The sequence below is a fragment of the Cryptomeria japonica genome, chromosome 10 (genome assembly GCF_030272615.1).
Source record: "Cryptomeria japonica chromosome 10, Sugi_1.0, whole genome shotgun sequence".
NCBI lineage: Eukaryota > Viridiplantae > Streptophyta > Pinopsida > Cupressales > Cupressaceae > Cryptomeria > Cryptomeria japonica.
In genome coordinates, this window is record NC_081414.1 from 765,986,260 (window position 1) to 766,058,348 (window position 72,089).

Below are 72,089 nucleotides of genomic sequence, written 5' to 3' on the forward strand. Positions count from 1 at the left end.
CTTCTACAAGTCTAAATTTAAGTTCGATTACAATTTCATTTTTGTTTTCTGTATGTTATGCACTATAGGATAGACTGTACGCGCTACAGGATGAGTTGGATGCACTGCTCTATTTTCTGAATGTGCCACTCTTTTTTCTGGATACGCTGCTCTATTTTCCTTCTACACCGAGACCTATAAGAAAAGGTCAGTTAAGATGATGTGCTAAGCTAAGGACTTGACACACTAGAGTATAAACCGCATGCGCTAAATAGTGTATGGGATGTTCTATAATGTTAGCGAGATGCGCTAAATAATATTCTCCATGCATTGATTCCTATTTCCTGCATACCTGCAAAAGTGCTTATTTTTTAAAACCGATTTGATTAATGGGGTCGTGGGTTCGAGCCCCATGATGGGCACCAGAAATGTGTGTGGGAAAATTAGGTCTATGAAACTCAAAATGCGAAAAAGTGGTCTCAAAGAGGCTTGCTCACACACCCATAGGACTTCTTGGTGCAAGTTATGGAGTCATGAAGAATGGCTCAACTTCCCAAGGTTGGTTCCATGGCTCTCTATCTCACAAGGTCCCTCAAGCCAATGCCTTTGCTCACAGATCACTAAGCAAAGTGGCTTAGGGATGACAAATGCAAGAACGAGGGATGCTTTAGATTAAATTTGTCATGAAATGCATCCTAGCTATGCATGCTTCTATAAATGAAGTAAACTAGATTATAAGATGACAAGATTAGTAGAAATACTATTCTAACATGATATACTAGTTGATGTTCTAAGCTATTGATAAAGAAAAATACTCTAAAATGTTATTCTAGATTAATTCTTAATAAAAAGAGGCTAGATGTATTGATGAAGTATGAGCATAAATGAGATACTAAAAGCTTGCATGGATCCTCAAAATGGAGGAAGGAGAGCTCTATTTATAGTGAAAATAGGGCAATGGATGGCCAGGATTGAAAGAGTTAATCAAGGGCCAAGTTTGAAAGTTGGCAATCCATGTTTACAATTTTCACCAATGAAATGGTGACAATTGTCAATATAAGACTAGTTGAGAGGAGAGGTAGGAAGCATTAAATGCTTGAGAAGACCTCATGGTTACCCTAGGGGGTAAGGGTTAAGGTTAGGTTAAGATTATCCATTGGATAAAGCTTTTACCCAAAGGATAAACTCTTGTGCAAGGGTTAAAGGGATAACCATGGTCAAAGTAATGAATGCTTGAAGAGACCCCTGGGTTAGATGTGGGTTGAGTTTAGAGAAAGTCTCTAATCACGCTGGAGGGTTGAGTTAACCATTAATGGTTTGGAAGACTTTCAAAGTTAAGTTGTTGAAGCCTTTAATGGTTTTCAAAGACTTTGAGGGTTTGAGAAGTGGCTTCCCCTTGCTTAGGGATGTGACAATATTTAGGAAATGGGTTAGGTTAATTTAGAAGTGATTAGAAGAGTCTAGAAGGGGGTTTAGGAGGCAAGTGGGAGATGCAAGATTTTGCAAGTGGATGAGGAATAAAAGGATTTAATTAAAATAAAATGTTTTATTTCAATTTAGTTGTATTTTGGGAATTTGAATAAATTAGATTTATTCAATTTGGGGTAAACTTTTAATTAAATATAAATTTAATTAAAAGTAGAGAGAAGGGGTTTAATTGAATAAATGAGTTATTCAATTAAATGACATAAGTGAATTTAACTAAGTAAATTGAATAATTTACTTAATAAAATAGAAGAACGTAGGCAATTTAATTAAATTAGATTTAACTAAATAGAGGAATGAACATAAAATATTCATTTTAGGAATATGGTCATTTTTATACGTCTACATGACTAAATCATGATCAAGCCTAGGCATGTCTGCATATGACCATGCAAAGTTGATCTGGCATTTTTGGAAAAATTCAACAAATTTAGGTTGTTCCTCTAAAGTTAAAAGAGATGCCAGATGTATGTGGTGAGGAGTTTCAGGAGTCCCCACGTTGTATTCTTTTGTCTCTTCAATAAGGATTGTTGATCATTCCTGCTGTGTACTAGAGGGGAGGATGTCAAACCTTTCGTCCTCAAGCACCTCCGAGAGGTTTTCACCATTGGATACACTCTTTCTTTTTACTTTTTTGGGATCAAACAGTGCCACAGTGTGGTTTTCACTAGAAGATCCATGTTTTATTGTAATATTTTTGCAGGTAAAAGGTTTGGCATCCGCCCCAAAGTATGCTGCGCTATTAAGTTCAATGGAAAATCCAGCTTTGTGATCCCTACTTGGTATGTTATCTTGTAGTTCCAAAAAGTCAATGATTGCCTCATAATTTTGGAAATGGTCAAGATATGGGGGATTAGGTTGGTTCCATTCAATGAGTTCCAGATGGATAATGGGAATTACCTCATCGGTCAAGTTAAGTTCATAAGATCTGTTAGTGAGGGTCAAGATGTTGTGGTGAAGGTCATTGATGGTACTCTCCCTATCATAATTAAGCATAGGATGTGACGTAGGGTCTGTGGAAGATGTTTCCAGTTTAGGAACCCAAGAGGTCTTTATCTATGCTTCTCCGTAAACAGGGATGTCTTTGCGAGGTGGAGGTCGTGATGCGTCTTCCTCATCTGAAGTATTGAGATAAACTAAATCAAATCCCCACTCATGTGAGTTGGTCTCTGAGTCACTTTCCAGTATCTGATTACTATACCATACTGGGATGTCCTTTGAGTTAAACATTGCAGATGTGATCGGTTGATGTACCCTTGTAGATGAAATGATGGGTGTTGCACAAAGGATTATGGGGATCAATGAATCCGATACAGGTAGCATCGACGTTGTTGAATCTGTTGCTTCTGTTGGAATTGCCAGAGTTGTCAATACTGCTGGGGGTTTTGATATGGTGAATGTGTTGTTGATGTGGTTGTTGTTGTTGATGGAGTTGTTGGTTTGATTGGTGGGATGATTGGTGTTGTGGATGTTATTGATGGGATGTTCAACTATATCGGAGTAATTGGTGTGGTTTTGGGTGCTATTGATATAATCAAAGGTGACCTCTTTATGTTTGTAGTCAGCTGATATAGAGGTTTGCTGGGTTTCCCTTTGAATCAGAGTTTGGGAAGAATCTCCTTTTGAAAGCCTGAGCCTGTATTATCTTTGGGCTTCAATTCTGGCTGCAGCGGCTCATGTCGTCCTTGCTTGCAAGGTCCCAATGTACTCTAACCATCATAACCCCTTTCTTTGCATAATGAGAAGGCCTTTTCCATACTGATCTGTGGGAAGCTTAGCTTGTGGAATGTTCGTGGTGATTGGGTCTTTATAGATCCATTCTGCTAAGTCTTCATCTCTGATTTCTTCTTCTTGACTCTTTCCAAGGATGAAAGATGTTAAAGTGCATGTTGGCTTAACCAATGGTGTTTGAAGTAACTATTGAGGTTTACCATGAGTTCTAGGAGAAGTGGGCATTTGTCCAACACAAAAGAGTTGGCTTATATTGTACTCTACAGGACCTTCCTCTGCCATTTTCATCTTGAGCTTCTCTTGCTTGGGTATAGTGGTGTTTGAATTGGAAAGAGAGGTTGGACTAACGTATGAGGTGGATGAGGTGGCTTCTCTATTGTTAGGAATGATAATCTCTGGTTGATGGTTGATATTGTTACAATATGCAAATGGATTTACATCCCCCAGGATTGTAATTTCTACACCATTATGAGGAAAATTGATATACTGATGGTAGGTGGATGGAACAACTTGCATGGAATGTATCCAAGGTCTTCCTAACAACAAATTATATTATAGAGGAAGGTCCAAAACTTGGCATATTATATGCTTCACCACTTGGCCTACTCGGATCGGTAGCACAACTGCTCCTTTGGATGAACGCTCTACATCATCATAGGCTTTGATTGTTATCTTTTTATGGGGATCCACTGATTCAATTGCATATCCCAATGTTGTGACCAATTGTAGTGTACAGATATTCAGGCCTGCTCCATTGTTGATCAAGACTCGCTTGATTCTATGTTGGTTGATAAACCCTTCAATATGGAGTGAGGCATTATGAGGTTGTTGGAAGGATGTATTGTCGCTTTCAGAGAAAGTGAGACAAGGTGATGATCTTAGATTTCCAACCATAGCTTGGAACTGATCTGTGTTTAGATTTGTAGGGACTGATGCCTCTTGGAGAGCTTGATCCAAGATTGTTTTATGAGATGAGGATAGGTACAATAGCTCTAAGATAGATATCAGTGTGGGTGTTTTGTCTAATTGTTCCACAAGGTTATACTACTTTGGGATAGATGGAGTGCCTTGTGGAGCTGCTTTTATGGTGATCTTACTGTGACGTGTAACAACATTGCAGGTGGAGATGGGATTTTTTATGGTAATAGTTGCAATTTGTTCACTAGCATCATATAGGTGATTCACAGTGTAATTATAGGCGGTGTGCGTATAATCAGTGATATCTATGTTTCACCCTGAAGTGGAAGGACCCCTTTGATCATGTGATGGAAGTGGATTTTTAAACATGAGATGATCATTGTTTGTTGTCTTTGGGTCGTGTCCTTCTATTTCAATTTTGCCTCGGTCAATAAGATCCTGAATAAGATCTTTCAATTTGTGACAATTGCTTGTCTTATGTCCTTTCCCTTGATGGAAATCGCAATGTTCAGTATCCCTCCACCATGAAGGTTTGACTTGAGGTTCATAATTTGATGTTTTTGGTAAGGTCACCAAATTTTGAGAAACCAACTGACGTAACACTGTTTCAATAGGTTCCCCTAAGGGAGTGTATGTTCGTTTTGGTTTAAAATTTTGCTGGCATTGTCTTGGTTCTTCATGAGGTACATTGCATCTTTGATTTGGGGTAGCAACCGTGTTATTCTTAGGTGGGGGGTTTTGTCCCGCAAATCGGACACATGTTGTGCATTTTTGATAGTCCTAGCATCCACAACCTCGTCATTGACGACATTTTTGTTTTTGTTCCATAAGTTAGGTTTATCACTATTGAAGTACGGCAAGGGCCATCCTTTGGCTCATTGTATATCTTGATAATTCCTTTTTTGATGAAAGCCAATTCACATTTTAAACCCTTGGTGATCATGTCATTCAAGGATTATGTGCCTTTCATGTCTAAGTGAAATTCTATTTCTTCATTTAAGTTGGAAATAAATATTTCCACTAGTTCTTATTCAGGTAACTGAAGAGAACGTCTGCTAGACATTTGACGCCATCATTGCAGAAAGACTAAAAAAAGCTCACCTGGTTTTTGCTTAGTGTTACATAGATCAGCCATGGTAATATCACGTTCAATGTTGTGTGAGTAATGTGCCAGGAACTTTTGGACTAGTTCTTTGAAGGTCCTAATGCCACCTGGTAGTTAGGAAAACCATGATGTTGTTGTTCCTCCCAAACTTTGGGGAAAATATTGCATTAGGTATGTGTCCTCATATGCCACATCGAGGCAAGCTGAATGGAATTCTCTAACATGATCGCGAGGATCTCCTTTTCCTCGGTACTTTTTGAACTTGGGTGTTTCAAACCCTGCTGGAAAAGGTGGCATATGAAGATTCCTATCAAAGGGATAGGGACAAATGTCATTAAGTCAAAACTGATTATTTTTCACACCACTGTGAAGTTGTTGGGCAAGATTCTCAACTTGTTGCCGCAACATGTCAATGTCATTTGGAGGAGGAGGAGGTGGGGGATTAGCTTGATGGAGGTTGTATCTAATGTGATCTCAACCTCTTTCATCTTTATTACGACTTTGGCCTTCTGATGCTTGTCTTAGTTGTGCAACATCAAAATCAGAGGGTAGTTTGGCTCCCTCTTGAGCAAGTCTTAAAAAGTGAGCATCAGCATTGCTCCTGAGTATTTCATCAAAAAGTCGATTAAAGAGAGGGTTGTGTTGTGCCCTTTCTATTGCCGCAGGAGTAGGAGGACTTGGATTTTCATCATTTGAATTTCCTCCAAGAGCTTCTTGGAATTCATTGAGGTTTTTCTCCTCTTCCTCTTCTATCTCAAGTTGTCTAGATCTAAATCTGGTTTGAGCCATTTTGTTTACAAGTTGTTGTTGAAGTTTTGTGAAAATGATGATGAGTTGTTGATGAAATGAGAGATTTATGTTTGGTGGGGTGTTTTGCATATGGATCTCTAGCACTAAAGGTAGATGTGACCAAAGTCCTTTTTTCAAATGCTTGTTGCGTTTGATTGACAATGTTTGATGTGTAAAGGTTTAGAGAGATCTGAGATGTGTTACAGACTCAACTACCTAGTAATGAGAGGATTCACTCATAGACTAGTTTTAACCTGTGTAGAAATTTCTCGTAGGATGAGTTTATCCTAGATGTCGAGACACTCTAAAAAGTGATGTATTGTATTTGATTCAAACAATATCTAAGAAGAACCTAGGACAAAAACCTCTTGATGTTTTGAGAGTTGAAATGGAATGATGATGTGTGAATGTGATAATGGATGAAATGCTAACTTCAATAGAAACTTTGTGTTACAAAAGGAACAAACTCTTCCTCTTCTCTTTCAGGGGTTAGTGTTTCTTCCTTAGCTGAGTTATATGTGATACAAATGTCTAGAAAGAAGGCAAGATTTATTTGTCCTCCCTTGTTCTTATGATAACTCAAAGCTCTATATTGAGTAAAATCTTTGCGATTTAATGACTCTTGATCAAACTCATTTGATTTGCCTTGAAGGTATAGATGCATGTGATGTAAGAAGGTTCTATGAGAGACAAAGATTTCTCTATTAAGATAGAAGAATTTCCTCCTTTTGATAAAATCCTTTGAGCTCAATGGTCTTTTCTTCAAGTTGATATGTTGATGAATATTCTTCTTTCTCAAGATGTGAAGAATGGTCATATAGTTTGATACTTTTTGCTATTTTGCACTTTGTTTTTTATCTTTGTTGGTATTTTGGAAATGTTTTGAAAATTCTTTGTTGGATGAATACTTGTTTTGGAATTTGATTTTTTATTTTTCTTTGACTAGAAAACAAAGAAAGCACACAAACACAAGAATGTTTCCTCAAAAGGCATAAGTAAGTATGGGTCTAGATCAACCCAATCTTTGGACTTTTTATGACCCTTTATTTCCAAAATGTTTTTGAGTATGTTTTCACAAAAATCCTGAAGTTGACTCAGTTTATCACTGGTCTTGACACAAAACAAAGACACTTCAAACACACTTTATCCCTAAGGTCAAATGGCCAGTTGCGATAATTTCATCCCACATCTTGATATTTCTTCAACTTTGGTACTACATACCTTATCAATCCTGTCGTGGCAGGTAAGGATGTGATATACTAAGTCTTGCACGAGCATAACAAATAGATGATCCCTATGATGGGGGAGTCACCACTTTTATCAGGCTACAAGTAACCTTTCAAAAAGCTATGTTTCTACTCAAGGAAATATGTATGGTGAGTATCTTGTGAGCAAAACCTTCTATGCTCTTGCACTGAATTTATCACAAATATTCTTAATCAATAGAATGGGTGGGCTACTACATAAAGGTTTTTAGTAATTTTTGATGTCTTTGGACATAAGTTCATTCTGTAGTGACTCACTTAAGAGCCTTGTAACTTGTGGTGGGGCCCATTTGTCCTTTTGGCAAGTTACACTGTAGGAACAACTATACCCAAGGCTACAGATTTCGCTCACACCTGATTTCTATAGCGACTCAAAGGATTTACTGCTTGAGGTCATTCCCAAGAGCAATGTGTCTCTTGGTAGGCCTCTCTTAAAAAGATAAACTTTGAGTGTTACTAATACTTTTCTCTTGCACCTAGGACCACAAAAGCCAAGGGAGAGGATAGTGTGTGTTAGAAGTAGGACCACTCTACAGATTTTGCACAAGCGTGCCAAACACAAAAGACACTTGTTCTTTTTAACTCATCATTTGCAATGTGATCTAACTATTTGGAGATGTTGCTCCAACAGTCATGGTGTTCTTTTTATCATTCAATGGAAAAATGTGTTGTAATCTAGAAATTGGAAATCTTGGTCAACTGAATTAAGAGCACGTTTTGCTTGAAGTAAATTGATTTGAGAACAACTTTGACAAATTGGGGATTCTTTTTAACTTGCACAAAATGAAGTGTTGATTGTGAATTTTAGTTTTTGTGATTCTTTTTAACTTTGAACAAGTGTGATTCCTTTTTAGATCTCCAAACAAAAGATGTGGTTCTTTTTAAAACTCCAAATGAAAGTGTAGTTGATTTTAACCCAAAAGGGAAATGAATTTATTTTATCCTAACTTGAAAGACAAAGCTAGCAATATGAACAAATTTATTTCCTAGGCTAAAATTGCTAAAAAAGTCCTATTGTAGGGGTTAGTTAAAACCTGCACAAAAGATAACTAGTTAGAAAAATCCGCATGTTTTGGTGGGCTTCTACAAGCCTAAAAATTTTAGTTTTCGATTACAAGGAATTTTATTACAACTCTCTATTACAATAGCTCTACTCTGTGTGAAAACATAACCGCTATTTAACATGAAAGAGCAACAATATAGACAATAGTGCTAAAGTATCAATTTGTGAAGGCGCTAAACTAAGAACAAAAGCGCAAGAGCATGACCTATGTGTCAATTAAAACATTCAAAAGTTAGTAGTCTTCAAAATGGTTTCTCTTTGATTCGCATTGGGTTCACAAAATGATGCTCTACAAAAAGGATTAGAAAATCTATTTGATGGCAACACACACAAGAGCACAAGAAACAAATGTTAGCATTAGCAACAAAGATTATCCTAAACAGGCATATCAAGAGAGATATTAAGCATGAAATAGAAAGCATACAAACATAGAATAGATAAACTATACTCCTCCGAATGCTAATCAAGATGCTCATAGTTTCTCCTCCCTTGTTCTTCTCCTCTCCAAGTTCCCCATGAGTGTAGCTCTCAGCTTTTAACACTAGCCATGAATGCCATATGGAGATTCAAGATGGTTGAATATGATAAGCAAATGCTATGAAAAAGCTCTATGTTAATACCAGTATAACAACAATACTCTAATGCTTCCTCCTTTTCTTGAGGAGAAGGGTTCTATTTATAGAAGAAATGGGGAAATGAATGGTTAAGATTGAGCAATCTTAACAAGGGTTAGGATTGAAAGATATTCAATCCATGTGAGACTTTCAACCCAATCCCATGTTGAAAAGTGTCATCATGAGGAGGCTTGAGAGGAGAGATAAGGAGCATTAAATGTTTGAGGGGACATGATGGTTACCCTAGGGGGTTGGGTTAGGGTTAGGTTAATCAATATCCCTCTTATTTGTGGGATAAATGAATGTGCAAGGGTTAAATAGTTACCTTAGTCAAAGAAATAAATGCTTTGAAGAGACCCATGAGTAAAAAGGATGGTTAAGTTAGAGGAAAGTCTCTAACCAAAGGTAAGAGGTGAGTTCACCATAAATGGTTATGTAAGAGCCTTTAAAGGTTTGGAAGACCTTAGAGGTTAACCATTTGAAGACATAAAGCCTTTAATGGTTATTGAAGACTTTGTAGGTTTTTGAGAAGTGACTTCCTTTTATTTAGGAATGTGACAATGATTAGGATAGGATTAGGTTAATTAGAAGGAGTTAGAAGAATCTAGAAGGGATTTAGGCATGCAAGTGGATTTTGTAGGAGAATGCAAGTGGGAGGAATTTTGGGATTTTCAATTAAAATAAAATTATTTATTTCAATTAAATGGTGTAATTTGCATTTGGATAGATATTTAAATAAATATTAATTTATTTAAATGTGAATATGAATTTTGGATTTTATTTAAATAAATCTTAATTTATTTACATGAGAAAAAGTAAGATAAAGAATTTAAATGCTTGAAGACTTTAAGGGAAACCATTAAAGGCTTAAGAAGACTCTAGAAAGAAGCCATTAAGTTTGAAGACTTTAAGGGAAACCATTAAAGGCTTAAGGAGACTCTAGAAGGAAGCCATTGAGTTTGAAGACTTTAAGGGAAACCATTAAAGGCTTGAGAAGACTCTAGAAGGAAGCCATTAAGTTTGAAGACTTTAAGGGAAGTCATTAAAGATTTCAAGTGGATGAGGATAAATATGATTTTAAATAAATAATTTATTTATTTAAAATAATTGTGCAACTTGTATTTGTAGGAAAATACAAGTGGGTGGAGGATAAAAGCGATTTAAATAAATGTTAATTTATTTAAATGTGAGAGATGGGATTTTGGGAGATTTAAATAAATATAAATTTATTTAAATGTGAGAGAAGATTTAATTAAACAAATATGATTTATTTATTTAATTAATGGTCTGAATTTGGTTAAGTGAATTAAATCAAATAAATTGAAAAAATTATTTAATTAATAGGAGAAGAGGGTTAAGATGAATTAATTAAATATTAATTTAATTAATTATTGATTTATGGTTAAATAATCAAATAAATACTAAATATTAATTTAATTAAGTGGACAGATTTATGTGACTACAGTACACACACACACACACACACACACATATATATGTATGTATGTATGTATGTATGTATGTATGTATACATATATATACATATATATACATATACGTATACATACACATATGTATATGTATGTATATGTATATGTATATGTATATGTATGTGTGTATGTATGTGTGTATGTATATGTATGTGTATGTGTATATGTATGTGTGTATGTATATGTATATGTATATGTATATGTATATGTATATGTATATATGTATATATGTATATATATGTATATATATGTGTGTGTAGATATATATACATGTATATGTGTAGGTATATATGTATATGTATATGTATATGTATATGTATATGTATATGCATATGTATATGTATGTGTATACATACACATATATATGTATATGTATATGTGTATATATATATATATATAACATTTTAAAAATTAATAAATAAAAAATTCATTATTTTTTTTAGACTATAGGAATCAGTTATAGCACCCACCTATAAACTATAGGTATATGTGTGCGTGTGTCTATATATATATATATATATATATATATATATATATATATATATATATATATATATATATATATATATATATATATATATATATATATATATATATATATATATATATATATTATTTAATAAAAAAAATCATTATTTTTTTTTAGACTATAGGAGTTAGGTATAACACCCACCCATAAACTATAGGTGCACTTAGTAACTTTTTAACATGACCGGTGATGCCGATAGGACGTGTCCTCTAGTACCATGTGAGATTGGGGGAGATTAGACCTCATGATATCGTGATTTACCATTGAAAGATATTGCTAATCGAGCTAGGCCCCCAACCCAATAAAATTCATTATAAACTTTAGCATTGTTGTTCAATTTTTTTAATCTATAAGAATGTCTAAATAAGTAAAACAAATTTTATTCACTCCTTTCTTCATATAAAAATATAATAAATGGAAGAAAGTGGAGGATCTAGCTAAAGATATTCATTGTTTTGTCATTAAATTTCAAAGTTTTGATGTACTTTAGACTAAATATTGATGGAAGGTAGCAAAATAGAAAAAAAAAATTAATTATGAAATTTAAAAGTGGGTTATATGAAAATCAAATGAAAGAAAAATCAGATTCAAACAATATTAACTTTAAAATGATGAAAATGGAAGGCCTATGGGAGATAAGGTTGGATTTAATGCCTTGAAAACATGCAAGCTTCCAAACCCATCTAACCCAAAAGGTCAATTATTCATCTACCCATATTAAATTTAAGAAAATATTATTTTCTCTAACATGGGTGGCATTTGAACCTAGCATCCAATTGATAAACTTTAGATGGGCCTATCATTTTTTGAATGATACAAAATAAAGTGACACCTTCCTTATAATTTAAAAACATAGTAAATGAAAGAAAGTAAAAGGCGTATCTAATCCTACTCATTTCTTTGTCATGATTTGTGAAATCATAATTAATGAAAGCAAGTGAAATATCTATCTATACCCATTGATTCCTTTGTCATGATTACTGAAAAAATAGTAAATAAAAGCAAGTGAAGAACTAAATCTATTTATTAAAAATAAAAAAACCGAATTAAAAAGTATCTTCAATAATATTCATATTTTAAAAATAATAGAATGGGATGCCTGAGAAAGAGAGATCATGTTCAATGCCTATAATATTGTGCAATACAATCTTAACAACAACAAATCATTAATAGATTTAAAATTGATCCTCAAAATAATTTTTGGATAAGATTTACATTATTGATATAGTTAAAATTTTATCACAAGAATTTAATCATTAAAATATAATTAAAGTTATGTGTTTGACCTCATAGTGTGATGGTTAAGTTGTGGCTATTTTTTTTATGCCACCAAGGTTCAAATTGCCACTAGTTATTGTGATCTAGACTTTTTAACATCATTTATCCAATGTGATTGCACATTTGGACATTCATATTGATGTTGTTGGCTAATGTAGTCATGGGATTTTGTTTCTCTATTGGGCTACAATGTTTGTGGGTCTGAACTATTTGCGTAGATGTTGTGCATTCATTTCGTAGATGAGGTCCCCCAATTATGGCTCACGTAACCTTTGATAGACTAGAAATATTGAGTAATTACATCTTCTTACAATATATATGTATGTATGTATGTATGTATGTATGTATGTATGTATGTATGTATATAAATATCATAATTTAAATAATAATTTCATTATAGATAATTAACATTTTAAAAATTATTAAATAAAGAAAATTATTGTTTCTTTTAGACTGTAGGAATTAGGTATAGAACCCACTCATTAACTATGGGTGCACTTAGTAGACTTTTTAATGTGACTGGTGATGCCAATACGCCATGTCCTTTGGTACCATGTGGGATTAGGGGAGACTAGACCTCATGACCTCGTGTTTTACCGTTGGAAGCTATTGCTAATCGAGCTAGGCCCCCAACCCAAGGAAATTCATTATAGACTTTAGCATTGTTGTTCAATTTTTTTAATCTATAAGAATAGCTAAATAAGTAGAACAAATTACATTCATTCCTTTCTTCCTATTAAAATATAATAAATGGAAGGAAGTGGAGGGTCTAGCTAAAGATGTTCATTGTTTTGTCTTTAAATTTCAAAGCTTTGGTGTACTTTAGACTAAAGATTGATGGAATGTAGCAAAATAGAAAAAAAATATTTAATTATTCAATTTTAAAGTGGGTTATATGAAAATCAACTCAATGCAAGATCAGATTCAAACAATATTAATCTGAAAATGATGAAAATTGAAGGTCTATGGGAGATAAGGTTGTATTTAATGCCTTGAAAACATGTAAGCTTCCAAACCCATCTAACCCAAAATGTCAAGTATTCATCTACCCATATTAAATTTAAGAAAATATTATTTTATGTGACATGGGTGACATTTGAATCTAGCATCCAATTGATAAACTTTAGATGAGCCTATCGTTTGTTGAATGATAAAAAATAAAGCGACATCTTCCATCTAAATTAAAAACATAGTAAATGAAAGAAAGTGAAAGGCATATCTAATCCTACTTGTTTCTTTGTCATGATTTGTGAAATCATAATTCATGAAAGCAAGTGAAAGATGTACCTATACCCATTGATTTCTTTATCATGATTACGTAAAAATAGTAATGACTTGTGAAAATATAGTATAGATAAACATGTGAAAATCTATCTCCATCTACCCATTTCTTTATCATGATTTTGAATTTTTTTAAATAAATGATAAAAAAATGAAAGCACGATTTATACCTAATCATTTCTTTGTCATGATTTGTCTATCATAATAAATTCCCTACTGATGTGAAAAGGAAGGTGTCTATCGAGCCATCTAAAAAACAAATCATATGGAAAAGATGCTTAAATATGTTTTTGAAAGTTCTTCTTTAAAATTTATTTGTTGGGTGGCTGGCATCCAATGCCTTGAAAACAAGGAACTATACAGAAAAAAATTAATGAGCTTTGAAACCCTAGTATCATTTAGCATTTTGATATCCACCGGTTGCAAACCCTTGCCTACCAATGATTTGATGTTTTTGTTCAACGCTGCCTTCTAGTTCTGGACGGCATGGCGTCGTAAGCAGCTTCTTGATTGTTTCCTCTCCCGTTTTGCTTTATCAGATATTGTGAACATGAGCTTGGAAAGACGATCATTTTATAGTTCTGACCGTTTGTGTGCAGATACGATACTCGTCAATAGAATTAGTTTTATGTACTCTCTTGAATAAGAATTAGCTTAGTGTTCTTACCCTGAACTTAAACCAAATACAAGGCCCTCCTAATATATATATAAAGGAGTTCTCCCTTCTTTGAATATAGGCCATTTTTGTTGTAACTCTGTAAATTCTGAAGAATCAATACAAAAGATATTGTGTCTTGTGATTTTTTACTAGTGTAATTTTTATTTGGTTTTTCCACGTAAAATTTGTGTGTTATGTGCTATTGTTCTTCTTTATAATTTTCTGCATGGATAATTTTTCCTAACATTTGATATTAAAGAAAGGTTATTTGTGTAGAAGTTGTTTATTTTGAGAGGTGAGAAATGGCATGAACTATTGTTACTAGGTTTGAGGTGTAAAAGTTCAATGGTTCCAATTTGGCTCTATGGAAGCTGAAGATACAAGCCTTGTTGGTGAAGGATGGGCATGCAATTGCTCTTAAAGTCGTAGCATCAAAACCTTCTTCCAAGAGTCTTGCTGAATGGGATGAATGTTAATCCTATGAGCATCTGGTGAATCAGTATTAAGACCAACTGAAACTAAAAACCCAAAAACAAACTTATATCAGATCTAAAACCATTTAACAAATATTTCAACTTCTTTAATCAAATCTAACAACCTCTTGATCAGATTTGCTTAACACATTAATCAAATCATTTATCACAACTATCAATACTTTCACCACTTAAGCAATCATATCAATTTGATCATATACCAACTTATCAGCCTTATCAATCAGATCAAATACTTTCTCTAACAACTTCTTATCAAAACTGGTAAGCTCCGATAAACTTCTGATAAAACAACATTACTGGTGTCTCAAAAATAATGCATGAAATGAAACATAAACAAGAACATCACATGAAAAACATTCCACACATGAACACCATAAGTTTTTGATGTGGAAACCCAAATGGGACAAACCACAGTGGGAGTTGGTACCCACAAGTATTTGTACTCTTTTGAAGTATGCACTGTTAGGAGCTTACAATACGCTCTCTTAGGAGTAGCCCCAGTTAGGAGTCACCCGATTAAGGGATTTACCTAGCAGCCGAGTTAGGAGCTTGATGATCTATTAGAATCAACCTCGTGAGAGGATTTACCACTCTTTTTGGGAGTTGCCTTGTTAGGGGACTTAAATATTTAAGTCTTGTTAGGACCTACTCGGTTAATGGATTTAACCTGCTGCAATTGTTAGGGAACAACCATAAGAAAATGATTTGTTACTTGCACTTCTCTGCTTGCTTGACCAGATCCAATTATGCACAACACTTTGCAACTCTCAAGTAAATCTCACACTTCACTTGGATGACTCAACACATTCTCTAATACCACCAACACAATGAACATCAACTTTGTCATTCTAAATTGCCATCTCAACTAGCTCGGCCACTAAACCCTAATTACATCATGAATTACAATACAAATCATAAGAAATCATATCAGATCAATCATATAGATCATTACATCAAATTAAAAGGCAATATCAACCGTTGGTTGATTGTAACTCATCCCGAAAATCCAATCTATACCAAAGTCAAACCCTTAGAACTGTTTTGTTAAGCGCTTTGCACATTCCCAAGAAATTCCATGTTGATCGCACCAAAACATCATTCAAACACTTCATGTAGATTGTGCCACATCATCACCAACATGTAGACACGTTGTCCATCACCGTTATATCAAAAATCATTACCGGTTGATGATTTCTTCACTGGTCCTTAAACCCTACTAAAACCCTAGCAAAACTTCATCAAAATTTTGAAACATGCCTTCCAGTAATCATCACAAGATGCGGTTCCAGTCAGATACTCCTTTCCATGATATGAGCTCACATTCCAAACCACAAATCACCAACCATCATCTATCACCCGATTCAATCAAAATATCGTTGCTTTACCAGTTAAAGTCCTATTTCATAGTCTTTTGTTCTTTGCCGATAAACCCTGTCTTTGGTAAACCAAAACATCAGGAACGTTAGAAATCATTATCAAACATCAGTTCACATCAGTTGCCATCAATGACAACACAAATAACTAATCATGTCATCTAACAACAAAATCTCAATCTTTTGTCCTCTACCGATTTAGTCACCATCCTTCAATTGCATCACTTGCATCATCTCATCTGCATCAATTATGCCAAATGCCAACATTCTCCCCCTTTGGCATTTATGGCAACACCAATCAAATATACAATCAAAGTAACATCATCATATGCAACTTGCTTGTCGGTATCACATCATCTGTCGGTTCTCCTCCTTTTATCGTCTCCCCCTTAACCAATGCTTCTCTCCATCTAATCTGGTTTCTTCTCCTCCAATCTGATCTTCAACTTTGACCATATCTAATTTATTTTCTTCTCCCATATCTACTTTTTTAATTCTCCCCCTCTGATAGCAATGCCAAAGGTTATATGCATCACTTGTCTTCAATTCTGTTGTTGCCTCTTCCATCATCTCTGCTAATTATATCAGAGCATTAAATCAGAACATTACATTAGACTTTCTCCCCCAAAGGAGTAGCCTACACCTTCATCAATCCTTAGTGAAAGATAAACATGAAATCCACAATATTGATGCATTTCCATCATTCTATTTCTTTCGGTGTAGGGGTATAACCCCTAGTTTACCTCTAGGGAACTCAAATGTAGCCTTCGGTAAGGGATTAGTAAAAATACCGACTAACTGATCTTTACTCTTCATATATTCCATCTTCGCCCATTTTTCTTGATCTCTTTCCCTTAGAAAATGATACTTCAATTCAATGTTCTTGGTTCTAGCATGAAGTACGGGATTCTTAGAAATATTGATTTCACTTGTATTATCCCAATAGATAGTCACTAGTTCAGACATATCTATCTTGAATCCTTCTAACACATGTCTCATCCATATGGCCTGCATTCAATTCATGGATGCAACTACATACTTTGCTTCAGTTGTAGATTGAGAAACACATGTTTGTTTCTTTCTCGTCCATGCCACTAATCTTCCACCAAGTAGAAAAGCTCCACTGGTTGTGCTCTTTCAGTCATCCACATTACCTTCCCAATTAGCATCAATAAAGACATCCAAAGTAAAATTTCCTATATAGGGATATCATAAACCATAGCCTACTGTGCCTTTGAGATACCAAAAAATTCTCTTCATATCCACAATGTGACTCTCTTTAGTCTCTTTTTGAAATCTAACTACTAATCCAACAACATGAGCAATGTCTAGCCTACTATGAACAACATAGTGTAGTGTCATAAAATTATGACCCTAGCAATTTTTTACTGCATTAGGGTCCTCACGCACGCAAGATCTAATCCTCTAGCCTGATCGGAGATCGGAGATTGCTAAGCTTGCAGAAACAACTTCTTCTTTGGCCTTTGCATCACCTTGTCTGCACTCTGCCCTAGAGAAAGTGGTTGGACAGGGTCATGGTACCATTGTCCCCTCTTGGACAGGGGCGTGGCACCCTTGTCCTTCTAGGATGGGCGTGGTGCCCTTGTCCCTGCCCTATTTTGGGTAGGACCTTTCCTAGGGTTGCATTGTTGGTTGTGCCTAAGGCGGGAAACTCCCCCAATGTCAGCCTGTGATGAAAATCAAATCCACTAACATGTATTTAAGGGGCATTCATCCTCTCATTTGAAGAAAAAGGGGGATAAGTTGAAGTTGGATAAGTTGAAGTTGGAGAGATTCAAGTTGCACAAGAGATCAAGCATTCAAGCATTCTTTTCCAGCATTGAGCATTTTCAAGTCTTCCTTCAAGGCTAGGTGTTGCATTCAAGTCAAGGATTCAACTATTGAAGAGGAGATTGATTTCAACGTTCAATTCCACACAAGCATTTATACCAACTTTGCTGCTACAACCTCACTTGAGGTGATTTACAATTCAGTCTTTCATTTACAACTACTTGCAAGTACTTTCTTTAATTACTTAATTAATTCCAAAACTGAGGTTTGACCTAAAGGAAAACCCCCAATCCCAACCCATTTTCCTCTCTTTTATGTGTGTAGGTTGCAGGTGTGCAACTGTACTTTTGGATTCAAGCTTCATTTGTAGAGGCGAAAAAACCCTTTTCGTTTCGTGATTTTTTTGGAGGACCGTGTACACTCCTGCCACTGTCCGGGCAACTTTTTCTCAAATTCACAGGGTGACTTTGTCTCGACATATTACTGCTAGATCCAAGTGCACAATTTCATTCCATATTTTGATCTCAAGTTATAATCAATTCTTTGTCACTTTTGCACTACATAATTTAATCAATTCCTTTCCATTTCAAACAAGGAAGAGGGGATCAACTTAACATTCCTAATTCATTTATAATTCAATCTACCATCTTCATGTGGAGAGATTGAATCTAGTGAATTATCCTCTCCTCTTTCTAATGTAACATGGTGAAAAGTGCTTGAATGGTAATCAATAGTGAAACTCTCATCTCTCTTTGAGGGAAGGGGTAATTTCCTTCTTGATCTATCATTCACTATTTTTCCACCATTACATTTTAGTGAACCCGATATCTTGCATGCTTTCCTTGAAACAAAATTGCATATTTTTCATTTACAAGTTTCAACTTTCTGCAAACTTAGTGGTTAAATCATTAAAAACCCTAGTTTTTAAATTTAAAAGAACTTGTGATTTGTAAAAACTGTTTGTGGTTATCTTAGATCTGAAAAATGTTTTGTTTGTCAAATTCAATTTCCTCTTTGTCTTGTTCAATTTGCAATTAAAATTTACAAAATTGAGAAGTTGCTTGTTAAAACCCTAATTTTCAAAAATCATCTTGAACTTGTGCAAAAATTGGATTTCAATTTAATTTTCAGATTTCTGATTGTTCTCAGATTTGTCTTCAATCCTACAATCCAAATTTTCAATTTCCCCCCTTTTTTCCCAAAATTCAAATTTCAAAATTAAGTGGTTAGGTCATCAAACCCTAATTTTTAAAATTAATTAGACTGTGTAAATTTCAAATCAATTTCATTTATATTAAGATTTTTAAACATTTTCCAAGGTATCCCTATCCATTAGGTTTGACCATTTTCAAAATTACAATCCAATTCCTCTTTTTCTTCAAAACCCTAATAAGGTTCTATCTTCACATTTGCGCCTTCATTTTTCCCATCTAGAGATCGTAAAATTTGCCAATTTTTGGGGGTTAGCTTTAAAATCATCGTAATATCCATCCTTGAAATTTTCAAAAAAATTTGGTCGGACCATGTGTGTTCCCGCCACGATCCTCGACTTTTTCCCGAAATTTCAAGAGATTGTTATGATTGTATTTAATAGCTTAAATCCAGAAGATTGGCTTATTTTATCTCTTTTTGATCCCTCTAAAATCGGAAATACATTCAAAATTCAACATTTCGAATTTCAAGAAAATTTTTAAAATTAGGAGATTAATTATAGTCTGCCCTGATTTTAAAAATTCTAATTTTAAAATTAAGTGGTATTCCCTTGGCCCTAATTTTAAAATTTCAATTTTCTTTCATTTTTGGAAATTGTGTCATCCTCTTCCTCCAACAAAGTTCAAATTGTGTAATCATTATTTTCTTAAATTTTGCATTAATCAATTTTGTAAGGTTTGTTCCACAATTCAAAACTCAAATTTTCTCTCTAGTGCATGAGTTTTACTACTATTAGTCCTACCTATCATATCCTCATTAGATGAAGCATTATAATTAAGGCATCCCAAGGTTTAATTATCAAGGAGATGGAGCCTAATTTGGCGACTTCTTTAATGAGGATCATGCTAATGCTTCCCATTCTATTCATGTGCCTATTCACCCCATTGATGGATCCCATGATGAAGAAGAAGCTTTAACTAGGGTTTCTTTAGATCAACTTTCTACATTGGATTATTATTTTGATAGCTTTCAACAATGGATGTCCCAAGAATACCCTAATAGTGAATCTCTTCCAATAATTGAAGGCCTTAAACACATGATTCAAAGTGATAAGAATGGAATTGATATATTGTGTGGCATTGCACATATTTTTTATTCTAATGTCATGTCTATCAAGAGTTGTGCAGAAACCCTAGGTTACTCACAACCTTCAACACAAGAGAATTCTTATATTCCTTTGACTAATCCTATAACTAGTATTCCTACTTTTGTATCCAACATCATGGCTACTTCAACTCAAAATGTCATCCCTACAAGAAGTGGTCATGGGGGCAATCCCTCTTCCTCATTTAATCCTCCATCTTTACCTATGTATTTCATGAGTGTTCCTATTATTCCCCAACCAATCAGTGTGATACAAGGGGGCAATTCCTTCAACAACTTTATTCCTCCTTTAAGTGTCCCTTGTCCTACCCAATCATCACCAATGCCTACTTATCATAATGTCTTACCACCTTATTCTCAGTCCATGCCTTCTTTCAATAACATCACACCACCTTCTCAATCACCTATGTCTAACATCAATTCCTCTACCGAAATGACAATCAACAATCTTGGCCAAATCGTGTCTTCCTTACAACAACAAATTTCTTTTATGAGTCAATCCAAGTTTAGTGTGCCCACCTTTGATGTTGCAAGCCCACTTTCTCTTGATATTGTTAAAGTCATGCCACCTAAACATGTGGAGATCCCTCAATTGGAACTCTATAATGGAAAAGGTGTTCTTCTTACGCATGTCAAAACATTTCAAACCTTGTGTACTGATTTTGCTTATGATCAACGATTGCTTGCAAAATTGTTTACAAGAACACTAAGAGATAAGGTCTTACAATATTATTTCTCTTTGCCTTCTTATTCTATCACTTCCTTTCAACTGTTGGAATCCAAGAACACTGAGAGGGGAGTGCACATCAGTGTTGTGCCAGTAATACAAGATTTTACCTTATTATAACATACACATATAAATCGATAAATGAAGAAACATATAACATGAAGTAAATAAACTAGCCACATGAATGAACACCATAACACACTGAATTTATATGTGGATGTAGCATCGTAAATTGTATGCACTTGCTAGGGTGGTACAATTTCACACCTAGTTTAGCACCCACCTTAGTGCATTTTGCATTTTGCATTGCATTTCTCCTTTAGCACTTAATTAATCAAATTAATTAGGTCTAAGGTCCTATTTCATCATCCTTTGCATCATAAATCATCCTTTGCATCATAAAGTTGGGCCCTTTCGCTAAAAGTGTGCCCTTTGCATTTTATTCCTCCAATACATCACTCAATCAAAAACCCTAATTAAGTCCTATTTCAAACTTGGGGGCTTGGTTTCAGGGTCAAAACATCTCAAAATCACCTGTAACTTTGGGATTCTCTCTAAAATCATCATATCCGATGGCCCTGAAAATTTGGTGAAAAGTTGTCGGGACCGTGGCGCCCGGAGTGCACATGGTCCCGGACATTTTTCCTGAAATTTTGGGAGCACGATCCAATCATAAAATAAAGCTTAACCCCAAGAAATTGGCAGGATATTCAATCTCTAGGTCAGCCAAAAGATGAATTTATGATCTAGGGTTTCCTACATAAGAGCTCTCTTTCTTCATTTGAAAGGATCCGATTCTTGTTTTCAGGAACCTCATATGCAGCGAAAGAGCAGATCTTTGAAGACTTCAACAACATTCAACATCATTCTATCAAGCATCTATCAATTTCATTCCTTCACTTAGGGCTTGGAAGACATTGAAGAACAATAGGAGATTACCGACTGAAGATTGGCTTGTACTCCTCCCTTGAGGGTTGGGTATGATTTCATGTTGCTTTCATGTCTTTGCATAAGCTTCAATATATCATTTATTCATGCTTTAGATCACTTTGCATCTTGATTTAGAGCATTTACATTGTCATTTACAAGCAATTAGGGTTTACTTTCTAGGTTGCTCTAGTTTGCTTTCTTGCATTTTTAGGACCTTGCACACACACTAGGTCTGCACACACAATACATTTTACAAAACAACTTGGCTATTCATGGAGGTGGAAATCACCGAAGCGGGGGTTTGACTAAGGCAAAACCCTATATAGCCACCCATACACCCTTTTTTAGATATAAGTGCAGGTTCGGGACTCGGACGACGTCGCAGGATACAGATCCGGAGAGAACAGGTCGAGACAGCACTCTGCATCAAATTGCAGAGCAGAAGACTGGGACAGGGGCACTGGGTGCCCTGGTCCTACCAGGACAGGGGCACTGGGCACCCTGGTCCCTGGGACAGAGGTGCTGGGCGCCCTGGTCCTCCGGACAGATAGCTTTCAGACAGCTTTCCGATAGTGTTTCAGAGTGCAAAACGACAGTTTCCGGTGCAGTTTTCAGGACAGTGGCGCCCGCGCCCCCATCCCGAACATTTTCAGTCTGATTTTGGCTCTGAGTACACATCTGCATTCTTATTTCATCCTTGTATTTACAGCTGTTCATTGTTTAATCTCGATTCTGCAATCTTGTTATTAGTTCATACTTGCATTTTGGGATTAGGGTTTGAACTTACATCATTTGATCTTACAATTTCAACAAGGGAATAGAAATCCTAATAGATATCCCGTGGCTCTCTCTTTCACAAAAAGAAGTAGCCAATTGTGCGATATCTCTAGGCTCTTTCGTATTCCGTAATGTGTGTCAAAAGGTAGGATTAGGGCATGTTAACCTAGTCTCCCTTTTTCCCCTACACATTTTGGTGAACCCGACGTGAATCTATCATTGCTTCCTCTTGCATTGCATTTGTTAGATCTAGATCTAGATTTAGTGTGTTTCCATTAAAAAGAAAAAAAAAAGTGTGTTTCTTTGCATTGTGTGTTTAAATTTTATGCAATCTTTTCAAAATGTCAGATTTTTATTTGCAAGATGTTCATGCTTTCGATGATTATTATGAGTATAGCCAAGATGAATTAGATGAAGCTTTAGATGAGTTTTTAAACCCTAAGGATGCTAAACCTTCATTTTACCAAAAACTCATAAACCTTGTTACTATGCCATTTAGGTGTGATGAGAAAGATAAGTCGAATGATTCCTCTCAAGGATATATTCCTATCAACTCTTCCCCTGAATCTAGTAACATGGTTGTTTTCAATAATCCCCTCTATGAGGAGATGTCCCCTTTTGAATCAAAAGACAAACCTTTTAACCGATATGATCATGCTTTGTTGGATGATGCTCTTGATGACTTTGTGGCTTTATCGAAATCTTTAAACAAGAACAAGACTTCTAAATTGGTGAACATGATAAACTTGAATGAACATAACAAGCCTCTTTTTGAAGTCCAAGGCGCTTATCCTTCTCCCACCTTTCAAGTTCCTAAGGCACCTCTCCTTACTGTCCAAGGAGGGTATGATCATGATTCCTTTCGTACTATGAATAAACCAATTATCACCGTACAAGGAAGAAAACCTATAAGTCCTTATAGTTATGCCAAGCAAATAACTAGAGAGAGTTATCATGCGGTTGCCCACACTTATCACACTAGAAATAATAGGCAACCTAATCCTCCTCCTGTTATTCCAGTCTCTCTTCCTAATCCTCAACCAATTCTTCCTCAAGCTCCCCGTATCTCGCAAGTTATGGGTAAGGAATATGATCTCATAGAACAACTTAAAGCTACCCCTGCTAAGATATCCCTTTGGGATTTGATTCAAACTTCTTCCGCTCATCATGGAATGTTACAATATGCCTTGAAAGATTTGAATGTTCCTCCACCGAATACATCTAGTAATATAGCATCTTTGGTTAACTCTGTGATGAATCCTAAAGCTCAAATTGTGTTTACCCAAGATGAGTTGCCTACTAGTGAAATTCAACAACAATATGATCCCTTGATGATTGTGGTTATCATGAAAGACACTGCTATAAGACGAACACTAGTAGATAATGGCTCTGGCCTTAATGTATGTAGCATTAATCTATTGCATAAGATGAATGTGGATACATCTCTCATTGAGCCTGACTCTCATCCCATTCGTGGCTTTGACAATGTGGCTAAGACTTCATTGGGTATCATCACCTTACCTCTCACAGTAGGACCTGTTACTTTGCCTACTCCTATCCATGTTATGTCGGGAAATTTAACATATAACTTGTTATTAGGGAGGCCTTGGATTCACAGCATGCAAGCTGTCCCCTCTACATTACATAGACAAGTTAAATTTGTTTATAACAATAAGACATATACTTTGATAGGTGATACTAATTTTCAAGCTTGTCTACAAACATCTAATTCCAAAGGAGATTCTTCTAAGCCATCCTCGTCTAGTGATGACTCTTTAAACAAGAAACCTATCGATGAATCCTCGCTCTCCGATGATCAAAATTCTTTGGATGAGTCTGGAGCTCCTGAAGAAGATTCTTCTCGATTTGAAACTACACATAAGAAGGATTTTGATCCTGAGAAGATCCTCGAAGAAGATGATTGGGGATCCCTTGATTTCAATCCCACTTTTGTAGGTGAATATAAGGTTCCTTCTAGAGAGCTTAAAGTTGAAAAGAAGGAAGAAGCTAAAAATCAATCGACCTTACCTGAATCTATGAGTAATAATTTTGTGGCCGCTTCTCAAACTTCTTCTCCTCACACCTCTAATTAAGAAGAGTTTGATTCCTTGTCTTATGAAAAACCACCTTCTCTTCTTGAAATGGCTGATCATTATGGTCGTGGTTTTCGCATTTTTGCTAAGCATGGGTATCATGGAAAAGGTTTTGGTGCTCATGAACAAGGGATAAGAGTTCCTCTAGAGACTAATTTTCACAATTATGCCTTTGGACTTGGCTATAATCCCTGCAAACGTACTAAAGCTTCTAAAAGACCATGCATTAGTGTTAATGCTATTTCTACATCTCTATCAATACAGCATCCTGAGTACATTGATGGGGATCCTTCGGGTGACTGTGCTTTGGATATCTTCCTTACTGATGATGCTTTAGCTGAGTTCTTGGGAGCCTATGACACTCTTCCTTGTTATCATCACAATAGGGGACTCCCTTATTGTTTGAACACTGAAGCCTATTTTGGAAAAGAGATTGATAATGACAAGATTGTGAAAGAATTCCCTCAGTTAAAGGATACTCCTCAACAAAGTAATCTTCTCATAAGTGAAACCACTGATGTTAAGATGGACCCTTGCAATAAAGAGAAAGTTATTAAAATTGGGAAATGTTTGAATGAAGAGGAACAAAAACAATATGAAGATTTATTGCATGAATTCCCCGAGATCTTTGCTTGGACATACTCTGACATGCCTGGTATAGATCCTAAGATTGTTACTCATAATATTGTCTTAGTTCCTGATGCTAAGCCCGTGAAACAAAAGATTCAAAAAATGAATCCCAAGGTGGCTCTGCTTGTTAAGGCTGAGATTGAAAAATTATTGGAGGCTAGATTTATCCGCCCTATTGATTATTCCCCATGGATTTCAAATATTGTCGTTGTGGCTAAACCAAACAACAAAATAAGAATGTGTACCGACTTTTGGGATCTAAATAAAGCTTCTTTAAAAGATGATTTCCCTCTTCCAAACATTGACATGATAGTGGATTCTACAACAGGACATGCCTTGTTATCCTTCATGGATGGTTTTTCAGGATACAATCAAATTTTCATTAACCCTCACGATCAATTCAAAACCGCTTTCACCACTCCTTGGGGTACGTTTTGTTGGATAATGATGCCTTTTGGACTTAAAAACACTGGTGCAACTTATCAACGAGCGATGACCCTTATCTTTCATGATTATATGCATAAGATTTTAGAGGATTATGTTGATGATATTTTAGCCAAATCCTTTCTTCGCATGGATCATGTTAAAATCCTTCGTCAAATCTTTGAAAGAATTCGAAAATATCACATGCGCTTGAATCCCCGAAAATGTGTTTTTGGTGTGGATAGTGGAAAACTATTAGGATTCATAGTTTCGCATCGTGGGATTGAGGTGGACACTAAGAAAATAGATGCTATTGTCAACATGCCACCTCCTAGAAATGTGTCTCAACTTAAAAGCTTACAAGGAAAGATTCAAGCCATTCGTAGGTTCGTGTCTCAGCTTGCGGATCGTACCTTTCCTTTTACTCAACTTCTTAAAAAGGATATCACTTTTCAATGGAATGAGGATTGTCAGCAAGCATTTGAAGATTTAAAAGTGTATTTGGCTAGTCCTCCTATTCTTCAACCGGCCGAACCTTCTAAACCTTTCCTTCTGTATATAGCTGCTTCCTCTCATGCTCTCGCATCATTGTTGGCACAACATGATAAAGATGCTAAGGAATGTCTGGTTTATTACATAGGTCGTACCTTACTCAATTATGAGACCCGATATTCTGCGATAGAAAGACAATGCTTGGCCTTGGTGTTTGCAACTCAGAAATTGAGACATTATCTTTTAAATTCAGAAGTCCACATCATGGTAAAGTTTGATCCTTTGAAGCATCTTTTCTCTAAAACTGATTTATCAGGACACCTAGCTAAGTGGGTTATGATGTTAACTAAATTTGACCTTAAATTTGTCTCACAAAGAGCAATTAAAGGACAAGCATTGACCGATCACTTAGTTGAGGCCCCTTCACCTTTCTCCTTCCCTAACCCTGAGTCTTTTCCCAATGACTTCATTCTTTCTATAGAGAAAGATGAAACTTGGGAGTTATACTTTGATGGCTCTAAGTGTCATACGAGATCGGGGGCAGGTGTTGTTCTGATTTCTCCTACAAGGAAACCTATTCCCTTATCCTATCGTCTAAATTTCCTGTGTACCAATAACATTGCTGAGTATGAGGCTCTTATAGCGGGAATAAAAGTAGCCTTGGCTCTGAACATAAAACACATACATATCTATGGAGATTCACAATTGATTATAAGACAAGTAACAGGAATATATCAAGCAAAACAAGACAAATTATCACAATATAAAGACCTTGCCATCTCTTTATTACAAAAATTTGATTCTTATACCATGGAACCGGTTCCTTGAAAAGATAATCAACATGCAGATGCAATGGCATGTGTGGCTTCTCTTGTATCTTTAGAGGACCCTGTGGTTGATCTTAAATTTGTTATTCACAACCTTATTTCTCTAACTATTGTAGACGATTCTAGCTTGGTAACATGTTGTGACTTTGTAGATTCAGATGAATGGTTCTCGCATATCGTAAGATATTTGACTGATGGTACCTTTCCTGATTTCGCTAATAGGAACACTAGGGCTAGAATCCGCAAGCTGTCTGCTAGATACATTATTCTTTCTAATGTCCTTTACCGAAGGGGTTATGATGGTCTTCTCCTTCGTTGTCTTAACAAGTCAGAAATCCCTATTGCTCTTGAAGAGGCACATTCAGGTTCCTGTGGGGGGCATTTTGGGGGCAAATCCTTGGTCCATAGATTGCTTCGTATGGGATACTATTGGCAAACTATGCAGAAGGATTCTTTTTCATTTGTAAAGAAATGTAATCAATGTCAACAACACAATAATCTAATTCATGCTCCTGCTCAAGAACTTCGTTCTCAAGTAGCTTCTTAGCCTTTCTCTGCATGGGGTTTGGATCTTATTGGTAAAATCTCTCCTCCTTCATCTCAAGGACACACCTTCATTATAACCGCAACAGATTACTTTACGAAGTGGGTAGAAGCTATTCCCCTTCGCTCTACCACTACTGAAGTGATTTGTCAATTTCTTCTAGAAAACATCATTTCTCGATTCGGGATACCTTCCACTATTATCTCAGATAATGGGACATCGTTTAAGAACAAGGATGTGAAGAAATTCCTCGAGAAGTATCATATCAAACATCGATTTTCTACACCATACTATCCTCAGTCAAATGGTCAAGCCGAGTCATCCAATAAAATAATTGAACAAATTCTTCGCAAAACCATGAATAAGCATGGTAAGGATTGGAGTAACCAACTAATCTATGCTCTTTGGGCCTACCGAATGAGTGTACGAATTGCTATGGGAACTACTCCTTATAATCTTGTTTATGGTGCTGACACTATTATGCCTTTAGAGTTAGAGATTCCATCACTTGGGGTTTCTATCAAAGGTATAGTAGATGATGACTCTTATAGAGAACAACGACTTCAACAGCTTGAGATGCTTGATGAACAGCGTATAAATGCTCTTGAGCATATTCAAGTGTATCACAAAACTCTACAATGAAGCTATAATGATAAGGTTATTCAACGTTCCTTCTCAGTGGGTGACTTAGTCCTTTATGAGAATCAGTGCAATGTGAATGCCTTACCTGCAGAAAAGGGAAAATTTAGTCCTAATTGGCTTGGACCATATATCGTTATTGAGGATTATGGATCAGGTGCTTACAAAATAGCGGATGTAGACGGTACGCCTCTTAAAGAACCTATCAATGCTATGCACTTGCGTAGATATTATGCTTAATTCTTCGTTCCTCATCTATCTTCTTTTCAATTCTTCAATATGTTAGTATCTCCTAATTAGAGCAAAATGGAATTAAATGTTATGGTGTTTAATCTATATTGCTTCGTTCTCGACAAGCGTATCTCTTTACTTTATAGTTTGTCTTGAATTCATTTATGTAAGTTGTAAAAAATTTACATTTCCATTATGCTAGCGTATTATACAATGTCTTTATGTGTTAAGTAGAATCGTATCATGTTGTGTTTAAGTTCAAAATTAAATCACATTAGTTATATGATTCTTAGACTTAATGCATATTTCTTCCTTATCATCAATGTAGTACTTGATTAAATATTTTAATTAAGTCACACATGTATCAATTTAATCATGGAGCATTGAGAAATCAATCACATGGAAATTAAATTCTGAACATACATGTACATTTACCAAATGTATTAGATTTAATCAAAACAAAATATACATTGTTTTAAGCATTAAAGATAACACATTTGAGGCAAAAGAGAAGCATGTATATATACATATATATATATATGTGTGTGTGTGGATCGTATACAAATATGGGTCACTATACATCCAAAATGTGACCTCTCCTACATCATAAAATCATCTCCTATCCCTAGGGCTAGTGGTTGGAGAGTGTCGACTGGACACTCCCTCCTGATCTGGCCGTGAAGGCGGACCCATGGGTGTGTAGCGCGATACAGACCGTGAGTGACTCCGAGAGGAACTGCTACGATCCCTATCCATAAGGATCGCGCGATAGGTGGTAGCTTCGGCCTGAGCTGCTGCTAGATCTCGCTGCACTCGCTGAAGGTCCTCTGATAGGACTCTCTCTCTCTCCCTCCATATGTCTACCTATACTCGAAATGGGGAAAACAAGTCCTCATGCCGACCCGCGTTCCCCTGAGGCCTATAAGCAATCTATGAGGAACTGGGGATCTGTGCTATCGTGGAAATGTCTGTCACTGCCTGCTAAATCAGGGAACGCCATTCCTGCACATTAGCTGTGGTAGTAGAACAGATTTTTGTTAGTACCATTCTATATCATCAAAACATTAATCAATCAATATAAACCTACTATACCTAGGTCTCCCTCACGCTAGTAGGGATCATGATACGGTAGCATCTGTGACTAGGATCTAGTAGGCTCCCCTCACTCGACTAATCTGTGCACGATGGGTGTAGGTTGGACGGTACTAAGAACAGGTCTTCGTATCACCTCATGTTCCCCCTGTTGGGGAATAAGAGGAGGATCCAGAGCTATGGTATCGTCTCCTGAATGGTGGGGAGCTGCATCCGACTCCTCATCATCATCTGCATCCTCCCCGTCCTCATCTCTATCTGTGTCCTCCTCCTCCTCCTCGGTGCTGGGCTGATCGCCTGTAGGTGTATCAGGATCTCCTGCCTCCTCATGACCCTCTCCCTCCTCTGGCTCCTCTAACCTGGATCCCTAGTCCTCGTCTCGGTCTCCATGTCTCCATGGGTCTGGATGGCCTGTCGGATGATCTGGTGGAAAGATAGGACCTGGATATGATCTCATAAACAATGAGATGTACCTGCGCTGTGCTCCAGGCTCTGCAGAGTAATCAGTGACTACATCCTGATCAGATCCCTCTATATCTGTAGTCTCGATGTCATCTATCGTCGGTCTCGCTACTGCTCTAGGTCTGGGAAGGACCCGTGAATGTCGAGTATAGATGGGCACATCGACTGGAACACACTGCTCTAGCCCAAACTGCCTCCGTACTTGGTCAAAGTAGAATGGGACTATGATGTGTGAATATCGTCCCTGCAGTAGGCAGTTCCTCTGTAGGCATGCTAACTATCTCTCCATACCATCCCATCTGTGCATCCGCAGGTAGGGTCTCCACACTGTCACCTCGGCTGTCAGTCTATCAAAAATCACTCTCCAATATAACAAATCTCCAAATCTCCACTCGCTGGTAAGTGGATAAGCAAACACCCTAGGTCGCTCGCTAGCCGTACTCAGCGGAAAGCCGACAGGCCTGGTGCATGTGAAGTGCTCAAATATCCACACCTGCAGAAGTGTGCATGTCATCAAGCTGCAACCCTGTCCAAATACATACTCCTCAAGGTCATGATAGAGATGTGCAAGCATACTCCGACCCCAAGAATACACTCTCCTGTGTCTCTCCATTGCTCTGATACACCATGTGAGACCCCCATGCATGTGCATCCCTCGCCCATTAAGGCAGATGGCTAGTGCTATGATGGCGATCATAAGGCGTCTCAGAAGGGGTACCTCCCCTATAGGATGTAAGAGCCAGCTGACCATAATGCAACCTCTCGTCTCGCCCGGCATGACTCTCCCTATGCAATACACCTGCTCTCTCTGATGATCCTCCGCTGACCGATCGGTCACGTATGTAACAGTCGCTCCTCTGATAGGAAGACGAAGTATACGGTACACATCCTCGAGTGTAACCGTCAGCTCCCCTACTGGAAGGTGAAAAGTGCATGTGTCAGGATCCCATCGCTCCATCAATGCCATCAGCATCACAGGATGGAACCGAATGGCTGGCATGAGGATCACATACCACAATCCCACAATCGACAATGTGTCTCTCTCTGCCTGAGTCAGCCACGAAATCTGATCTCGCAAACTGCGAAGAATATGTCCCGTTGTATGCTCTCTCATGTATGGGAGACCTTGCAACACAAAAACATAACCGTAATCAGTACTTGATCAGCAAAATCGCTCATGCAAACTGTCAAACATCATATGCCAACCCTGAAACCCCTCGCCAAGCCCTGATTGGGACCATGGCACCCTGTCAGGGACCATGGCGCCCTGATTGGGACCATGGCACCCTGTCAGGGACCATGGCGCCCTGAAGGGACCATGGCGCCCCTGTCAGGGACCATGGCGCCCTGGGGGGACTAGGGCGCCCCACAGGGACCATGGCGCCCTGGGTGGGCCCCGGGTCAGCATTCAAGGCCCGCATACGATCACAGAAAAGTCAAAATGCGAAAAAAATCAAAAGTCAAATGTTCCATCAACTCACCTTGTCCAGTGGCTTGTCGTCGATCACGGCCTGGCAGAGGATCTCAATCCTCGTGGGACGCTCCGGTCATCCTGAAGGCATGATGATGGCTATGTGGGCTCCGCTGCAATGAATAGTATTCTGAAATCAACAAAGTGACAAATGTAAGTGTCACTTTCAAAGTATATACTTTCATTTGTTTATCTTTACTTTTGAAACCCTAATTTTCCTCTATCATTCATTTTATCATAACTTGGGTTTGGGAGATGCGATTTTCGAGCCGTTTGTTGCATTGGAATCGTATTTTCCCTCCCCTACTCTCGGGATGTTCCAAAAAGTGCTCTGATGAAGCCTATTTAGTGAACACCCTCATCAATACTCTCTTACATAATTTGTCACAAGTAAACATGCTACCCTGTTTCACCTCCCTAATAAGCAAGTCAAAATAGGGGGGGGCATATAGCTACTCACAGATTTCATCACTTTCCTTAGTAAGCATTAGGTGATTTTGTGATCTAACGTGTGTTTTGTAGGGTGCGGTTCCTAACTATGTACTGCAGATACCGCTGGGGGCTTCGTCCGACAACTTATGGATATATCCTTTTTCAAATGATGTTTACTTTTCTGTACTTTAGCTTGCATATGCACATAGTACTCATATGACCGCTAAAGTGGGGGCTAAATGTAGCATCGTAAATTGTACGCACTTGCTAGGGTGGTACAATTTCACACCTAGTTTAGCACCCGCCTTAGTGCATTTTGCATTTTGCATTTTGCATTGCATTTCTCCTTTAGCACTTAATTAATCAAATTAATTAGGTCTAAGGTCCTATTTCATCATCCTTTGCATCATAAAGTTGGGCCCTTTCGCTAAAAGTGTACCCTTTGCATTTTATTCCTCCAATACATCACTCAATCAAAAACCCTAATTAAGTCCTATTTCGAACTTGGGGGCTTGGTTTCGGGGTCAAAACCTCTCGAAATCACCTGTAACTTTGGGATTCTCTCTAAAATCATCATATCCGACGGCCCTGAAAATTTGGTGAAAAGTTGTCAGGACCATGGCGCCCGGAGTGCACATGGTCCCGGACATTTTTCCCGAAATTTTGGGAGGACGATCCAATCATAAAATAAAGCTTAACCCCAAGAAATTGGTGGGATATTCAATCTCTAGGCCGGCCAAAAGATGAATTTATGATCTAGGGTTTCCTACATAAGAGCTCTCTTTCTTCATTTGAAAGGATCTGATTATTGTTTTCAGGAACCTCATATGCAGCGAAAGAGAAGATCTTTGAAGACTTCAACAACATTCAACATCATTCTATCAAGCATCTATCAATTTCATTCCTTCACTTAGGGCTTGGAAGACATTGAAGAACAATAGGAGATTACCGACTGAAGATTGGCTTGTACTCCTCCCTTGAGGGTTGGGTATGATTTCATGTTGTTTTCATGTCTTTGCATAAGCTTCAATATATCATTTATTCATGCTTTAGATCACTTTGCATCTTGATTTAGAGCATTTACATTGTCATTTACAAGCAATTAGGGTTTACTTTCTAGGTTGCTCTAGTTTGCTTTCTTGCATTTTTAGGACCTTGAACATACACTAGGTCTGCACACACAATACATTTTACAAAACAACTTGGCTATTCATGGAGGTGGAAATCACCGAAGCGGGGGTTTGACTAAGGCAAAACCCTATATAGCTGTCCATACACCCTTTTTCAGATATAAGTGCAGGTTCGGGACTCGGACGACGCCGCAGGATACAGATCTGGAGAGAACAGGTCGAGACAGCACTCTGCATCAAATTGCAGAGCAGAAGACTGGGACAGGGGCACTGGGTGCCCTGGTCCTACCAGGACAGGGGTGCTGGGAACCCTGGTCCCTGGGACAGAGGCGCTGGGTGCCCTGGTCCTCCAGACAGACAGCTTTCAGACAGCTTTTCGACAGTGTTTCAGAGTGCAAAACGACAGTTTCCAGTGCAGTTTTCAAGACAGTGGCGCCCGCGCCCCCGTCCCGAACATTTTCAGTCCGATTTTGGCTCCAGGTACACATCTACATTCTTATTTCATCCTTGTATTTATAGCTATTCATTGTTTAATCTCGATTCTGCAATCTTGTTATTATTTCATACTTGCATTTTGGGATTAGGGTTTGAACCTACATCATTTGATCTTACAATTTCAACAAGGGAATAGAAATCCTAATAGATATCCTGTGGCTCTCTCTTTCACAAAAAGAAGTAGCCAATTGTGCGATATCCTAGGCTCTTTCGTATTGCGTAATGTGTGTCAAAAGGTAGGATTAGGGCATGTTAACCTAGTCTCACTTTTTCCCCTACACAGTGGAAAACCTCAAAAAGGAAAAGCCACGATGGGATTTGAGACCCACAATATCAATTCACTAGCCATATGAAAGATGTTACATAGCATAAGGGCCTGCACATGCAAGAAGGCACACTACCTAGAGCACATTGTTCAACACAAAAGAGTCTCACTAACTACAAGCTTCTGCTAAGATAAAATAGTATTGGTGAACTCACAAAATGCATCTGCAATGCCAAAAAGAGTTCCAGTTATAGCTCTGTTCTATACCGGTTCATAAACCCTGAACCCTTCTACCAGTATCTCCTGTCCTCCAAGAATGCTTTAAAAACCATTCACTGATCATTGCATGATATAACATTCACATACAAATGACCTACATACATATCCTTCACATTACACAGTTCTTCTATCTTGTTATATCTCAAAATGACCTAACAGACTGACTTATATACCCTTTACAAACAATATGCCTTATGTCATCTTACAATACAAAATATATTCAATGTCGGTCCTATACAAAAATTACAAAATGATTTTACAAATAAAACCTTTCAGTTCCCAGACTGATGTCGGCTTCACTGAAGTGTTGAATGCTGGTGTCGGTGATGACCCTAAATAGTCCAATGTCGGTATCTACTAGTGTATGCCTCCAAATGTCGGTATCTATCAGTATATGCCTTCAATAGAATCTTGTTTCCATCAATGACAACATATGAATCCAATGAGTGTCAATTTCCAACAATCTCCCCCTTTGGCATTGATGGCAACACTCATGTGAAAATTGGATTCCCTGCCGGTTCAACTGAAACATGAAACATGCTCCCCCTGAGTTGATTGACTCTATCTACAATATACTTTTTTTGATATCCTCCCACTAGGATTATATACATATACATATTTTTCACATAAAATACACTCCCCCTTTGGCATCAATCCCAAAGACCGGTGAAAGAATTGAAAGAATTGTTATATATTACGTTACCGGAGCTTGACCAATCTCAAGATTTCTAGATAAGCTTTCTCTAGAAATTGTACATAGGTATCCCAACCAGTTTTGAATGTTCCCGATATGGATACAAGTCCACTTAGTAAATATGCAAGTGTTTCTTTCTCAGTGACTTATGCCGGTGTGGGCTTCGCAAGCATATCCATACATTCCCTCTTATGTACACCATGTGAATCCAATCTTAGAATCACCAAACCTCTTAGACTTCTTTCTCTTTGAATGATCTTATCTCTTTCCTTTTCAAAAGAAAAAACTTAGTTCTCCAAAGTCAAAAAATTTCCATCAATGGATGTTGTAAGTGAAGTTAGTCCATGAAAAGAATTAGCAATATTAGCAATCTGTTCATGTAACTCCTTTAGCCTCTTATCTACATTTTCTGTAAGAATCTCTATATTACAACAGACCCTGTAGATGTTAGTACATTGTTTCAAAGAATTTTCAATAAGTATAAGTTTCTCTTCAACTTTCATCTTCTCTATCTTAATAATCTAATCAAAAGCGGCTTTCTTGGCCAGAGTAAATCTTTCAAGTAATTTCTTGTCAGAAATCTATTGCAATGATTGAAAGCTTTTTGATATGTTCTTTGTCAATGCCTTAAGCTTGCTGGAAGGGCTTGCTTCATTTTCAATCATACAATTAGGAATCAATCTATGCAAAACTATTATTGACTGATCTATTATTCTTTTGTCTGCAGATCCTTCCTTCATTAGATTTTGAGTAGCCATCATTATTAGCTCTGTGGGACTCATCTCTATGATTGATTTCTTCTCAACTTGAGAAGTCTCTATTGCCAAAAGTTTTGTTGGGAAATCAACTATTGGTATGGTACTAGGTGTCTTATCAGTATCCTTTTCCTTATCCTCTCTCAGTGTATTCCTTTTCTCATCCTCTTTTGCACCAGTAGCTTTGCCACTTGGTGCAATATTTGTTACTGCTGGTGGAGTATTATCCACAATGTTATCAATGTCCTTACACTATCTATTTTTCCTTGCTCAGGTTGTATAAATGTTGTCTCTGTCGATTTAGTCTGTACACTTTCATCAGTTTTAGGTTTAACTACCATTTCACTCAAAATTTGATCTGAGCTTCCCAAAATTCCTTTCCCCTTAGATTTGTCTAGAATGGTGGGAGCCATTTTCTTAGAAAATTATTCTTGAGAAATGAGAAAATCAGGATTCTTTTGGAAGAATTTAGCCCAACCATCTCTGGTCTCATTTATTATCTCATTGACTCTACCCATCATTAAGATTATTTATCGGGGTTTGCTGCTAAAGATTGTTCTATTTGCAACTTCTATACATCTTTTCATTTCCTCATTATTTATAGAGCCACACATACTCAAAAGTTCAACTTCTTTAATCTTTTTAGGTCCCAGAGACAACTGAGAGGGGGGGGTGAATCAGTTGTCAAATAAATTTAAACCAAAAATAACTTAATCAACTTTCTGCTTAATATCGGTGAAACGGTCTTTTATATTGGTGTACAGTTTTATCAGATAATTTGCAATACCGGTAAATGTTAATGCATGAAACAAAAATACAAAGTCATCCACAACACATAACTCCAATATTTGTACATGGAAACCCTATAAGGGGAAAAACCACGTTGGGAAACCTTACCCACAATCAGATGATACTACTACAGATAGCAAGTGTATACAAATGGGGTCTGCAGATGCAGAAAGGCCAAGCACCTAGAGCTCACTCCTCAAACACAAAATAGGAGTCACATTGACTACAATTGGATGGTTAAATCCAATAAGGATGTACTGCTCAAAATAGCATCTTCATATGCTGGATTCAGTTCCAGTGTAGTTCTAATATGCTTTCACAAAACCTCCCTACACCTTCAAATGATGTCTACATATATAGCTCTGCTTATTCTCACATATACCTTCACACAAATCTTCTTCGCATTCCCCTTTTTGATCTTACAAATAAGATCTTATATTTATATCATAACCTAAGACCAATTTTAGTAGGTCAGCTCTACAAGATATTACAATAAAATCATTTTACAAATAAATTAATGCCCGATGCAATAACCGATTCAACATGTCCTCTTAATGCATTTACAACAATAATAAGTCATCTCCATAGCATGCCATGCTGATCTAAAAAAGATAAACCTGTCGATGTATAACCTGGACCTATTTGTCGGTAACAGCAAATACGAATATACCAATAAACAAAACTCCAATACAAGATGTCCACATGATGTCTTCGACATAACCAAGTGTTTTACATACCCTTCCAAGTGTCGGTGATCATTATGTCCTATCAGTGTACCAGATACTGGTGATTGTGCATAAGTCACTTGCTTGTAGGTGAATGTTGTCGATTCTCCAAAGTGCCAGAGTTGATAAGTGTTTAGTAGGTGTTGACATCAATGACAAAACCATACCAAAATACCAACAAATCTCTCTGTCCCTTCTGATTGCATCTAATCTCCTTGCATCTAACTTATTATACAATGATAAGGGAATTTCCTTCAAAATCTCTACCAAAGCCTTCTTATATATATCTAAATGTAACAAAATTTCTTCTTCCATTTTATTTTGTTCATTATCATCTAAATCTTCATAGAAATTTGACACATTTTTTAAAATTTTATCTTTAGTTACCTCATCAATTAACTCTACACAAGTCATATTACCAGATTCAGTTGCTTCATCACTCTTTTTCTTCTTGCTCGAGGTTGCAGGAGTGGATGCAGCAAGCTTCCTCTTCTAAGTAGGTTTCCTTTTCAGAGATGTGGATGCAGTTGTTACCTTTCTTACTAGCTTCCTCCTTGGTTCCACCTTCTTCTCTTCTACTGGAGGCTTGTCATCTTTCTTCCTCTATACCCTTCTGAATGCAAGAGGTTGATTATCCTCTAGATCAGAGTCAGAAGTGATAGAAGATATGAAAGTCTCGGGCCTCTTTACCTCAGGAGCACTAACCCCTGTCGGTTGATCTACCGATTTAGATCTAGAACCTAGTTTTGTATCTATCCTATGAATTATATTTTGAATAAATGCAGACATTTTGTCTATCTTTTTTCCCTCCTTTTCTTGTTGAAACCAATTTTAACCTCAAGAGCCTTCTCCTCTGCAGTGCCAAAGTGTTCAGCCTTATCATCCAAAGGAGCATCAATCAACATTTTAGCATATAGCTCCAAGATGTTGTCATCTACTTCATAACCCAATTCAGTGACCCATATAGTTCTAGGTTCCACTACTTCCATCTGTATCTCATCTATTTTTACCATGAAGCAAATATCAGTGGAGTATTTCTCCACAATGTATTTGGAGATTCTTTCCCTTAGTCTCATGTTTTCTTGAAAAGTTTTAAAGTAGCCCCAAATCTTCTCATCCCTGTTACTACCAAGACTCGTGATTGCATATTTGATCTGCATAACTACAGGTATGTCATGAGCCCAACGTTTCTTTCCCAAACCCGGTAGCTCATTCATGAAGTACACCATCAAATAGACAATAAGATTGCCAAACCGGAAAGTTCCTTTCTTAACATCTTTGATCTTGCAAAGATTTAACATTAATTCACTCCTTAACCATTCACATAAGTCATACTTTCCATTGTTCTTTATCATTTGATATGCAGCATGGATACAAGAATTGGCAACAGAGTTCAATTGACTTGATTGAGTTACCTTGTAGCCGATGATCATGGTGGAAAATTTCACATCTGTATCTTTGATGGTGCTGGCCCTCATTGATCTTCCATCATGGGTTGCATCGGTGAGCTTCTAAACTACAGTGTTGGAGATCTTCTTTCCTGGTTCTTGTCCAACTTTGGGTAAGTCGATGATCGCCTGAATTGCTTCTTTGGTGATCATGTGAGGCCGGTCTAGCCAGATGAATTCATTATGGACCCTTCTTGAAGAACATATCTGATCACTTCATGCTTGAATTCTGGTATATACAGGATTCCGGTTAACCCTAGGTCTTCAATGATTTGATATTTCAGCTTGAATATTGTTCTAGAGCTTCCTAGTATCACAGATTGATACATTCCCTTGATTTCCTCAGTGCCTAAATACTCCAAGGTGCAATGAATATAGGCCCTGAGATCTTCCACACAAACCACGCCATTAGGAACCCTAAAAATGCACCAATAGAGTCTTCCTTCATAGAAATTTGTGAAACTTCCTTGAAAATAGGTCTAAGCCTATCCTTAACCTCAACAACAGTGGGAATCGTGATGAAAGTAGGAGCACATGATGATCCAAATTCCATTTCAAAGAAACACCTGGATAACAATCGTCAGTTGAAAGATTTTGATTACTTCTCAGATAACTGCTAGAAATCCTTTGGAATGCCTTTGCTCACTCTTGATCACCTATGATTTTCCTTTTCTTTGCTTTGGTTTGCTCGAGTGTTGGGTGATTGAAAATGAGTCCATTCTTCCTTTTTATTAGCGAGTGAACCCTAATTCATCACTGTCATAAATGCTTAAAGTGATGTGCCCTACCGGATGTTGGTTTCATAGTTTTATGTTGGATAAACCTTCATCAATGATCAATACCACTCTCTAGATCTCTTTCCAGATCTCTTCTAGGGAATATGCAAGATTTGCAATGAATTTTCCAACCCCTAAGGCATATGCCTCAGTTACCAGTTGAATTTCCTCCCAATGCAGGAATGCTTTGTTCTACCGGTGGAGTTACAGGTTTAGTTACCGGTGTAGTTGCGTCTCCACTTGGTTCTTCAGACTTTCTAACCCATCTCTTAGTGTGATCTTGTTGTATTTCATCTACCTTCTGCTTTCCTTTCCCATTTTCTTTATCATTGCCAACTGGTGTAGTCTTCCTTCTACAGTACTTAGTAATATGACCTATTTTGTTGCATGCATAACATGTAACATTATTCTTTTGAATTGCTCTGACATATCCGGTGCCATTCCTTGACCTACATTGATTAGCCAAATGTCCAAACTTTCCACAAGCATGGAATTTAACATTCATTCGACAATCTTCTGACTTGTGACCATATTTCTTGCAATTTGTGCATTGACCGGGAACTGAATCGTAGTTTTGATTTGCTCTATTTCTATATTGTCTAGCCATATGCCCAAATTTATTACAAACAAAACATCTACCATTGAATTTGTAAGCATAGATTGCCTTACCAGTTTCCTCTGGTCTATTAAGTTCTGCATACCGGTTGTCTGGTCTTCATTTGCAGTACTGGAGCTTTCACCTTGTACAAATCCAAGTCCTCTAGAATCTTCACTCTGCCTTTGTCTTTTCAATAAATCATCCAACTCTGCAGCACTAATCCTAAATTTTTCTTTATACTCACTTGTAGTAGTTAGATCATCTCTCAGAGTCATTATTTGTCTTTCTAGCTCTTGTTCATTATTCTGGGATTGTACCAAATCAGTTCTCAGCAGATTATTCTCATGAGTCAATCTGCCACATTCTTCAAATTTGTTCTTCAGAGATATAGCAAGATTTTCTTCCTTCTTCTTTTTGTCTTCAATATCTTTTGACATCCTCATAGTCAAGTCTTGCATTTCATTCTTCATGAGCATGTTAGGTTGACTCGGTTTCTAACATTGTTCCTTGAGTGCATTTTTCTCTTCATCATCCTAGTTTTGCAATAGTTCCTTTCTCTTATCTTGAGTAGATGATAACCTTTCTTGCAAAACAAGAATGCATTCATTAGCAAAATTCAATTCATCTTGCAGTTTTAAGTTCTTCATCCTTTCAGCATCATAATCCTCAAGTGTCATCTCAAGTTTCTTCTCCATAGCCATGTTCAATGATTTTGATTTCAGGATCTTCCTCAATCTATTAAATTTCCTCTGAGGTACCAAGCTCTGATACCAATTGTTGGAATCCAAGAACACTGAGAGGGGGGATGAATCAGTGTTCTGTCGATAATACAAGATTTTACCTTATTATAACATACACATATAAACCAGTAAATGAAGAAACATATAACATGAATTAAATAAATTAGCCACATGAATGAACACCATAACACACTGAATTTAAATGTGGAAAACCTCAAAGAGGAAAAACCATGGTGGGATTTGTGACCCACAATATCAATCACTGGCCATATGAAATATATTACATAGCATGGGGGCCTACACATGCAGGAAGGCACACTGCCTAGAGCACACTACTCAACACAAAATATTCTCACTAACTACAAGCTTCTACAGAGATAAAACAGTACTGGTGAACTCACAAAATGCATCTGCAATGCCAAAAAGAGTTCTGGTTATAGCTCTGTTATGTACCTATTCATAAACCCTGAACCCTTCTATCGGTATCTCCTATCCTCCAAGAATGCTTTACAAACCATCTACTGATTATTGCATGATATAACATTCGCATACAAATGACCTACATACATATCCTTCGCATTACATAGTTCTTCTATCTTGTCATATCTCAAAATTACCTAACAGACTGACTTATATACCCTTTACAAACAATATGCCTTATGTCGGCTTATAATACAAAATATATTCAATGTCGGCCCTATACAATAATTACAAAATGATTTTACAAATAAAACCTTTTGGATCCCATACTGATGTCGACTTCACTGAAGTGTTGGATGCCAGTGTTGGTGCCGGTGATGACCCTAAATACTCCAATTCTAGTATCTGTCGGTATATGCCTTCAATAAAATCTTGTTGCCTTCAATGACAACATATGAATCCAATGAGTGTCTATTGCCAACATCAACAACTCGCAAATGTTTTCATCCAACAATTTCAAAACAACATTGTTCCTAAAATCACTTTAACTGATTTAATGTATTGTAAACAAGGTGTTAAGGAAAAAGTGACTGATTTCATTGGTAGATATAAGCATTTGTGTGCTCAAATTTCTTTTATGTGGTTGTGCACAATACTCCACAATTATCAATTGGTTGTGAGTCAAATGAAGCAATCCACTCCTATGCCACCGAGTGATAAGGGGGAGAGTGTTCAACAACCATTTGCAAAGTTCAAACCAACAAAAAGATTCATCAAGTTCAATGATCCAATCAACAACAACCATGTGAATGCTACAACAGGTGTGCCTTCTATTTCTAAATTTTTCCAAAGAGAAAGACAGTTTACTCCTTTGAATCAATCTTTACATAGTATTATGTCTTAGTTGTTGCACATAAATGTTATAAAACTTCCTCCTATAAAATAAATTGATCCTTCCAATCTTGCATCTCCTTATTTTGATAACAATTCCTTTTGCCAATTTCATCATCAACCTAGTCATGATACTGAAAAATGTTTTGCATTGAAGAATAAGATTCAAGACTTGATTGATAATAATACTATATCTATGGCAGGTGTGAATGGTAAAGGGAATAAATCAGTATCTCATCCTAATCAAAATCTTAAGACTTTAATTGATCCCTTACTATCTCATACCTCTAACGTTATTGAGATTGTGCCTAATTCTCTCTCTATTGAAGAATTCACCTCTATGGCTCCAAACTTGGTTAATATGGTAGAAACACAGGATATGCCTAAGGATCCTTGTATTACATTTGACCCTAGTGAGACCATTAGAGCACCCGATGGCCCTTTATACATAGTTGCAAAGGTTAAGTATATCCCTTGTCGCAGTGCGCTGATTGATCCCTCTTGCATGGTTAATGTCAAAACTGAAGAGTTTCTTTTCACTTTACGGTTGCATAAAGAACTCTATGATGCTTCTAATTTGGTTGTGAAGTTATTTGATGGCTTCTCTTGTCCTACCTTTGGTTCTATCACCCTTCCTATCGAGGTTGATACTAAATCCTTGGATGTTGACTTTATTATCATACCTTCTTCTAATAAATTCCATGTGAAGTTGGGCTATCCTTGGCTATCTTCCATGAAGGCTATTGCTTCTCCAATCCACAAGTGTCTAAAATTCCCTCTCAATGGAGAAATCATAACCGTGAACCATAGCTTATTTCTTCCATCCGAAAGAAGCCTTGGTGTTCCTATTGATTTCTTTTGGCCTAAACAATTTCAATCTCTTCCATTAAGAAGCGATGGCCTTTTTCAATCTTATCAAAAATGGAAGAACGATATGAACTTATCCTTAAGTCAACCTAGATCGCCAATAATTGACATTCTTATTATTCTTCAAGATGAGGTTCATTCCCTCTTGGATAGAACTAATCTCCCTCCTAATAAATATTTTCCACCTATTCATATGGATGTGACTTTACCTTCTCTTTAGGAGAACACCAATATTCTTCCTAAGGTTAGACCTATACCTCATCCTCATGATGGACCTGGTCTCCTTCCTACACCTAATATTCCTCCTTTTTATGGTGCAGTTCCACCTCCTTCCTCTTATCGAGAGAAGAGGCTTGCTTCTCCTCTTGTTCAACCCAAAAGACCTCAACCTAAACCTTCCACTATTAAGGAGAGAAACATTCCAACTTTTTCAAGTGTTCCTCCTCCTTCTCAGCCTTCCACTAAGACTCGATGGAATCTTTGTGCAAGAGAACACCAACAAAGATGTCGTGTTTGAGCTTGTGAAGCTATCCCTCACAATACTCAATCTCCTCAGACTCTGACAATTGACATGATTCCCTTTTCTACTAAGCAAGATGTTCAACAAACATCTCAAAATCATAATTTGCATAAAACATGTGATGGTTTTACTCCTATTTGTGTTCTTTCTCCTCTTTCTCTAAACTTTGATGAACAAATGGGTGAAAATATTATTCATAATGGTAATACAACTCCTAATGCTTCTGACAATGAGTATGAGTATGTTGATGTGGACAAGCATTTATTAGATGAGTTTTCACAAACCCTAATCCTAGCTCCTAGAATCAAACAAAGTGACTTACAACATGAGCATAGTCCTTGTTTGGATCTTGTGATAGCTCCATCTATTGTGCTCGATGTCTCTCCTCTAACATGTTTCTCGCCTTCCTGAAATAGTGATCAGCAAGATCGGCAGGCAGATGTCATGCTAGATTAGCAATAATAACACTGTAGATCTTTCTCCCTCTCCTTTCTTTCTCTTTTCTGACCATTCTTCTATATGTATCCCTGTTCTTCTATTATTCCCTTAATGTCTACTTGGGGACAATTTTGTTGGCCATTTGGTGGAATTGATTATTTGTTGCATTGATGTTTTGTCATTGATGTCAACACTAGTTGTTTGGATGCTTTACTGGAACCCTTCTGGTCCCGGTAGGTTGAGTGGTTTTTGGTTAACTTGGATTCGGCATGATCCAGTAGGCTCTAGTATAGTTTGGTGATGGAATTGTCTTGTTCATGATACTCATGCTCATATTTGGTCAATTAGTTTTGGTTTGGAGATCAAATGCTATCTTACTTGCCTCGAAGCTTGGTTTCTGGTCCCAGCGAGGATTTCACCGAAAGAGCTTTTGATGGAGATCTTTGATGAATTGCATAAGTGGTGTTGGTGCAGCTTATGGTGGAGTTTTAGGATGCTATTGGTGATCATGTTCGAGACATGGCAGATGGAGATCATTGTTGTAGCGTGTGGACCTATGCTGCGTCCTGGTTGATCTAGGTTATGGACTGGCTTTAATGTAACGTGTGGATAGGACCTATTGATGTGTTTCTGGGATGTCTTATGTGCTGATATTATTTGTTTGGTCTAAGGTTGGCATGGTTTGTAGTTATGTAATTGGTTTATTGTCTGGTGGTCGACCTGATTGTTTATTGTCAAAGGTTTGTATATATAGATATAAAGATCTCATTGTATATCATCATGGTTATTATTAGAGGTCATGGTCAAGAAATGTAATGTGCAAATAATGTTATATCATTTAGGCAGAGAATTTGGTCGATCATTGGAGATCGAATTGAGTTTATGTAAGAGGATTTAGTCCTCCAGTATTGATCTTAAATGGAACTATACTCAGGCATAGGAGATGCTATCTTTTGCAGTTCAACACTTCTCCGGATTGTAGTCTAGATTTGTATGTAGTCAGTGAGGCTCCTTTTGTGATGAGCAGTGTGCTCTAGGCTATTGGCCTTCCTGTAAGTGCAGGCCCCTCAATTGTAATTCACATACTTACTGCAGAAGTATTATCTGATTGTGGGTAGGATTCTCACCATGGTTTTTCCCTTTACCAGGTTTTCCACGTATAAATATTGGTGTCATGTGGATGGAATTTATTTAGTGATTATTGTTATTCTTAATTGGTTTAATTGCTATTCTGGTATTAATATTTTGGGTTCCAGTATTAAAGTTTAAATTGCTAATGGTTCTGGTAATTTGTGACAACTGATTCACCCTCCCCCCTCTCATTTGTCTTTCAGTTATTTGAATTGTCTAACAATTGGTATCAGAGCCTTGGTCCTCTTTGCAGAAAGCTTAACCACTTGAGGAAGATCCTATGGTGACTAAGAGTTCAAGTTCATCCAGTTCTTCTGGAGCTATCTTTCGAAGGGATATTCCAATGCTTGATGGAAAAAATTACATTGTATGGAAGATTCAAATGGAGACTCATATGAGATGACTTGGCAAGGATATTTGGGAGATCACACAGAATGGTGTCACACCCTATAACCTGGGATTTGGCAATCCTCCTCCAGCAAACCTAGACAAGGAGCTTGAGAATGATTGTAGAGCAAGAGAAGCCCTTTTGTGTGCACTTCTGATCAACAAATAAGGGGATTAACTGACAAATCATTTAGAAAGGCTATATGGGATAAGTTGGAGACTCTTAATGAAGGTGACCCTATAGTAAAGATTGCTAAACTTGATGGTTACTGAGTGAGATATGAAAACTTGAAGATGGAAGAAGATAAAAGGATTACTGCATTCATGGAAAGGGTAATTGAGTTTGTTATGGGAATTCAATGTTGTGGTGGAACTCTGAGAGAAGATGAAATTGTTTCTAAAGTGTTGAGAGCCCTACCACTAGTTTACAAAATGAAGGCTATTGCTATTAATGAGTTGAGAACAATGGCTAATACATTTGTCAACAAAGATACTTCAGTTGGGAAACTATCTACTTTTGAGCTTGAAGAATTTGAACCTTCTGGAGCTGTGAAGTCTTAACGCACCTTTCATGCATCTACATATACAACCGGAAAGAAAGACTGGAAAGCTTTATATGCAAAGGAATTGGAAGATATGAAGAGAGAAGATGATGATTTTGAGCAATTTGAAGCACTATTTTCTAGAAGACTACCTAAAGGACCAGTAGGAAGTAAGTATGAAGGAAAAGCACCTTTTAAATGTTTTGAATGTAATAAGATTGGTAATTTTGCATCTAGATGTCTTGAAAGAAATTCAAGATTTGAAGAAAGAGTTAGAAGATCATTTAAGGCTAACCTTGGATATCAAAACAAGTATAAATACTAGAAAAACAAAGACAAATCATGCTACATAGCGGATGAGGAAGGCATTACTGATTCTGATGTTGAACTGGCAGAAGACTCTTCCGGTGGATCTAGTAATGGGAAGGAATGGCTATTCATGGCTATCATGGAAGATGAGCATGCACTGGAAGAGAATGTACCTAAAGAGAAGGTGCTTGCAGTTAAAATTGAAGACAAGGATGAATGGGTAATTAACAGTGGTTGTTCACATCATATGACTGGAGATAAAGGGAAGTTTTTGTCTTTGCAAGAATTTGATGGTGGTCTAGTTATATTTAGAGATGACAAAGTATGTATGATCAAAGGAAAAGGAACTATATCATTGGATGGTAAGAACAACACTGATAATGTTTACTATGTTGAAATTTTGAGGCATAATCTTTTCAGTGTAGGACAATTGGTAGATAAGGGATTTCAATTATAGTTGAAGGATGGAAAATGCAAAATCATTAACAGATCTAGTTTGGAGATAGCAACCGGTACACAAACGTAATATATTTCATTTCAACTCCAGTGAGAATACATGTTTGATTACAGAGATTGATGAGAGTTGGCTATGGCATAAAAGGATGTGTCATGTGAATTTTGATTGCATTGTGGAGATCCGTTCAACTAAGGTAGTTAGGGATATACCTAAGATTATGAAGCCCTGTAATCCGGTATGTAAACAATGTCAAATGGGCAAGCAGGTCAGAATCTCTTTTAGGAGTATACAAAATAAATCAAATGATGTTCTTGATCTTATTCATATCGATTTATGTGGCCCTGCTAGAGTTAAAAGTTTTCAAGGTATAGATATTTCATGCCAATCATTGATGATTATTCTAGAATGATGTGTGTTACTTTTCTAAAAGAAAAATCTGAAACATTTAAAAAGTTTAAAATCTTTAAGGCTAAAGTAGAAACTGAGACAGGATTGAAGATTAAATGTTTGAGATCAGATCATGGTGGAGAATTCACATTCGGTGAGACTTTTGTGAGAAGCATGGTATAAGAAGACAATTTTCTACTCCCCGGACACCTCAGCAAAATGGAGTTGTGGAAAGGAAGAACAGAACTATCTTGGATGCTGCTAGAACAATGATGATGGAAGCTAGTCTACCTCATAAGTCATATCTACTGGAGAGAAGCAGTGAGTACAATGGTTTATACATTGAACAAAGTACATATCAAAGGAGAAACCGGTAAGACACATTATGAATTATTGTTTGGAAAAACACCTACAGTTAAGTATTTTAGAGTTTTTGGTAGTAAATGTTATATCAGGAGAGATGATATCATTGGGAAATTTGATCCTAGATGTGATGAAGGCATATTTCTTGGTTATTCTAATGAAATAAAAGCATATAGATGTTATAACAAGAGATTGCTGAGAATTGTGGAGAGTGCTAATGTCAAAGTAGATGAGCTGAACAAAAGTCAAATCAGAGTTTATGAGAAGGAACCGACAGTGGAAATGATTATATCTAAACTGGTACCACCTTTACCAAAATAGAGAGTTCAACCAGTTACTCCAGTAGGATCAAAGAATTCTACAGTAACTGAAGAACAGGGAAGAGGAACATAAAGTCAGAAGACTCTGAGGTATGTGAGATTGAATCATTCAGAAGATCAGATCATTGGGGATAAGAGAAATGGAGTGATGACAAGAAGAAGACCGGTTACTAATGAGGTGTGTTTAATTTCACAAGTTGAACTAGTATTAGTAATTGAGGCATGTAAAGATGAATATTGGTTGAAAGCTATGGAAGAAGAATTAGATCAGATTGAGAAAAATAACACATGTACCTTGGTTCCCCAGCCTAAAAATAAAAATGTTATTGGAACTAAATGGGTTTGTAGGAATAAGTTGAATGAGGATGGTCAAGTTATAAGGAATAAAGCTAGATTGGTTTGTAAAGGATATTCCCAGAAGGAAGGAATTTCTTATGGAGAGACTTTTTCACCTATAGCTAGGATTGAAGCTGTAAGATTATTTCTTGCCTATGTTGCTCATAAAAACTACAAGGTTTATCAGATGGATGTTAAATGTGCATTTTTGAATGGGAATCTTGATGAGGAAGTTTATATTGAGCAACTTGGTGGTTTTTCACTATCATATGATAGAGATATGGTTTGCAAGATAAGGAAAGATTTATATGGATTGAAACAAGCACCTAGAGCTTGGTATGCAAGGTTGGATAAATATCTTTTAAAGCTTGGTTTTACTAAGGGCAGTGCTGATAGTAATTTATATTATAAAATCATTGATGATGGTATACTGATTATTGAAATATTTTGTTGATGACATTAATTTTGTAGGTGAAGATAAGTTATGCATAGAATTTTCTAAGATTATGGAGAAAGAATTTGAGATGTCTATGATTGGTGAGATGATTTTTTTCTTAGGTTTGGAAATTACTCAAACTGACAAAGGTATTTCCATCTGTCGAACTAAATATGCTAAGGAATTGTTGAAGAAATTTGGTATGGGAGATTCTAAACCGGTAAGTACTCCTATGATTACAAGTGAGAAATTGACAAGAAATGATGTTTCTGCACCAGTAAATCCTATAAGATACAAATCTATTATTGGAGGTCTGCTTTATTTGACTCGGACTAGGCCTGACATTATGAATGTTGTTTGTATTGTTTCAAGATTTCAAAGTGATCCAAGAGAAAATCATGAGATGGCGGTGAAAAGGATTTTTAGATACTTTCAAGGTGTTGTATCTTATTTGTCCTTGATGACAAAAAGAGTTCAATTTTTTTAATGCCTTGGTTATTTATGTGTTGAATATAATATATCTCTTTGTTAAAGTTTTCAAGCACTTGGTTCCATGCTATTGGCATGATCTCATAAAATAAATGTCTTTTAAGCACATTTGGTAAGTGCTTGTCGGCATATGTAGTTTGATATTTATAGTGCTAACCACAGCACTAACCGACTCATGCTTAAGTGGGCTCACTGTGTCAGCCATTTTTGGTGCATAGTCATAAGGGACATGGTATCGATGGTACCGTGACATGCACTTTAATAGTCACAGACTTTTAATGTTTTTTTTGTTTTGGTTTAAAGTCCTTCTCAAAGGTTTTGTAAGGGCAAAATGTACAAGGAAATACATGCTCTTTTCATCTCATTTGAACCCTAAAATATGTCCACCACCATGAACATTTCTCGGCCAGTTACAGGGAGACTTTTGCTTGATTTTGTTTTCTAAGTCTCAGATATATTCTTCTTCGGACAATGGCGATTCAAATGATGCTTTTTATGGCCGATTTTATGAGGATCTCATGCAAAAATTTTGGCATTAATCTCTCAAGTTCTTACCTTTGTATAATAGGTAATATCTTTATGATCTTGGCATCTTAAAGGGTAAAAAGGTAAATCAAAAGAAATATTTTTCATTGAATTCTCTTGTAGCAAAAAATGTAAAAGTTTTTTTGTAATCTTTCTTATTCAAAAGGATGGAACAAAAGAGAAGGACCTTGTTTTAGTTTTCAAAAATGATATTTTAGTCTTATATTTTCTTTTTTTAAAATAGAAGGTTTTTTTGGAAAAGAAACCCTTGTTAGGGCTTAGTAACTCTACTTCAAAAGCTATAGAAAGAGACAGTTTTACCGTTATGGTTTCAATTCAGTTTTTTAATGGAAAATGGTTATGTTCAATATGAAACACAAACCCGAGTTAGGGTTTGGTGACTCTATTCAAGGGTCACTGGTGAAGATTTTGGTTGAGAAAACTCTAATATTTATGTACATCTTTTTGACAGATGAATGTGACAGATTTGGACATAAAATAAAGCATACTTTTCTAGTTTTTTTAAAAGTGTGGATTTTTACTGAAATACATGATTGTGTTTACTCTCTCTAGTTGTATTACAGAGATTGAGATAAGTGTGTATATGATAGAGATTGATATTACTCTCTCTAATTGAATTTGTTCTCTCTGGTTGTATGACAGAGATTGAAAAGGAATTATTGAAAATTATCCTAGTAAACTTGTTCAATCACTAACAAGTTTGTAGTTGTTGAATTATGATGCAATTATAAATTTATCAGTGTTTGTAACTTGAGATATTTTTGACATTGTATGAAACATAGGGGTTGGTGCTCCTTGAAGATTTTGACTTCTAAATTCAGTGTACAGAGTTGGTGCTCTTTGAGATAATAAAAAGAAATTTTACCGAGTGGTTTTTCTACCCCAAGAGGGTTTTCCACTCATGAAAATCACATGTTATGTCACTTCATTTTATGTTCTCAATTAGATGCATGCTTTGATATCTTTACATGTATATCATTTCATGATTTGCAAAGTTAAAGTTGTATGATTGTCAACTCTCTCTTCTGTCATTACACTTGTAATCTGGCTGTTAAATCTGAGTTTGTCATAATGTTATGCTATGTCAATTGTAAAGAATAAAAGGATTGCCAATCACTTTGTTGATTTATCATTTGTGTTTTCTTATGTTGTGTAATTATCAAATACTTGTCGAAGCAGTTTAGAATTTTAAATAGTGTGTCAAACTTGTTATAGACTCTGATTCACCCCCCCCCCCCCCCCTCTCTTAGATTTTGTCCACTTCCAACAAGTGGTATCAGAGTGTAGGGTCCCTTAATATAGGTATGTCCTAGGGATTGTTCCTGGTCTTTTGGAAGTATTTTCATGGCTCAAACACAAGAAGGTGCCTCATTTACAAGAGCTCCCCTCTTTGATGGCATAGATTGTGTTTTTTGGAGGATCGAGATGGAAACATACTTGATCTCTGTTGATGTTAATGTATGGAACATTGTGACCACTAAATATGTTGTTCCTACAACTATTCCCTCAAATTCTGATGCTAAAACTCAATATGAATTAAATGCTAGAGCTAAGCATGCTCTTTTGTGTGGTCTCACCAAGGATGTTTTTGTAAAGGTCATGCATTATGCATCTACCTATGACATATGGAACAAACTTGAAACAATTTATCAAGGTGATGAAAAAGTCAAAGAATCTAAAATTCTCACACTCAAGAATCAGTTTGAGTCTTTGAGAATGAAAGAAGATGAGACTATTGTAAGCTATTTTCTCAAAATAGATGAAGTTGTGAACTCCAGAAGAGGTCTTGGTGAAACCATTGTTGAAAAAGATGTAGTTAGAAAGGTCATTAGAACCTTTTTTGATTAATTAGAAAAGCAAGTTTTCAAGACCCAAAACCTTTAACATAGGATATTAAGAAATGTCATCATAGAGTTCGAAAACATAAAAACCAGATACAAAAAGACTGGCAACAAACCAGTAAATAGAAAAGACAGCATAAGAAAGGAACAGTAAAACAACAGAAACTAGGAATACAATTAAAGAGTCTTTAGAAGGTCCTCTGCCTTAATCACCAGCTGGTCATAGCAGGCCACAACAGCTTTGAGTTCATCCAGGTCCTTATTAGGCTTCTTCTCTTTCTTTTTTCCTCTGGTTATGGTTCTGGGTCCTTGAACATCTCCTGTGCCTTCAGTGTCGGGGTCAATGTCCAGGGTGTCCTTCTCCTCATCCAATTTGCTAATGAGAGTTTTAGTATTGCCAGCAGAGACCTTCAGAATGTTCAAGCTTTTCTCTGTGATACTTTTGAGACATTCCTCAATTTTGCTAACTTTACTGACAGTTTCCGACATAGTTTGATCCATAGCATTAGCTTTTGCTTTCCTCTCCAGCAGGTCTTTCTCAATTTGCTCGAATCTGGGGTTGAAGGAGTCTCTTATGTTTTTCAGCTTTAGCAATAGTATTTGTCAAATCCTCCATATAATCAACCATAGTCTTCCCTTCCCCTGTGTTAATAGTTTCCAGAATCTGGATTCCGTGGCTAAGTTTTTTGTTGTCATCCACAACTTCTCTTGCAACTGGTGAATAACCATTCCATGGTGTCCATAAAATATTTCATACCCTGAGGAGGTGGGTTTACAGAGAGATCAATCTTTCCAGAGTTGTCCTATTTCTTATTAGGGGTGTTGCCAACAGTAGCTTTGTCATCAACCCTAAGAATTTCTCCAGTGGTCACCTCCTCCAAGTTCTGGTCAGCTTCTAGAATCTTTTTCTACTTATGATCCTCTAGTTCCTTCACATTCTCATCCTTTCTCTTTTTTTTGTTTCTGGTCTATGTATGGACTTTAGTTTTCTTTTTCTCAGAACCCTAGGGTTTCTCCTTCTCTGAATCTTTTGATCCCTCTGAGAAGGAGGAGGAGCTAATCTGGAGAATTTTGCCTTTGGGTTTCTTTCCCTTTAAGGAGGAAGGCCTGGTTTTCAAATATTTCCTCTTCTTACCTATTTCAAATTCTAAGTCATCCATACTCTCCCCAGACTCTCTCATTGGATCACTATCAGAACCCTCATCCAAGGAAAAAATAAAGTCTGACCCATCCTCCTCAAACTCAGAAATAGAGGGTTGCAGGCGAGCTATTTGGTTAGCCTTGAGATGGTCATAAATAAGAACCATTAAACCCTAATGCATGGCAGTGTCCCCCATAGGGTTCTCTTTATAGGATTCTATGGTGGCATTCATAGAACATAAAAGAAAATATGGAATGTTAACCTTCTCGTCATGCCTAAAATGATTCAGCAAAACAAAATGGTAGCCGTATACTTTAGTGAATCTACCATCTAAAGTAATATAGCACATTATAACAAAAAGGACCTCCCTCAATGGTTTGACAAAATCCCTAGGGGGATAGTAAGTTTTACTTAGCTTCACCAGGCATTTTTTCCCCTTTTCAGTTTCCAGATATCTATCAATGACCTCCTTGCTCACTTTTCTATCTCTGTAGTAGTTGCTTCCTTCCCTTCGGAGCCCCGTGGCCTGGGCAATAAGGTCTTCATCTATGACAACAGACTGGTCTCCCATCTTCAAAATACCCTTTCTCCAATTTTAAAAAAAGAAATTGGTGAATGTGGCATCCCATCCATGAATTTAGAAAAACCACCCTTCTGCAGTATGTTCCAGACCGCCTACTTTTGCTTCCATTCCTTGCAGCAGCTAGGCTCATATTGGCGTCTGTTTCCACCCATATTTTTGCTATTCAGAGTAGAATGTCAAGACTTGTAGAGAAATTTAGATCAAAAGTTTCTCGGAGCTACCAAATTTACCCAGAAAGTGTGGGAAGTGATTGATTGAGTGTTATAATAAATGGTGTTGATAATATTATAAATTCTCAAAGCGCTCCTTTTAATCCATTTCATTATTAGTTTGTACATCAAAAATCTTTGGGAAGCTATGATATCAATCCTTGAAAATTATTAATCTTACTTCCTTAAGGAGGCCTTGTTCACCCTGCCAAGTAATCATTTCATCTTGATTGACTGCCGCGTTGGCTACCCAGTCAGTAGACCCATTAGCTTCACGGTAGATATGAGATATGTAGCTTTTCTCAAAATTGTTGGTGAGGTCATTAGAACCTTGTTACCTAAATTTGAAACTAAGGTTTCAACCTTAGAAGAAAATAAGAGTTTTTCTACAATGTCTCTTGATAGCTTACAAAGCATCATCACAGCCTATGAAATGAGGATTGGTAGTAATCCTTCCACTTCTAAAGAGACTGCTTTCAAAGTAGAAAAGAAAGAAGAACCTGATAGTGAATCTAAAATTCCAGATGCTATAGAAGCCCTACTTGTTAGAAACTTGAAAAATAAGTATAAGGGTAAATTGCCCTTCAAATGCTTTAATTGTGGCAAAACTGGACACTTTGTTGCTCAATGCCCTCTGAGTGATAAAAAAAGTGAAGAAGAAAAACCAGAAAAATTTTATAAAAAGAAAATGTGGAATCCCAAAAAGTTTAATTCCTTCAAGAAAAATAAGTCTCTTTACTAAAGAAGACTTTGAAGTTGAATCAGATGACTCACCTTGTGAAGGTGATGAAACTTTGTTCATGGCGGAGATAGAAAACCCTTCAAAGAAAGACCTAATTAACAAAACAGAAAATAAACTTGATGATTTGGATCAAGGTGAAGTTGATCTTGAAGGAGAGTTACTTTGTGCTCTAAAATAAATCAAGAGATTAAATAAGCTTGTAACTTGTCATGAAAGCTCAAATCAGATTCTACAAGTTGAGTTGAATGACTCAAACTTGGCAATTACAAACCTGAAATCTCTTCTTGAATAAAGAGAAAAGAAAATTGAAACCTTAGAATAGCAAACAATAAAACTTCAAAAAGAGATTGAACAATATGAAAGTACCATGCATTTGTATGATATCTTAAGAAAGCAAAATCAGCACAAAAATTTGACTGGTGTAGGTTTTGATAAGGGTGAATCATCAAAACAAATAACTAAGCCTACAAACAGAAAGAAATTTCAAGCTTACAACAGAATGACACCATTTAGGTTCGGGTTCTTTCATGGATATTGCTTTTACTACAATAAGTTTGGCCATAAGGTAAACACTTTCAGATTTTTGCAGCATAGAACTCCTATGTTTGGATACAAACAAGCCTATGGCTTTCCAAACACTGTGAAGTGTATTAAATGTAACACCTTTGGACATACCTCTACTCAGTGCAAATCAAACGCAAACACTAATAAGGTGTGGAAACAAAAGTTTGTACCTAGCATTGAACAATCAATGATTGTGCAAACTACATTTCTACCTTGATAAGAAACCAATGTGGGTGTTGGACAGTGGTTGTTCACACCATATGATAGGAGACAGAAATAAATTTCTTCATTTGCAAGCTTTTGATGGAGGTTTTTTTAGATTTGGTGATAATCTAGGATCATTTATTAGAGGTAAGGGTACATTACTACTAAATGATGATACTCCAATCCATGATGTGTATTTTTTTGAAGGATTAAAACATAATTTGTTGAGTGTTACTCAAATCTGTGATAGTGGTTATAATGTATCCTTTAGTTCTCAAGGTTGTAGATGTCAGTAGATGTTTTGCTGAAGGTGGCTCCAAATGTACAGTTAGATTCAAATAACAGCCCCTCTGGTAAATTGTTACAATTGATTAACAGTGTAAATACAAGTTTTGATTCGTTGGAGAAGACAGCTACTCAGAAAGTTTTGGATAAATTTAAGGATGTTAGGATACAGTCTTTTCGAAAGATGATTAAGGATGATAGAGTGAGGCTGAATAAGATATTACAAATTATTTCTGACACATTATCAAAAGACGGTAAATTGTACAAATCTTGCCTAATTTTGCCTAAATTCACTGTAGATATTGACAAGCAGATAGGTGTCTGCCAAGGCAAGCTTGCTGGTATTTCATAGTCCTTTGATCCAAATGTAACTTTAAATAGAAGTATTGAATGGTAGATTATAACCCTAAATGATCAAAACTCAAGCCTCCAAGTGGACAAGGACATAATTTTGAGAAAAATAGGTGAGCTTTGGAACCTAATTGCCCCTTGATTGGATACTATGTTGAGTAACAAGGTAGATTGCATGAAGGAGATGGCTTGGCTGTGTCATACGATCTAAGGGAGTTAGAGATTCACACTACTGTATTTATTGCATTCATCGCAATTTTGGATAACTTGAAGAGTGGGTGGGATACTCACCTAGGATTTTTGAAGACTATTTATGCTGACATCTTCAAATACTTGTAAATTTTTGGTGAATATCTCTATATATTTGTTTTGGGAAGCACCCCATCTTTGGCATTGCTGTCAAAGGGGGAGAGGAATGGAGAAAAATATACAATATTGAAGAGTGGAATTATTTATCTAAGGGTGAGCCTTAGAAATAATTTTGACCATTTTGAACCAGTGTACAGTGCTCAACACTTAGTCATTTTTCATGAGTGTTTCCATCAATTCCAAAGGGGGAGATTGTTGGCAATTGACACTCATCCGGTAGATTCTGGTGGTTTTTGGTGGCTCATTATCGGTTTAGGGTTGTCATTGATGGCAACTCTTCATGGAGATTTGATCCAGTAGTCATAATTCTTTTTATTCAGAAGCGAGTGTTAATCGGTAGCTGATTAACCAATATTTTAGGAAGAACGGAGCATTTTTGGGTCCGAAAGCCTTCTGGTGATTGCGGTGCATTGAATCGTGTTCTTGCTGATTTGGCCGACATAGACACATCATTTTGCTGATCCACACTTATCTTTTTGGATCCGGTCTCGCTGACATGTGACTACATGTTACACCTTCAGACCGACATGGTAAATAACCTACTTTGTGGTTGCTGGTATATAAGTTTGGTGTGGGTGATCTTTTTGATATATGGTACGATTGTATGTGAGCGAGAGGTGATTTTGGTGTAGTTTCACATGCACATTATTGATCTCATAGCTGACTAAGACAGAGTACAGGGAAAAACAAAGAAGGTGATTTAGTCAGTGTATTCAACACTCAACCAGAACCCATCCAAGCATTGTAGATGATATTTCAAAGTTCATACACTATAATTCATCACTATAACAACTTTGTAAGTTAGTGAGACTTTCCTAAGGGTTGTAGCCTTCTGAGTTATTGTAATTGAGCAGTGAGCTCTAGGAAGTGTGCCTAAATACTTGTGCATTCCCATTTTGTAATATTATTTTGCTACTCGCCATAGTGGAATAATATTGTGGGTTCAAATCCCACCGTGGTTTTTCCCATTTGGGTTTCCATGTAAAAATTTTGGTGTTATGATCTTGTGGTTGTTTGTTTCATGTTTTTGCATTTCAGTTTTAAGTGTTTACATCCAGTGGTTGAAAGTTGTTTAAAAAATCTGCTAACCGATAGATCACTGATTCACCCCCCTCTTAGTGATCCCTGATTTCACCAGCATTGATCTCTCCTATCCTTTATAAGGATCCACTTTTCCTTTATTGAGTGGTGTTTGCTTATGATTTAATGTTATTCCTTGTGTGAAGTTGTTGTTTCCTCAAGGATTCTCTCTTATATAAGAGGTATGTATCCTTGGCTATTGTTGGCCATTTGGTGGAATTGATTATGTGTTGCATTGACATTTTGTCATTGATGCAAACACTAGTTGTTTGGATGCTTTACCGGCACCCTTCTGATCTCGGTAGGTTGATTAGTTTCTGGTTGATTTGGATCCGGCATGATCCGGTAGGCTTCGGTATAGTTTGGTTATGGAATTGGCTTAATCATGATACTCATGTTCATATTCAGTAAATTGGTTTTGGTCTAGTGATTGAATGCTATCCTGTTTTCTTAGAAGCTTGGTTTCTGGTTCTGGTAAGGGTTTCACCAGTAGAGCTTTTGATGAAGATATTTAATGAATTGCATAAGTGGTGTTGGTGGAGCTTCTAGTGGAGTTTCGGGATGTTGTTAGTGATCATGTTCGAGACTTGGCTGATGGATATCATTGATGTAGCATGTGGACCTCTACTAAGTCCCGGTTGATCTAAGTTATGGACCGGATTTAATGTAACATGTAGATTGGACCTCTCGATGTGTTTCTGAGATGTCTTATGTGTTGAATATTATTTGTTTGGTCTAAGGCCGATATGGTTTGTAATTATGTAATTGGCTTATTATCTGGTGGCCGACCTAATTTTTCATGGTCGAGGGTTTGCATATATAGATGTAAGATCTCATTGTAGATCATATGATGGTTATGGGAAAGGAATGTAATATACAAATAAAGTAATATCATTCAGGCAGAGGATTTGGTTGATCATTGGAGATCAAATTGGGTTTATGTAAGAAGATTTAGTCCTCTGGTATTGAGCTTAATCGAAACTGTACTCAGGCATAGGAGATGCTATCTTTTGCAGTTCAACTCTTCTCTGGATTGTTGTCTGGATTTCTATGTAGTCAATTATGCTCTTTTTGTGATGAGCAGTGCGGTCTAGGCTATTGGCCTTCTTGCAAGTGCAAGCCCTTCAATTGTAATTCACATACTTACTGTAGAGGTATAATCTGACTGTGGGTAGGCTTCCCACCATGGTTTTTCCTTTTACCAGGTTTTCCATGTATAAATCTTGGTGTCATGTGGATGGTATTTATTCTGTTATTATTGTTTATGCTTAATTAGTTTAACCGCTATTCCAGTATTATTGTTTTGGGTTTCGGTATTAAAGTTTTAATTGCTAATGGTTTCAGTAATCTGTGACAACTAATTCACCCCCCCCCCCTCTCATTTGTCTTCCAGTTATTTGAATTGTCTAACAATTGGTATCAGAGCTTTGGTCCTCTCTGTAGAAAGATTAACCACTTGAGGAAGATCCTATGGCATCTAACAGTTCAAGTTCATCCAGTTCATCTAGAGCTATCTTTTAGAGGGATATTTCGAGGCTTGATGGAACAAATTACAAAGTATGGAAGATTCAGATGGAGACTCATCTGTGATATCTTAGCAAGGAGATTTGGGAGATCACACAGAATGGTGTCACACCTTACAATCTGACATCTGGAAATCCTCCTCTGGAAAACCTGAATAAGGAGCTTGAGAATGATTCTAGAGTAAGAGAATCCCTCTTGTGTGCACTTTCTAATTAGCAAATAATGGGATTAACCGACAAATCATCTGGAAAGGCTATATGGGATAAGTTGGAGACTCTTAATGAAGGTGACCCTAGAGTGAAGATTGCTAAACTTGATGGTTACCCGATGAGATATGAAAATTTGAAGATGGAAGAAGATGAAAGGATTACTGCATTCATGAAAAGGGTAAATGAGATTGTTATGGGAATTCAATGTTGTGGTGGAACTCTGAGCAAAGATGAAATTATTTCTAAAGTTCTGAGAGCCCTTCCACTGGCTTACAAAATGAAGGCTACTACTATTAATGAGTTGAGAAAAATGGCTAATACATCTATCAACAGAGATACCTTGGTTGGAAAACAATCTTCTTTTGAGCTTGAAGAGTTTGGACCTTCTAGAGTTGTGAAGACTAAACCTGCTTTTCATGCATCTAAATCTGCAACCGGTAAGCAAGATTGGAAAGCTTTATATGCAAAATAATTGGAAGATATTTAGAGAGAAGATGATGATTTTGAGCAACTTGAAGCACTATTTTCTAGAAGACTACCTAAAGGACTAGTAGGAAGTAAGTATGAAGGAAAGCACCTTTTAAATGTATTGCATGTAATAAGATTGGTCATTTTGCATCTAGATGTCTTGAAAGGAATTCAAGATTTGAAGAAAGAGTTAGAAGATAATTTAAGCCTAACCATGCATATCAAAACAAGTATAAGTACAAGAAAAACAGAGATAAATCATGCTACATAGCGGATGAGGAAGGCATTACTGATTCCGATGATGAACTGACAGAAGACTCTGCTAGTGGTTCCAGAAATGGGAAGGAATGGGTGTTCCTGGCTATCAGGGATGATGTTCCGGTACTGGAAGAGAATGTACCTGAAGAGAAGGTACTTGCTGCTAAAATTGAAGACAAGGATGAAAGGGTAATTGACAGTGGTTTTTCACATCATCTGACTGGAGATAAAGAGAAGTTTATATCTTTGCAAGAATTTGATGGCAGTCTAGTTAGATTTGGAGATGACAAAGCATGTATGATCAAAGGAAAAGGAACTATATCATTAGATGGTAAGAGCAATACTAACAATGTTTATTATGTTGAAGGTTTAAGGCATAATATTTTGAGAGTAGGACATTTAGTGGATAAGGGATTTCAATTATAGTTCAAGGATGGAAAATGCAAAATCATTAACAGATCTAGTTTGGAGATTACAACTGGTACACAAACAAAAGGTAACATATTTCATTTGAATTCTAGTGAGAAGACATGTTTGATTACACATATTTATGAGAGTTGGCTATGGCATAAAAGGCTATGTCATGTGAATTTTGATTGCATTGTAAAGATCAATTCAACTCAGGCAGTTAGGGATATACCTAAGATTATGAAGCCCTATAATCTAGTATGTAAAGAATGTCAAATGGATAAACATGTTAGAATCTCTTTTAGGAGTATACAAGATAAATCAAATGATGTTCATGATCTTATTTATACTAATTTGTGTGGCCCTACTAGAGTTAAAAGTTTTCAAGGTGATAGATATGTCATGCTAATCATTGATGATTATTCTAGAATGATGTGGGTTATTTTTCTAAAAGAAAAATCTGAAGCATTTGAAAAGTTTAAAATTTTTAAGGCTAAAGTGGAAACTGAGACATGATTGAAGATTAAATGTTTGAGGTCAGATCATGGTGGATAATTCACATCTGGTGAGTTTAATAACTTTTGTGAGAAGCATGGTATAAGAAGACAATTTTCTGCTCCCCGGACACCTCAACAGAATGGAGTTGTGGAAAGGAAGAATAGAACTATCTTGGATGCTGCTAGAACAATGATGATGGAAGCTAGTCTACCTCATATCTACTGGAGAGAAGCAATAAGCACAACGGTTTATACATTCAACAAAGTACATATCAAAGGAGAAACCGGTAAGACACCTTATGAATTATGGTTTGGCAATACACCTACAGTTATATCAGGAGAGTTGATATCATTGGAAAATTTGATCCTAGATGTGATGAAGGCATATTTATTGGTTATTATAATGAAATAAAAGAATATAGATGTTGTAACAAGAGATTGCAGAGAATTGTGGAGAGTGCTAATGTCAAAGTAGATGAGCTGAATAGAAGTCAAATCAGAGTTTATGAGAAGGAACTAATGGTGGAAATGATTATATCTGAACCGGTAGCACCTTTACCAGAACAAAGTGTTGAACTAGTTACTCTGATAGTATCTGAAAATTTTATAGTAACTGAAGATCAAGGAAGAGAAACGGAGAGTCAGAGGACTCCTAGGTATGTGAGATTGAATCATTCAGAAGATTAGATCATTGGGGATAAGAACAATGGAGTAATGACAAGAAGAAGACTAGCAACTAATGAGGTATGTTTAATTTCACAAATTTAACCAATATCAGTAATTGAGGCATGTAAAGATGAATATTGGTTGAAAGATATGGAAGAAGAATTAGATCAGATTAAGAAAAATAACACATGGACTTTGGTTCCCCGGCCTAAAAAATAAAAATGTTATTGGAACTAAATGGGTTTTTAGAAATAAATTGAATGAGGATAGTCAAGTTATAAGGAATAAGGATAGATTGGTTTGTAAATGATATTCTTAGAAGGAATTGATTATGGAGAGACTTTTGTACTTGTAGCTAGGATTGAAGCTGTAAGATTATTTCTAGCCTATGTTGCTTATAAAAACTACAAGGTTTATCAAATGGATGTCAAATGTGCATTTTTGAATGGGGATCTTGATGAAGAAGTTTATATTGAGCAACCTTATGGTTTTTCACTATTAAATGATACAAACATGGTTTGAAAGTTAAGGAAAGTTTTATATGGATTGAAATAAGCACCTAGAGCTTGGTATGCAAGGTTGGATAAATATCTTTTGAAGCTTGGTTTTACAAAGGGTAGTGCTGACAGTAATTTATATTATAAGATCACTGATGATGATATACTAATTATTGAAGTATTTATTGATGACATTATTTTTGGAGTTGAATATAAGTTATGCATAGAATTTTCTAAGAATATGGAGAAAGAATTTGAGATGTCTATGATTGGAGAGATGAAAATTTTCTTAGGTTTGTAGATTACTCTTACTGACAAAGGTATTTTTATCTGTCAAACTATTATGCTAAAGAATTGTTGAAGAAATTTGGTATGGGAGATTCTAAACTGGTAAGTACTACTATGGTTACAAGTGAGAAATTGACAAGAAAATATGTTTCTACACCAGTAAATCCTACAAGATACAAATCTATGATTGGAGGTTTTCTTTATTTGACTCGGACTAGGCCTGGCATTGTGAATGTTGTTTGTATTGTTTCAATATTTCATAGTGATCCTAGAGAAATTCATGAGATTGCGGTGAAAAGGATTTTTAGATACTTGCAAGGTACATCTGAATATGGTTTGTGGTACCCTAAGGATGATAACTTTACTTTATGTACATATATAGATGTTGATTGAGCCAGAGATGTTGATGACTGGAAAAAGACTTTTGATGGAGCTTTCTTTCTTGGAAAGAAGTTGGTTTCATGGATCAGTAAGAAACAATCATGTACTTATTTATCTACTGCTGAAGTTGAGTATGTGGCTACTGCTCCTAGCTGTACACAATTTTTATGGATGAAGCAAATGTTGAAGGATATAAAGGTGGATTGTGATGCATCGATAGTTATTCACTGTGATAACTCTATTGCTATTGATATATCAAAGAATCTGGTATTTCATTCTAAGACAAAGCACATATCTATCAAGTATAAATTTTTTAAGGAAAAGGTGGAAGCAAATGAAGTTAGATTGGTTTATGTGAACACTAAAGAGAAGATTGCATATATTTTCACTAAACCTTTACCTAAGGAATTGTTTGAGTACTTAAGAGACGGATTTGGAGTTTCTGCCCCTCCGATAGAGAATTGATTGATGTGATTTGGCATCAGTCTGGTATGCATTATCAGAGATACTATTCATTCTAGCACTGATGTGAGGATGCTACTACTCAGGGTGAGTAGTCAGCTTTGTGATTCAGTTGTTTATGTTTTTGCTTTGATATTTTTGTCAGATTTATAGCATTGATGTCAAAGGAGGAGTGATATTTATGTGAAAAAGAAAAAGAAAAAGGGAGAGATTCAGAGCTTTACAGAGATGTTATTCACAAGGGGAGTTTGGTCTTTATTTCAGAGTTGTATGCGGGAGTTTGTTGGTTGTCTTCCATTGGGGGAGACTTGTTTGGCATTTCTTGGTACTTAGATGTTTTTCACATCTAGTATTGCCATCAATGCCAAAGGGGGAGATTGATGGACATTTGGTGGAATTGATTATGTGTTGCATTGATGCTTTATCATTAATGCCAACACTAGCTATTTGGATGCTTTACCAGCTCTCTTCTGGTCCCAGAAGGTTTAGTGGTTTTTGGTTGATTTGGATCCGGCATGATCCGGTAGGGTCCGATATAGTTTGGTTATAGAATTGGCTTAATCATGATACTCATGTTCATATTCAGTAAGTTGGTTTTGGTCTAGTGATCGGATGTTATCATGTTTTCTTAGAAGCTTGGTTTCTAGTTCCGGCGAGGGTTTTACCAGCAAAGCTTTTGATGAAGATCTTTGATGAATTGCATAAATGGTGTTGGTGCAGCTTCTGGTGGGGTTTTAGGATGTTGTTGATGATCATGTTTGAGACTTGGCGGATGGAGATCACTGTTGTAACGTGTGGACCTATACTGGGTCTATGTTGATCTAGGTTATGAACCGACTTTAATGTAACGTGTGGATTGGACCTCTCGATGTGTTTTCGGGATGTCTTATGTGTTGGATATTATTTGTTTGGCCTAAGGCCGACATAGTTTGTAATTATGTAATTGGTTTATTGTTTGGTGGCCGACCTAATTGTTTATGGTTGAGGGTTTGTATATATAGATGTAAGATCTCATTGTAGATCATATGATGGTTATGGGAAAGGAATGTAATGTGCGAATAATGTAATATCATTGAGGCAGAAGATTTGGTCGATCATTGGAGATCGAATTGGGTTTATGTAAGAGGATTTAGTCCTTCAGTATTGAGCTTAAATGAAACTATACTCAGGCACAGGAGATGCTATCTTTTGCAGTTCAACTGTTCTCTGGATTGTAGTCTGGATTTCTATGTAGTCAGTGAGGCTCCTTTTGTGATGAGCAATGCACTCTAGGCTGTTGGCCTTCCTACAAGTGCACGCCCCTCAATTGTAACTCACATACTTACTGTAGAAGTATTATCTGACTGTGGGTAGGCTTCCCACCGTGGTTTTCCCTTTACCGGGTTTTCTACTTATAAATCTTGGTGTCATGTGGATGGTATTTATTCTGTGATTATTGTTTATGCTTAATTGGTTTAACTATTATTCCGGTATTAATGTTTTTTGTTCCAAAATTAAATTCTAATTGCTAATAGTTCTGGTAATCTGTGACAACTAATACACCCCCCCCCTCTCAGTTGTCTTCTGGTTATTTGAACTGTCTAACAGCTATAACCTCTTTACACTTGGCAATGTATATCTATTATAAATTTACCTTTCACATTGGGTCAAAAGTGTATAATCATCCTTAATCAAGAATCCCTTTCACCTAGCAATAGGGGGAAGGTAGATATTCTTGTTCTCCTTCCTAGAAGATGTTATGTTTGTTCAAAAAAGCCTCTTGGAGGTAGATGTATTTTGAGAAAAGATCTCTTCTCCTCTAAGGATCCTTTTTGCTCATTTTGCAAGATATCATTTTTCCAACTGTGTTATCCTTGCCTGAAGAGTATTCCCTCTTTGGATTGGATATATGAACATTATTTCTTAAAGGATATCTCCTTGGTGTTGAAGGTGGGTGCAGTGTCATAAAATTGTGCCTCCTGCAATTTTAACCACATTTGAGGTCGTCACCTTGGCGACGACATCCTCCTTCTGAATCGAGACTTCTTTCTACATTTTCACCCCTTGCCCCCTTCCTGTTTGAGCCCTGAGGTAGCCTCATGACCTTGTCTAGGCCCCAAGATAGGGTGGGATAGGGGCATGGTTCCCTTGTCCCACCCTCTTAGGGTGGCCCCAACATAGGTCCCCCTGGCCCCATCTGCACTTCGGGATCCTAAATCTCCTCGATGTCGATCTTTTATGAGACAAGTTAATCTTTAAGAGGCATGTATAAAAAGGAGTTGGTTTTCTCATTTGCAAGGAAGCAAGGAGCAATATAGGAGGTGAAATTCAAGCGAAGTGGATCATAAGCAAGAATAGGTGAAGATATACATCATCAAGCATTCGAGCATTCAAGTCTTCTTCATTCATCCATTGGAGCAATATTACAACATTCATTTGCAAGCATGTATGAGTGTTAGGTTTTTGTCATGTTACATGCCATTTCATGCAACACTTATGATTACATTCAAGAAGCAAAGCAATCATCATCAACAAATTGCAGATCTACAAGGTATACATTTCCATTGTTTACATTCAAGCATTTGCAACTACTTTTTTTCAAGGTTGATTCCTCAATCGAGGTTTGAATGAGCTAAACCCCTATCCACAACCCCTTTTCCTCTATTTTCTATGTGTAGGTTGCAGGTGTATAGCTATAATTACAGGTTTGGGCTTCATTTGTAGAGATAGAAGAACCCTTTTCGTTACGTGGATTTTATGGAGGACCATGTACATTCCCACCACGGTCTCGATGACTTTTCTTCAAATTTGCAGGGAAGATCCGTATCAGTCTTATTAGCTCAAATTCAAAGTTATAGCATGGTCCCGAACTGGTAGCTCTTCATTTCACTCATTTTCTCTCTCTCTTTTCCACATAGTGAACAAGTCAACTATCTCATTTACAAAAGAGGGCAGATTACACTTCAACCCTTGCAATCCACTTGGAATTCACATCCTTGTTTCCCTTGGATTTGGATCTAGTGGATTCAACCCCTCTTTTGAATGTAAAGTATCTCCAAGTGAAAACCATCCTAGTGACTTCCTTTCTCTCTCCTAGGTGGGGAGTCACTAGGGTTCAATTTTCCACTTTACATTTTGGCGAGCATGACGTCCTACATCTTAATTCTGATTGCTCATCATTAGATCTGAATAATTGCAATTTGAATTTCAACTTTTCATTTCCAAGTTTGATCATTTTGCAAATTTTAGAGGTTAATTTTATAAAAACCCTAATATTTCATTTTGAGGAAATTAAGCTTGTGAAGTGCAATATTTTAAGTGCTTGTTTTAGATCTGATTTCTATTTCAAAATTGCAATTCAAACATGTCTCTTTATTCTGAAAAATCAGTGGTTAAATCATAAAACCCTCATTTTTAAGATCTTTCTATTTTCGACCTTTGATTGCAAATTTGACCGATCTAGACATCTCCAAATCAGCTATTTTTTTGGATTTCACATTAAAATCATAATTTCTATCATCCCTAAAAATTTCAAAAAAAATTGGTCAGACCGTGTGCACTTTTGCCACGGTCTTCGGCTTTTATCATGAAATTTCAAGAGACGGAATTGACTGTGTTTTTCTTCTTAAATCCAGAAAATTGTCATACTTTATCAATTTTAACACCCTCTAAGGTCGAACACAAATTCAAATTTCAAATTTGCAATTCAAATTCCATTTTCTCTCCTTTATTTAATTTTCTATGCATGTATGGGGTGAACATTATTATGGTTAAATGACATATGAGTTTCTTGTTTGATCATAAGTGCATATGGATATCCTATCTTATTTTTCTAATTCAATTTCGAGTTACATTAACGATGTTCATGATGTTCCCTTTCATGCATATGATGATAGTTTAGTTCTCCCTTTCATTCATAGTTATGATTTACCCTCTTCCGACATTAATCTCATTAATGAGGGCACATTGGTGCAAAAAGGTAACATGGACACTTCTTTCAAGGATCTCCCTCCTAAAGATGAATATTTGGATAATTATGTTCCTTCTTCTCCTAAAAAAGTATCTCCCTCATAGGGATTATTTGATGCAAGAGGATGATATTATGGCTACTTATCCTAGTGATACCATACCTTCTTTTCATGATATTCCATCTACAGATGAAGCGTTAATTACATATGATAGTACTTTTTCTAATGAGTGTCTTGAACATAAAGATACCTTAGAACAAGAGGATGATATTATTTCTCATCATAATTCTCTCTCTCCCAAAAATCAAGAGCCTAACAAAAATCAAATCAATTCCATTCATGTTCCTAGGAAACCAAAAATTCTTCCTAATTATCATGTTGTGCCTCACATATACTAATGAGATAATTGATGAGAACATAAGTGAAAAATAATATTCTTTCTTAGTTCCTACAATCCTCTCTTCAATTCACTCAAATACCCCATCTCCTACCAAAGAAGTCCCTAAAGAAGGGATCTTAGAGGATGATTGGGGGTCCTTAGATTTCACTCCTACCTTTTCTAGAAAGTCTAAGATGCCTGAATTTCACATTCCAAATTTTTCTCTTGAAACAAATCTTGAAATTGATTGGGCCTCTTTAAACTTAAATCCCATTCTCCCTAATATTGAACCTTCTTTTGAACATACACATGGATGCAATGAACAAATCCTTGAATATGAGCGACAAAGTCATAAGAAATCACACTTTCCTTTGTCCACATTTTCTTCTCCATTGTCTTGTAAATCCACACCTTCTCATTCTAATTTTGAATTACAACAATAACATGTGTTTACCAATCTTATAAATTCCAAATTCATATCTCCTCTTCATCCTAAATGAAGAAGAAAACATAAACAACATTCTCGAAATTCTTCTTTTTGTAAATATCATCAAACCCATGGCCATTCTACTAATGAGTGTCAAGCTTTGAAAACACAAATACAACATTTCATTATTTTAGGAATTTTAAAAATAACATCTGACAATTAATGGCATATTCATCATGATCATTTCAAATAACATTCAAGTTCCTATTATGTTTCTCATCACTATGTGACATTGTTAGCCTACCTATTGGGGGCTCCTTGTCATTCATGGTGGTACAATTTTAGGTGCAATCATACTTACTGAGAAACATAATAGTCTATTTATTTTTGCCTCTATGCTTGGGGGGAAAGAATATTTATTTTCCTCTTTCTAGGGTTTCACTATTTTCTTCATGGAGTATATTATTCATAAACTTGATGTCCTTTCTTGCATGGAGTTTTCCTTCATGTGAGTGCATGATTGTTCTGTGCTTAGTATCTTTTCCTTTCTTGAAATGATACGTCTATTATGAACAATCTCTCCTTAGAGAACCTTTGTGAACCTTCTTCTTCTTCTCTCTCTCTTTTCAAATTACCTCTTCTATTGCATTATTCATAAAGTTGATGTCCTTTCTTGCCTGGAGTATTCCTTCATGCGAGCACATGTTTGTTCCGTGAGTGGGATCTTTTCCTTGCTTGAAACGGTACATCTATTATGAATAATCTCTATTTAGAGGACTTTTGTGAACCTCCTCCTTTATCTCTCTTTGAAAATTGCCTCTTCTATTGTGTTATTCATAACTTGATGTCCTTTCTTAATGGAGTTATCCTTCATGCGAGTGCATGTCTGTTCCTTGGTTAGGATGTATTCCTTTCTTGAAATGGTATATCTTTTATGAGAAATATCTCTCTACAAGTTGTGTAATTCTTCTCATTATCCTACACTTCGGGAGAAATGATCTCTCTCCCTCTCTCTTTCTCTAGGGATCCACTTTTTCCTATTGTTTGGATGGTGTGAGCTTTATTACTTGATGTCATTCCTTGTGTGAAATTGTTGGTTGTTTGCTCAAGGATTCTCTCTTATACAAGAGGTGTAAGTCCTTGACTACAACCTTTTTCACACTTGGTAATGTAAATCTATGATAAATTCACCCATCCCTCCTATGGATAAAAGTGTGTCATCCTTCATCAAGAATCCCTTTCACCTAGCAATAGGAGGAAGGATTGCATTCTTGTTCTCTTTTGCGCTTCATTCTAGAAAATTTTATTTTTATCTGAGACAACTCCTCTTTGGGGTAGATTTATTTTGAACAAATATCTCTTCTCCTTCAAGGATCACCTTTACACTTACAACAAGATATCTCTTTTCAACTATCTTATCCTTGCTTGAAGAGTATTCTCTCTCTTGCTTGGATTTATGACATTATTGCATAATGGATATCTTCTTTGTGATGAAGGTAGGTATCCTTGTTGTACTTTCCTTAAGATATCAACATCAACCTATGTTGACATCTTAAGGGGGGGGCACCAACATTGCTCCTTTTTACTATACTGCTCTCATGCATTGTATAGTGGGACATTCTTGGAACCAGAGGGTGGCCTCTTAGACCAAGATGTCATCACTTTTATTGTACAATGAGACATTCTTGGAACCAGAGGGAAGCCTCCTAGAGAAATATGTCATCACTTTTCTCTTGTACAGTGGGTCATTCTTGAAAGCAGAGCACAGACTCTTAGAGTGAGATGATGCCACTTTTTGCAGGGTGATTATTCTTGAAACCAGACCATAGACTCTTAGAGCGGGATGTCACACCTTTCTTGACACATGTACTATACATTTTATATAGGTTTTAGTGTACTAAGGCATAGACTCCTATGAGGTGCTTCGAACCTCACTTGCACACACACACTTGAGGTTGGGTGGAACTAATGATGTTCCCACTCTTCTCCCTTACATGGATCACCTAGAAAAACTCTGGGGGCTATATTTCCATGTCCTTCTCTCCATGGATCACCCAGACAGACTCTAGGGGCTATATTTCCATGTCCTTCTCTCCATGGATCACCTAGTTTTAGGGGCAAGATGTCCATGGTTTCTTTCTTCTTCACCTTTGTTCTCATGGATCACCAAAATGTGTATTCATGTTCTCTCTCTTTTTCCTCTCATGAACCCATAGTTTTGTTGTTGATGGTTCATGGATGATGTCATCTTTCCTATTTTATGTGATCGCTTGTGTTTATGTGATGGCATTGGTCTTTGTGTCCTAATTAGTTGTTGAGACATCTGAGTATTGAGGTCTCTTCAGATAGTGGGTTTGTCATCTTGTGTCTTGTTTTTTGTCGTGTGTCTTTTCCGCTTTGTTTTTGTTTTTGTGCATCTTGTTCCTTTTTGTTTTTTTTGTGCTCTTGCATATGTTTGAGTGAGTTAAGATCTTAGGATTGGGGGCTTTTTGTTCCTCAAGATTAGTGACATCTTATACTCCTTGCGATCTTTCTCTACATCTCTCAACTTCATCTCTATTTATTCTACTTTATCGGTAGTAGTGGCGTAAGCCATACTCCCGCTAAAGTGGGGGCTAAATGTAGTGTCATAAAATTGTGCCTCCTACAATTTTAACCACATTTGAGGTCCTCACCTTGGTAATGACATCCTCCTTCTGAACCAAGACTTCATTCTGCATTTTCACCCCTTGCCCCCTTCCTATTAGAGCCCTGAGGTACCTTGAGGACCCTGTCTGGGCCCCAAGACAGGGTAGGACATGGGCGTGGTAGCCTCAGGACCCTATCTGGACCCCAAGATAGGGCAGGATAGGGGTGTGGTGCTAGCCCCAAGATAGGTCCCCCTGTAAGTTCTGATACTTAATGTAAAGTACAAATGCCAATAGCTAACAAGATGAGACGGGGGGTGAATCATACAAACTTAATCTTCCATAAAATCAACAGATTCAACCTCGGTAACTTATACTTCAGCAATATAACCAAAACTACTAAACATGCAAACTCATAAACACATAATCATCATAACACTCATAACACTAGATTTAATGTGGAAACCCAAATAGGGAAAAACCACTGTGGGATTTCAGACCCACTAAGAAATATACTCTTCTAGAGTATGCTCAGTTAAAAGCAAATCCTATTAAAGATTACAAACACATTACTAGATGTGACCCGGTTAAGGGATTTCCCTCAGATCTGTTAAGATCTTCACTTTGTTAGAAGTGACCTTGTTAAAGGATTTCAAACACTCATTTAGAATGTTACCTTGCTAGAGGGTTTACAAATAAGACTATTAAGTCTACTCGGTTAAGAGATTTTCTATCACTTACAAAATAACAGTAATAAAAATATATCTACAACTTCACATCTATAATGCTAAAGCAGATTCTTATTTGCTCAAAATAATCTAGTCATAAGACTTATCTTGTCCCTCTGCTAGGCTCTCTACTCTATTAATCACTCAGGTCTTGAAGCTTTCGTGCTCAGTAATCACTATGTAGCATCCCTGTGCATACACTTGCCTGCATCTTTGTTTATTAACAATTCCTTGTTTATAAACAATTGCTAACCACTTAATCTCCTTGATCACATTTCCCATGATCAATCTTAGCCATCAGATCTTCAAACTTGACTAGGTTCAATGTATCCTTTCGATATGAAAACATTTTACCTTGCTTCGAGACTTGTAGTCCTTTCTTGGAACTTGCACAAGGTTATTGAGGTTCAATCTGCGCTGTACATCTTCCTGCTGATTTTCCTTTCCCATAGATCCTTAACAAACTTCATGCATGGCATACCAATCATTTATACATCTCCAGCTAATCATTGTCCTTCATTAAATAATTCTTTTATCCATCCAATGTGCACTATCATAACTCGGTTGCAACTTGGTAAATACTAAACTTTACTTGGTAGACATTTCGCCTTCATTAACCGATATTGATAACCTTATGGTTTACCGACTAGGTTCCTTAGGGTTTACCGACTAGGTTCTTTGCTTGATGACATAGCATAGTATTAACCTTACAATCAACAACATATGTAGGATATCAAAACAATCTAAACATCATGATCTCATCATTGTCTAACTCGGTAATAGTTTCCCATTGAATAACTTATTCCTCCTCTTATTCATCACATTCTTTCTGTTTCTTTTACCGACATCTTAATTCTCTTCTAATCAAACTTCTCAAGATATGGCAACATCATACTAAATCAGATAATCAATTTCTTGACATCAATGACAAAATAATGTTATAAAGATAGTTATCATCCTTCTTTAGTTATATCAATAATCTTCAACAACCTTCTCAATATCCTTAATGAATTTCAACAATCTCCTGATATTGAAATGCCAACAATCTTTCTTACTGTAATGCCAACAATCTCCCCCTTTGGCATTGATGGCAAAACTAACAATTAAATGGTAATACCAACAAGATATTCAAATTGATTTGGATTCAGATTGCTGTTAGACTTCTCCTATTATCCCTGAGTTGTTGTCTTGCATTTAGTCTTCTCTGTTTTCAATCTTCTCCCCCTATCCTTAATCTTCTAGTATTTTCATCATTGAGGGCTTTACCGTTCAATCAACCCTTTAGTCTTCTCCCCCTTTGACAACAATGCCAAAAAGTAAAAGAACTAAATCATGATTACTTCCTCTGTGAAGTGATTTGCCTTGTTGTGTATCATCTTAGTCTCAGTCGGAGCAACTTGTCTCTATTCACTATTTCCTGCACAACTTTAGAAAACCTTCTAAAGTGCGTAAATCAGCATCAATCTACACATAATATTTTGTAGATTCATCG